The 64,374-nt window shown below is 42.0% G+C and overlaps 2 protein-coding genes across 4 annotated transcripts in view; one reads left to right on the plus strand and one right to left on the minus strand.

The window, feature by feature from the left end:
* CDADC1 (cytidine and dCMP deaminase domain containing 1) overlaps positions 1–2,313 on the plus strand; it is a 14,755-nt gene extending 12,442 nt beyond the window's left edge. Inside the window, exon 9 of the mRNA XM_021528413.2 lies at positions 1–2,313. This exon is cut by the window's left edge and continues 8 nt beyond it. Coding sequence (XP_021384088.1) covers positions 1–66 — 66 coding nt within the window. The 3' untranslated portion in view covers positions 67–2,313.
* An 8,124-nt stretch (positions 2,314–10,437) lies between these two features.
* CAB39L (calcium binding protein 39 like) lies at positions 10,438–54,131 on the minus strand. 3 transcript variants are annotated; one of them, XM_021528409.3, is made up of 10 exons: positions 53,963–54,131; positions 53,531–53,745; positions 44,551–44,699; positions 34,356–34,520; positions 29,989–30,107; positions 25,422–25,590; positions 21,865–21,924; positions 20,223–20,288; positions 19,423–19,566; positions 10,438–12,296 (listed from the first exon to the last, which is right to left on the minus strand). In XM_021528409.3, the coding sequence occupies exons 3-10, from the start codon at positions 44,650–44,652 to the stop codon at positions 12,117–12,119; spliced, it is 1,005 nt and encodes a 334-aa protein (XP_021384084.1). In that variant the 5' UTR covers positions 44,653–44,699; positions 53,531–53,745; positions 53,963–54,131; the 3' UTR covers positions 10,438–12,116. The 3 variants fall into 3 exon arrangements, with proteins under 3 accessions (XP_021384084.1, XP_021384087.1, XP_021384086.1); XM_021528412.3 differs by lacking the exons at positions 53,531–53,745; positions 53,963–54,131 and adding an exon at positions 52,966–53,455; XM_021528411.3 differs by lacking the exons at positions 53,531–53,745; positions 53,963–54,131 and adding an exon at positions 52,781–52,945.
* Positions 54,132–64,374: the final 10,243 nt, after the last annotated feature.

Here is a 64,374-nt window from a genome sequence, read left to right on the forward strand (position 1 = left end):
CAGAAAACAAAATCGCTGGATGACCAGCAGCACCAAAGCAAGAAACTGTGTCTTGGTCATTACTGAGCAATTAAGCACTTCCTGCAGTCTTGCTTCATACTTTTTATAATACAGCCTGTTTGCACTTTCAAATAAGGAAGAGTTTTATTTATTGTTTGGAAAGTGAACTTTAGAATAAGTTTATTTATTATGTCTTAAGTGTTTTACAGCGTTACCTGAAGGTCTTTTTAATTTAGAAGCTCCTGGCGAAAAAATGCTGCTTGTATTTTCTGTGAAAGTAACTGGGTGGCTGATCATTTTTAACACATTAAAAAAATTATACTGAAAGTTCACTGGTGGTAGATCAGAGTAATAATAAAATGGTGTCTTATTTACTTGGGGTATGGATTGAAGGAATGGATTTATAAGTTCTGGGCTAGAAAATGGCAGAAATAAGCCGTACTTCTTAAAATAAAATCTTCAAGGGAATCTTCTAGGAAATGGTAGGTAAATAATCACCAGCAATAGTGTCTGTTCTAGAAAGTGGCTTTTGCTTCTCAGTCTGCTTCTCAGTATAATAGACACAAAACCATTGGGATAGCAGTCATTGCTAGCTAAATGGATTGGAAACCAATCTTGTCTCTCAGAAACCCTACCATAGCAGCAGAGCTGTTTCGTTTTGTGGTACTTGCCCTGCTGCCCTGTGTGCTTCCTCACATGCAGTCCATCTGAATTAATGAAGACAGAGATTAATTTTGCTTTCTCTTAGCTTCTGGAGGCAGGCATAAAAGCATTTGGCTATATGCATCTCACTGGCACCTACATACCTGTGAAGATTGCTGGTGTTGAGGTTTTGCTAATCTTCACTGACAGGCTCCTAGGACTACGAAAACTAATAAATCACCAGTGTCCTGTTGTTTCTTAGATAGGATGATCTGTACCAGTAGCCCAAATTTTTTCAGGCGCCCATCTCTTGGATGACTACATACAAGGGTGACATTGAAACAGCCACTGAAACTGCAGTCTAGTATTGTTGCTAGTTTTGAGTAATTGAAGTAATGCATAACCAGAACAAAGAGTTGTACCCAGAATCTTTTTATTCCCATCTGTTTCCTGCTTTGAATCTGACCTCTAAGTGTTTGTTTTAGCAGATGTCCCAAGACTTCTGTTCACTCCTCTGCTGAGCTCTCCAGTGGAAATACCTTAAATCTTTTTCTGGTCTTGCTGGTAGGGTATATAAACAGCCCTTTCCCAATTCTTTCATGCATCTTGTCTTTGCTGCCCTTCTTAAAGTCTTGGAAGGGGAGTTATGTTTTAAGATATACCTGTAGGTTATTTTTGTTTCTTTTAGGTTTTGGGGAAACTTAGAACTGGATAGGAGAGCTGTGACTGGATAGTGTAGACCATCCAAATTAGGATAAAAAGTCTGTAGTCCAGCTACTGAAACCTTCTTGTTTCCATAATCCATTGGCAATGCTCATCTACATGAAGTAAAAGCAAGCAAAAAAACAGGGCCAGATTTAAGGCCCCTTCAAGTTTTATAGTGATCCGTTTGCTGGTATCAAACTTAGTAAAATCTGTTTCTTCATAGGAACAACTGAAATTGAAAAGTCCCATAAACATCATAGGTTGCCTGGGTACCCAGAGAAGTAAATTAAGTAAAATATCACACACATGAAATAACTACACTGCAGTGAATGCTGCTGGTAATCTCTACCTCAGGAGGAGTTAAGAGTCTACCTTTACTTTTAATAACTTTTTTAAAACGGAAGATTTTTTTACAAAACTTCCTGTGAAACTTGGAATCCCTTGTAAGGCTGAAGGCTTGGAAGCCTGGCTTTATTTCTGTCTTATTATATTCTACAGATTCTTCCAGAGGCTCAAACATTTCTGTAGGCTCTGATTGTCATTATAACCCTACCTTAATTTTTACTGGAAGACTTTATCTTGGCCAAGAGGTGCAATGCAAATGGGGTTCCTCTCTCAGCCTATGGACTGTGTAGGTGCTGCTCTGCTTGTCTGTTACCAGAGAGAGTTACAGAATACTGGACATCTCCTTCAGTGCTTATTTTGCAAATCAGCTCTAGGATGTGTATTTCTTACACAAAAACTGCAAAGTATTTACTCAAGAAATGTAGAAGTTATATATTTTATACATTGTATGAAATTTCCATATGCATTTTGAGACTCATTCATTTCAAAGCAATCATTTTAATTGCAGATATTAACTATCAGTAATAATTTGGCCTTCTGACTGAGAATTACAGAAATTCTCTTTTGTCTGCCTTACAGCAAAACATGCTTCCTACTAATAAATTATTCTGACAATAAGTACTGAAGTGTATTTTTAAATACTTTGGGTTATTAGGAGCATTAGAGAGTGCTTTGGAATGCTCACACTCCTTACAGGCCTCCCTCTGCTCTGCGTGAAGAATTTGTCTCAACATGAGACTATGCCTCCTGCCAAACCCAGGAAAAGGCTGGAATCCCCTTCCTTGGCCTGTGAGGATTAATTTCCTCTTCCTCAGGAGAATGGGAACTGCATCAGGGAGGACTGCAAGCTGCCACCTCCACGGCCTGTTCCTTGGTTGGAGAGGATCAGAGTGGATGAAGCTTTGACCATGCAGCAGTAGAATTGGTCCCTGCCTTGCCTCGTGCCTTGCTGCTCTGTGTATGGGCATAGCCAGGGGCCCCAGTTCCCAGTCACCAAAGAGCAGAGCATAGCGGGATCACTGCCATGATGGGGCCCAAGAATGGTGCCCATCCCCAGTGCAGCTGCAGGGCAGCGAGGCTGTAACATCAGGTGGGTGATGTGGGGCTCTGGCCCACTGCGGGTTTTACATCTACCTGGTTCCAGGCATTTGGACTGAGGGCCTGATAGCCAGTGGAGTGTGTTATGGCTATTCCTACAGTTAGTTTTCCTGTTAAGCTGAAAGGAATCCACTCAATGCCCTCCAAGAGTGGCTCATGTTGCAGAGCCACATACAGTATGTGGGAACAGATGGGAAATTACTTTCAGAAGTGCTCTTGAACTGAAACGTCATCATAGACCACAGTGAGTCCCACAGTGGGACACAGCGAGACTGGCAAAGGGACAGGCTTCCCAGAGCTATGTTTTATGTGGGGAGTACGCTGAAAAGCTTTGTAGTCTTCTAGATAGGTTTATTTGTTTCAGCCGTTGGGCCTGCAAGCCAGGCTCCAAATATCTGGCTTTAATTTGTTGGATCCAGTAAGTGACTTGGAGAATAGGAAAGCAAAGAAGGCTTATGGTATGTGCTGATTTCAAATAGATCTGGGTTACTGTTGCATTGGGTTTGTGTGGCAAGGTTTTGGTAGTGGGTGGCTTCTGGGGTTGCTTCTGTGAGATGCTTCCAGAAGTTTTGCCCATATCTGACAGATCCAATGCCAGCCAGCTCCAGGATGGATGAAGCTCTGGCCAAGGCCAAGCCCAGCAGCCACCATGATGGTGCCAGTGGAGTAATAGGTTAAAGAAGTGGGGAAAAGCTGCACCATTGCAGCCAGAGAGAAGAGTGAGAATATGTGAGAGGAGCAGCTCTGCAGTCACCAAGGTCAGTGGAAAAGGAGGGGCAGGAGGTGCTGTGGGTGCTGGAGCACAGATTCCCCTGCAGCCCCTGGTGCAGACCATGGGGAGGCAGCTGAGCCCCAGCAGTCCAGGGAGATCCCTAGGGGAGCCTGTATCCCCCTGCAGCCCAGGGAGGTCCCATGGGAAGCCTGTATCCCCCTGCAGCCCAGGGAGGTGCACAGGGGAGCCTGTATCCCCCTGCAGCCCAGGGAGGTCCCATGGGGAGCCTGTATCCCCCTGCAGCCCAGGGAGGTGCACAGGGGAGCCTGTATCCCCCTGCAGCCCAGGGAGGTCCCATGGGGAGCCTGTATCCCCCTGCAGCCCAGGGAGGTCCCATGGGGAGCCTGTATCCCCCTGCAGCCCAGGGAGGTCCGTAGGAGAGCCTGTATCCCCCTGCAGCCCAGGGAGGTGCACAGGGGAGCCTGTATCCCCCTGCAGCCCAGGGAGGTCCCTAGGGGAGCCTGTATCCCCCTGCAGCCCAGGGAGGTGCACAGGGGAGCCTGTATCCCCCTGCAGCCCAGGGAGGTGCACAGGGGAGCCTGTATCCCCCTGCAGCCCAGGGAGGTGCACAGGGGAGCCTGTATCCCCCTGCAGCCCAGGGGGGTCCCTAGGGGAGCCTGTATCCCCCTGCAGCCCAGGGAGGTCCGTAGGAGAGCCTGTATCCCCCTGCAGCCCAGGAAGATCTGTAGGGGAGCCTGTATCCCCCTGCAGCCCAGGGGGGTCCCTAGGGGAGCCTGTATCCCCCTGCAGCCCAGGGAGGTCCCATGGGGAGCCTGTATCCCCCTGCAGCCCAGGGAGGTGCACAGGGGAGCCTGTATCCCCCTGCAGCCCAGGGGGGTCCCATGGGGAGCCTGTATCCCCCTGCAGCCCAGGAAGGTCCCATGGGGAGCCTGTGTCCCCCTGCAGCCCAGGGGGGTCCCTAGGGGAGCCTGTATCCCCCTGCAGCCCAGGGAGGTCCATAGAGGAGCCTGTATCCCCCTGCAGCCCAGGGAGAGCTCCACGCTGGAGCAGGAGCCAAAGGAGGCTGTGACCCCGTGGGAAGCCCGTGCTGGAGCGGGCTCCTGGCAGCACCTGTGGGAAGTCAGTGGAGAGAGGAGCCCCTCCGGAGCAGGTTTGCTGGCAGGACTTGTGACCCACAATGGAGCAGTTCATGAAGAACTGCAGCCCGAGGGAAGGATGCATGTTGAAATTCCTGGAGGACTCTCGCCCGTGGGAGGGACCCACGGTGTAACAGGGAAGAGTGTGAGGAGACCTCCCCCCGAGACGAAGGAGTGGCAGAGACAAAAGTGTGACTGAGCGCAGTTGGCATTCCTCTTCCCCTGTGCTGCTGGAGGGGAGAAGTTAGACAATTCGGAGTGTCGTTGAGCCCGAGAAGAAGAGAGGAGTAAAGGGAAGTCGTTCTAAGATGTGTTTATTCCTCATTATCGTGCTCAGATTGGAATCGCATTAAATTAAATTAATTTGCCCGGCGGGGCCGCCCCCGCCAGACGGCAAAGGAAGGCCGGGAGAGGGCGCTGTTGGCAGGGAAATGCCCGGGGAGCGGGAGCCAGGGAGTGCCGGGCTCCGCAGGGATGCTCCCGCCCGGGAGCAACTCCAGCTCTCGTCTGCCACGACATTTATATTGTGTTGTTTACATGTATTATATTAGTGAAACAAATGTCTTAGGCTTGGAGCTGTAAAGATAGTGCGGCCACACTCCAGTGGATCCCAGTGAAAGGAGCATGGAGCAACGAGTATACATGAAGCACAGGGAGTTCCATCTGACTATGAGGGAAAAATTCTTATTGAATGGAACCGACTGGAACAGACTGTCCAGATAGGCTGTGGTGTTTGCTTCCCTGGAGACACTCAAAACCCACCTTGCTGCAATCCTTTGCAATCTGTTTCTGCTTTAGCAGAGGTGTTGGACAAGGTGGTGTCCAGAGGTCCCTTCCAACCCCAACCACTCTATGCTTCTGTAATTGTGACTGGTACCCAGAGAGTCCTGCTGCTGCGGTCAGAACAAGACAAAGGTGTGCTGGTGCTCATTATAAATGTCAGAACGCTCAAGGCAGCTCAAAACTCATAAATGCGAAGAGGAAGAATCATGGCTGGCATGTCTGCTGTGTAGATAAAGGGCCTTCTCACTTCGTGTACAGCAGTACAGGCTTCACCATGCTTGGGCTGGGAACAGACATGCAGAGGAAAATGCTGAGCATAGTTTTTTCCCTGGGGTATTTTGCAGTGTGACGTTTATCTTCTGCACCCCAAGTATCAGCTGTTTGTACAGGAAATTTTCCACTTTGATTTTCTGGGAAGCCAGGCTCTGCCTCAGGACTGGGTGGCTTCCCGTAGCTACAGGATCATTTTTCGAGGGATGGGGTCTGTTCCAGCTTCACCATGTTCATCAGTGGCACAAGACAGGTATACTAACAACTAAGCCTGAGTTTTTCCTCTTTCTTTGCCCTCGTTGCTCAACTATCTGTACTTTGGCTCCAGTGAGGTCACCTCACTGCTTTGCCAGTAAATTTTCCACCAGGGCAGCTAAATTTCTAACTTGGAGGAAAAACAAGGGGTTGAAGAAATGTGGGGAAACCATGAAGCACTTGAACAATAACGTCAACAAGAGCCAGGCCTTAGGGACATGTCACACAAATGCCAGCACAGACACATTTCCTCCTCCCCAGTGTTATTTCAGAGCTACCTGAAAGACATATGTAAGATAGTGTGAATGCCAGTGCATTCACCTTCACTTTGTCTTTCATTCCTATTTTGGGGAAAGACAGATTTAGCTAGAGAAAACAAAAGCCAGCAGGAAGCAGAGGAGCTTAACTGCATGGCTAGAAGTGGTATGTATTAGCAGGAGAGCTGGGTCTTTTGTTAGAAGGAACATACGTCTCTCCTCCCTCTGCATTGCCTGCTGTCCCCTGGGACGTCCTGCTTTCTTGCCTGCTAGTCCCCAACGTCACTTTCCTTTGAGCCTTTGACAGGAAGGCTGCCAGCCCACAGCAAGAGCCTGCTCTGTGCTATGAGCTAATTGTGGCTCTGCCCATGAGGTTCCTTGAGGCACAAGGTGAGTTCATCTGTGAGTATAAATTTTCCCCCACACCCACCCTTAAAACAGGGAGGAGATGCCTTTCTCCACTTCCCCCATGGGATTTCGAGAGACCTGCTCCTTGCAGGCTCCTGCTTGTCCCAAGCACACAGAGCCTGTTGGGCATCTGACCATCTGCCTGAGCAAAGGCCGGGTTTGTTTGCTCCCTGCTGGCTGCCGGGGCAGGGCTGTGCCGAAAAGCCAGCCCTGACTGCATGTTTGCACAAACAGATGCAGCGGGCTCTGCTTTGACAACGGTATTTTTAAATCCGCTCCAAACGCTTGTCAAGCCAGCTGTTCTACAAGGGAGTTGAAGGGCATTGCCAAAGCTGAGCGCCAGTAGAGACAACGTACCCAGCAATTTGGAAATAAAGGGCCTCTATTCATAAGAGTTGAGTAAGGCATTCATGGCCCCAAAGACAAGGTGCTGTCTTCTCCACGCACTCAGAAGAAATAACTATTCATTGGTATACTGATAGCTCTTCCCAGGAGAGCTGCTTTGGGGATTTGGGTGGGTTCTGTTTCTTTAACTGTGAGGAGCTGGGCTATGATGCCATGACTGGGATGGTGTCTGTTGTGCAACCAAAAAACTGTTCCTACCTGTCAGCTGGGTAGTCAGGTGCTGGTTGTGTCCAACTACTTGTCAAAGCTCAACATGCTGGAGGTGTCTGCTGGCACAGTGTGGCAGTTAAAATATACAGGTTACATTTTTGGCCATGGGACAATGGCATTTGGAAATTTCATTTCCAAATCTGTGCCTGGGGGAGAGAGAGGCCCTGAAGAAAGGCACACACTTGTCCCATGGCCCTGCGGGCATTACTACCAACATGCAAATTTGGTACACTGAGGGAGGGAGGAGGTTGAGATGGTGTGGGATACCTGGCCGTGCCGTGCCACAGCAGGGCTCTGCAGTATGACACAGCGAGGGCAATGCGGGGCTTTCCTGGGCCAGTGCTCAGCAGCAAAGGCCTCCCAGCAGCTGCCAGTGCCCGCAGGGCAATGGAGGCAGCCATGGGGCTCTTGTAGTAGTGGTGACAGTGCAAGGCTCGCTGCTGTCTCACAGGATGTGCTGGCACCCCACCTGTCCCTGTCCCCAGTGCGCCATCATTCCTGAGCCAGGTGGGGGGAGCTGCTGGCCATGGCTGGGTCGTAGCTGGCACTACACCCCGGCACAGGCTGTCCCCGTGCTGCCGCTCAATGTGACGCAGCCTGAGGTGGGAAAGGTAATTTTTACCGTGGCTTTGGAAAGCTCCTCTCAACCAATGTCATAGGAAGGGGGTGGGTTGTTTGATTGTTTTTCCTTCTCTCACGTTCCTGAAAAGAGAGGCCAGCTCAAGGCAGGCACTGTGGAGCAGGACCATGAGTCACGAGGGTTGGGCTCACCGCCTGCCTCTCCCTGGGGTTCTTAGGGGAGCTGGGCCAAGTCACAGCCCTGTGAGATGCTTGGCTTTGAGCTGAACCACATGGCCAAAACTGCTAACCTTTTTTGGGTTTCCCCTTAGCCTGATCCCATGTTGTCTGCCCAGCACCAACTGTGCTCAGAGCTGGCTTGGGCTGCTGGTACCTTGTGGCCTTACACATCAGACACTGAGGGATTGGAGCCTTTGCTGAAGGCAAGGCTTCCCTTCAGCATGGGCTGGCATGGTAGAGACTTCAGCTCCTTCTCTTCCCCAGGCCACAGCAGCTCTTGCTCGCAGGAGTGCCTCTCACCATGGGGCTGAACCTCCCACTGGAGGCACTGGGACATATTATACTCAGTCCATGGAAACCTGCATCTCTATGCAATAATAGGAATAGTCGAGGAATAGGAGAGTTACATACAATTTATGTCATAGGGACTTTTTATGTCATAAGGACCAAGACCTGTATGTTCTCTGCCTCAACTTTCACTACCAGGCATATGTTCTGCAGGAAGTTGCTTTATGCCAAAATATTGAAGTGCTTCTGCTTCAGAAAGAGAAATGAAGCAGTTGTTGGCCTAGAGATAAAGCTCTCTACTGACCAAATACCACTGCACCCCTTGGAAAGAGGCCTGGGTTCTCTTAGCCCTGCTCCAATTTCACAAGCAGGAGCAAAGCACATGCTAGAGAACAAATGGGATCTGGATCTCCTCTCCCTCTTGTGAGTGCTGTTATCATTAGATAACAGCAGAGGCCCAAGTCATTCTTTCCTTCTCATTTGATCTTGTCTCTGGAGAATGCAGATTAAGAGGCTCAAGCGGTCTTAACGCCCACATTTGTGGAAGTCCAGAGTCCTTGGCCTCTCCCGGGTTCACACCTGCTGCTGTACACAGCAGGACACTCTGCAGAGCCTGTGACTGCTTCTAATAAGATTTTCCTGATTTCAGCACAAGCTGCCCAAATCCCATGACAGAAGCTTATGGTTCAAAGATTTCTGTCATTCTGCTGTAACAAATAAGGTTTGACATTGCAGCATCCTACATCGTATGTTGGCAGAGATTTATTCATGTGATCAAACCCCCTGAATGCTGTGTGCAGAATGGAATGGAGAGGCTTCTTTCAGCTTCTTTATCTTTCCAGTTTACAATTTTCTTTCCTGCCTTCACTCTGATGAACCACATCCTGCAATCATAGAGCCCCCTCAGATAGTAATTTCAGATAAATTGTGAACTCCTGGTGGGAGTACTCCCTTAGGCAGAAGAACCATCTTGACTGAATTCACCAAAGGAAATTGGGAGTTCTGTCATTATTTCAAAGTCACATTAGGAAAGCCCTCATTTTCATTTACTTAGAGATGTGTCCCCACCTGCTGTGAAATATTATTATAGTGCTTAGTTTCATCTTCACCAATTTTTATGCTTTTTATTCTTTCAAAGACTTAAGCAAGTTGAGCTTGGGCAAGACTCTACTTTGAGATGTGTTGTATGATCTACTGTAGGACCAGCTTCTGGTAAGACAAGCTGCAAGGGCCCTGGCATGTGTAATTTTACCTGTAAGACCACTTCTTCCTCCCCCCTGTTGCAGACACACAAACAAATCCCCTTTTTCACAAGCCCTCCTTACCACTTACTTTCTCATTTGGTCCAAAGACTCCTTGCCCTGAAAAAGGCTTCCTTTGTGGGGCCAAGGCCCATCACTGTTCCCTGTTGGCCTGACACATCTTTGCCTACGCAGACAGCAGGGTGGAACCTTGCTCCTCGTGTTACCACCAGGTTTGGAGCTCTTCAAGTGCTCCTCTGTGTGCAGAGCATGCAGACAAAGTGCTCACAGTGTGACTCCTCACGGACCCTCTGGGCACCTCTGTGTGGGTCACACTCCCTTTGTCAAGGGCAGGCATTCCCCAGCAACACGCCAACACTTTTTCCTAGCATGGGCTGGAAGCCCAATATTCTCATGTGACTCCAAAGGCTGAGGCAATGGACACGTGTCTCTGTGTTAATCCAGCTCTGGAGACCAGCCCCACCCCAGGAGCTCAGAACACAGCCAAGCACCCTTCGGATTCAGGCTCCAAATCTCAGAGGATCAGACTTAAATTACTGTCTCTGAGGACTGCAATTCTGGAGACGCTCCCTTATCGACCTGCAAGTGACCACTGCCAGCAAACACCACCCATGGGGTGGGGGTGAGGCTCATGGCCAGGCTAAGCTGGGCTGGGGCTGGGGTTGCCAGACCCCTTCCAGCCAGGGCTGCAGAAGTGATGCTTCAGAGAGCATTGGCTTTGAAGGCAGTGCTCATCCCTCTCCATCTGCTGAAACAAGCTGGCAAAGGAGAGAAGGAAGTTAGCACTGTATGGAATCTGCCTATCCAGAAAGGCAAGAGGGAAAAAACCCCAGAGACAGAAATAAAGAGTGATCAGTAATCATGCCTTTAATAGCTGTAAATTTTTTTTTTAATTCCAGGCAACTAAGATGTACATTTGTTGTGTGTATCTCACATCTGAAAAAAAAAAACGAAACCACAATCGGTTCTGTTTCTTCCCTTTTCTAAAGCACATAAATTAAAATATCAGTCATCACCTCAATATACAACAGTTTAATGAAAGAAAAGGGCTTTTTCTGTTTTTACAATTCAGTGTCACCTGTTAACTGAAGCATTAGATACAGTTTTAGCTAGAGAACTTTCTTACAGCAAATAGGAAAACTCAGAACTTAGGCTGTCCAGAAAAATTCAAGAAATTTCTACTCCCTGCTCTCAAACTCCACTTCCTACTAAAGTATTAGAATAGCATTTTCCTGTTAGAAAAAGAAAGCTCTTCAAACACACCAGGGGACTGCTGTCTGTACCATACAGCTTATTAAACTCGAAACACTAAAAGTGCAACAACCTCCTCTTCCACAACTTTAACACAGAACCTGAATTCAGGTCAGGATGAACAAGGGCAGAAAATGCCAAACTACAGGTGGCCTTTGGTGCCTGCTGCTGCTCAGTGGCCTCGGGCTCAGTATCCAGGAAATGCTCTCAGCTGTGACAGCACCTGCAGGCTCAAGGACCTCAGCCCACGCAGCAGATCTGGCTGAGGCCTTTTCATGATTCCCTTGCTGAACTTAGCTCAACCACGCCTCGCACAGCCAGGACTGGAATTCACATAGAAAGATGTTAAGGACTCTCCTCTCACTCTGGTGCTGAGGCTCAGCCCTTGTCACAATTCAGCCAAGTAGCTCTGGCTACCACCAAATATTCCTGACTATGGATGGTTTCTGTAGGTGAGAGTTCACTTTATCAGTAAATCAGCATGGCCTTTGATGCAGGAGCGTTGCCCTTGCCTTTTCCCATTATGGGGCACGTGAGCACCATGTCCATGGGGCTGCTCCTCATGAGACTGCTGGGAGCTGGTAGGAAAAGCCTGTGCTCTAGCACAAGATAGATCACACACAGGGAAATGGGAGTTGGGCAAAAACAGCTCAGATGACTGATATATCCATCCGTTCCCTAGCACTGAATAGAAAATCTCTAGGGGGGCAAAAAGGATGAAAGAACACAAAAAGAAGCAAAAATGTGACCTTTACTGCTTTTTCATCTTGCATAGTTTTGACTAAAGAACCTGACCTATAAGCACAGCTAACTCCAGAGACCAATGTACTCTTTCACAGTCTTGTGTGTGTGCAATGCTAGAACCAAGCCACAACTACAGATGTGAAGGAACAATGTTACAGTTCTCAGAAGACCTGCTCTGTGCACTTGCCAGTGCTTGAGTTTGCTGATAAAGTTAAGCAAAGAGGTTCATTCTTCTTGAGCACAAAAAAAAAAAAAAAAAAATCTATCAAACCAGTTTCTATTACAGAGAGATTCTAAACTGACATAAATAGTTATAATCTTGATTAAAAATAATATATTAGTCTAGATTTTTGGTTTTTTAGTTCTCATGTAAAACCCCTATTCTCTTGACATCTAGGAACAAAGACAAAATAAAAACCAGGCACTTGCTGTGCCTTCTCAAGCAGTATTGTGGTGTTTAAGGGACACAGGAGGAGGAGCTTAACAACTGAGATTAATGCCTACAGTGGAAAACAAGAGGTGTTCTTCATGCCGTCGGCTTTTTCAAGTCTCGGATTTGCTTAATCAGGTAGTTCTTCTCATCAGTGAATTGTTCGTCGTCCGTCCTTTCTTTCTGGAAATTGCTCAGAAACTCAATTAGCTTGGGTTGGTTTTTCAACAGGATCTCCACAATAGGCTGTGTTTTGTTTGGACTGGCCACAAAAACCTAACATGCAAACAAAATCAGGCAGAGAGACAGCAAGGGGGTGGGGACAGAGAGAGAGAGAGATAGAGGAACATCAGTCAGACACCCCTGTAAGTTACGTTCTAACAAGTCAGCTGAAGGCTGGCAGGCAGACACTCTACTGCTACACACCTTGTCCCAAGGCAGTCAGACAGCATTGCAAACATGTTGGCTCGACAGCAAACTGAAGCAAAACTATGCCCACGTCTGGTATCACTTCCCTTTCATTTTGCTCTTTGGTGATAAAAACTTTTGACTGTAAACCCAGCTGTTGAGAGGGAGCTATCAGTTCTCAGCCCCTTCCCACCCACAAGACAAATACACAGAAATTAATTATCAGGAGAACGGAAAAGCTTTGTGTCAGTATTGATATCATTTCCGTATTAAACCAGGCCTAAAATTAGACTTGCCAGCTTTGTTTTGGTTTGGAAAAATATGTCAGAGGCCTCACTTCCCTCTGCCTAATCCATTCATGGGAGCATGGAAACTTACAGCAGCAGAAGCAGGAGGATAGTGGTGTGCCCAGCACCTTTGCAGCCCTTGCTGACCAGAGGAGGGTGGCAATGCAGGAAGGTGATGTGAGACACACATACTCACCTGGCACAGCCAGCCCAGCACTGTGGGCTTACTGGCTTTCTTCAATGCTGTGATTTTTCCTCCTGTAATTGCTAAAGCTGCAGTTTTCCAGCTCTGAGCATGACCCTTCATGCCACAATGCTGTTTCTTTAACATTTTCTCTGGGCTAAATGCAAACCTAAGGCTGGTTGCAAAGGCCAGTGGTGGAAGGCTCTTTCAGGGACCTCAGGATGCCACAGAGATGGGGCTCTCTTTTCTGGGATGTTGGTCAGGAGGGGCTGATGGGGTGCGGGGCTCATGGTGGGAACACACGTGCAGCGCACCCTGGCCACCCCGGGAGCAGCTCCCACATCTGGCTCGCACTGAGGTTACCATGGCTGGTCAACAAACACCACCCGAGTGCTTGTGCAACGACAGAAATAACTCCAGTTATTCTCTACTCGATGAGAAGAAATTAGGGATGGACAGAACTGGAGAGCATCCAGTTTCCCTCCAAGCCTGTCCAAACCAGAATGAAAACAAACATCTGCTGACAGTACAGAACGGCATGTTGTCCTGCCGAGCAGAGGCAGCACCACCGCTGGCTCCCAGTCTGGGGCTCTTCTGCAGGTCCTTTTGTCTCCCCTGAGGTTTTGCCCACAGGAAAACCTGGGCCACGTCCAGTTGCTCAGGGAGGAGCTGTGCTACCTGATGAGAATCACGCACACTCTGTCCTGCGGGCTGTGCTACAGCCTCTTGTCCCTAAGACAACCTGGTAAAGGCTGGGGCAGGGTTCAAACTGCACCCACCATTAGGCTTCATACTCAAAAATCAGAGAATGTTATACAAGTGGTGGGGAAAGTGCCACATCAGGGGAACATGTGGAAGGAGTGGGGCTCAACACATTTCAGCAGTACCCCACTGAGCACTTCTGCCCAAACAGGAAACTAGAAGTACTTTTTCATTTCACAAAGGCGAGGCAAAGCATCTGCTCTTAAACCCTGGCATCCTGATGCTAGAATAGTCTTAATCCCTGTCTATGCTTTTGTCTCCTCCTCTTCAAGCTTCTCCTAGAAGTCCCTGCTGCAAGGTACAGAACTGCTGTGCAGAAAGAGCTGCAACCTCTGCCATGCTGGATGAACACTCCCCAAGTGTATTACAAAGTTTTCCTTGATCTGGTGTCCAGGCCATGGTCCCAGTGGCAGTACACCATATACATTTATTCACAAAGCCTCCACCTTGCCCTTCTCTAATTACCCTGAGCTATCATCTTAAATTATTCCTTTTTATTCGCACTTGCCACCTAAAACTTCTCAAGTGCAGCACTGACAGCCTCCAAGCATCCCTTCTGAGCAGCCACTTTCCTGCATGATGCCCAAAGTCCTCACAGGGCACGCTTGTACCAGGGACACACCTGCCTGTGGGTGGGATGGCCAGTTCACAGTCTCTCTACACCTGAGGCACACCCAACAGCTGCAGCACCTGAAAGCAGCATCTCCTCCTTTGCAAATAACTTTGATACACTGCTATTGGTGCATTGGTTCCCCTTAGAATGGGAGAAAAGGGGTTTGGGGATGTAAATATGAATGTACTTTACAGCTTTCCAGCCTGTGCTTTATCTATCTTGAGATCTCCTGAGTAGGGACAATTGGTTCTGGATGAGGCTGCAGCACTTCATGCTCTCACCTGGAGTAGCCCCAAGATGCAGCTCCCTGTGTGCTGACCTACAGCATGTGATCATGCTGATGGAAACTGGATACTTCCAGGACTTGGACTATGATAAGCCTCCAGTGATCTGGATGAGCTGCCATGGGGAATAGCAGGATGTAAGCCTACAGGCAGGGATTTCACAAGAAATTTTTAATTTGGAGCTCAGTTCACCCTTGGTGATGAGGAGAAAAAAAACATCAAACACACTGGCAAGACCTACCTGTTCAGAAATCATCAGATGACAATGCAAATGGAAGCCATCAAAGAAGGCCTGACCTTGAAGTGCTGAACAACTTCCTTCAATGAATATTAGGCCTCCCTAATATTTATCTGAAGGGTGACTCTCAAAATTAAGAAATCTAAATTATTCTTGTACAAGCTCCCTGCTCTGCAAACAGAACTGGAAGGTTGGTGGTAAATCTAGTAAATATCATTTCATATTGGACCTACTGCTAGTATTACCATAGCAAATAATAAAGAACTTAGTTTCATAGAAGCCATAACATCCTGTTTATTTTCCTGCTCAATTATTTATAGATTACAATCTTCCCCATGCAAAACTGGTAAAGTGAACAACCAAACAAAGATCATCTCAACTGCCAGTCTTGCTCAGTGTCAACAGGGACTCATAAAGAGAGAATGTTCAAGGACCAGAAAATTCCTGAAATGTTATTCAATACTTTGGCTAAGCAAACAAAATCAATTCTGTCAGTATCAATTGACCAGTTTCACAGAGCCCAGGAGCAGGACCACCACAAGACTTTATGTTAGAAAGGGCCCCACTCATTGAGAATTCTGTTTTGGCTTAGATCAATCCCTAAAAACAGAAACATTATTAATGCTATCTGGAACATTTCAACAAAAATGAAGTTGGATCAAACCACAGAGAACTTGGTTTCACCTGTGGTCTTATTATGAAAGGATATATGTTCTAGAGCACTAAATTCACACAGATGAGAGAGACGGAGACCCAAAATAAAGACAGTACCCATATAAAAATTCCAACTCTAAAAATAGCTGTCTCAAAACAGAGAAAGCTCCATTGCATGAGTATTTTCAAAAGGCCTGGAATAAAAATCTACTCCGAAGCTTCAAAAGTTGTCCAAAGTGCAATAGTTCCTACCTTCTCTATTAAAAGTATTAATGTATTTCTTCAAACAAACATCAAAATTACTTGATTAGAGAATTTGACTTTATTTCCTCACAATTAATAACCAGGCATTGCTACCTTCTGGGGCAAGAGCAGAACAAGAGCAATTACAGGATGCCCTGGACTGAGTATTTTAGGACTTGCTCTGGGGTCATGCACAATGTCACTGCCAGGACACTGCACACACACAACACACAAGGTTCATGCTGCTTATAGCACAATGATTTGCATAATAATCCTTGTCCTTTAGATTATCCAGCTGAGAAACAGACAGGACACATCCCCACAAACACGGCCTCAGCTTTGTACCAAGAACTGTCAGTATGGTCAAATTATGTGAGGCCATTTGCAGAGCAAGCTGCAGGAGGTAGCTCATAATGTGCATGAAAGAGAATGGAAAAATTAAACTGAGGTCACAAAACACTGTGTACCCATTCTATTTTTAGATTTAAACAGTAAAATATACCTTGCTAAATGTCTCCTTAAGAGCAAGAAAGTCATATAATCCCAGTTCACTGCTACAGGGGGTTTTCCTCAAAATCAGCAAATTGTTTATGTGAAATCCAAGAGAGCTTTTCCTATCCTTTGTTTTTGAATATGTAAGGTCAGAGGAATCCCTGCACCATGTTCAAATAGGTCTGAAAGATACAGCCTCCCCTACAGACAGGCAAACTTGAAGTAGGCTCCACTAATGGAACACATCACAAACCCACAACAAGAGCTGGAGAGCCCTTCCCAGTATTTGATCCCCAAAGTGTGTGTGCTCGAGACCAATGTCTCTCCACTGAAATCACTGCAGAGAACCAGTGAATCTCAAAGCCCACAACTCTAAGTGATCCCCTTGCATTATTTATGAAGGAGGAGGAAAGGGGTGAGGTCTGTTATCTTTTCCTCATAATTAAATACTGGGTAATCCTTATGCATACATTGCCTGGAACATCCAGTTTTATAAAGCAGCTGCAGATCTTTAGGATGGTGCTGCAAGGCAGAAGGTCCATTTTTTTCAGGCAAAAGAAGAGAAGGAGCTGGATTTAGGAAGAAGAACAACCGTCTCCGAAATGGAGAATGGAAAGAGACATTGCAAGTGGGCATCCTGTCTTCGTTTTCCCACTCACAGTAAATATTCTCAGAGCTTGGGGGCATTGGCATTTTCAGCTAAAATATGTTCCTCCAAAATAAGTTTGCACTAGATGTGCTCATCACTTTCAACTCTATTTTACAGTTTCAAATCTCCAATAATTAGAAATTGCCTCAGGCAATAAGAGTCATAAGCCTTTTTGGGTCAGCTGGGGCACAGGAGTGTTGGAATCTGGATGCTTACAAAACAAACACTTTTTCATTTCATTTAATTTCAACTGTGTCTAACTGGTGAAACATCTAAATCAGGTAATTTAAACCCAAATCTTTTGGCAGCTCAAACAGAGGAGCAAGTATCCACTTCTCAGCAGACCTTTGATTCCAAATCACTGTGGTTAGTCTACTGTAATTTCAACCAGGACTGCATAGGTATTTTGCAAGCATAATTTAAAAATGCAGGCACAATTCAAAATGTATGAGATTAGAAGCTGAGGACAAGATTCCTCTCCCAGTTACAAGAACATGGAATATTACAGCTGACAAGAGAACTGGGCTGAGGGACACAAATCCAGAAACAGGAGGCAGGGACACTGCAGAACTGGGCACAAGCAGCCAGTCTCTTAAACATGTAAGGATTTCAGTAGCTCTCAAGAAGTTAGAACTCAATTTAAGACATTAAATCAGAGGTAAAAGAGCTTCTCTGACCCTCTCTACAAAGCTAATTCACAATGCAATTTCCTGCAATAAGCCCTGTAACGACCCTTCCCCCTGGAGAGGCCCTGGATGCTGCTACATCCAAACAACCCAGATCCTCGGTGAGGGGGATCCTAAAAGGGGAGCTGTTGCATCTCTGCAGTTACTCTATAGTGTGCTGCTGGTGGTTGTGAACGAGCAATTTCCAGCTGATCAGGTTCTGCTCTGAGTCTGCAGCTCCCACCCCACGAGCACTGTGCATGTGAGGCAGTGTGAGGAATGCCATGGGAATGCCTTGGCCCTGCTGAAATGCTGCTGACTGGCACCACTGGAAAAGACCAAAAACATGGCATGGAGGTGTCTGAGGACAGAGTGGGGCCCTTTGAACTGAAGGGACACAACACCACTGTTGCTTGTGGTTTGTTTTGCTGGCACTCCAAGGTCCAAACATTATGTCCACATGGCAACAATTGAGAGTGATCAAGCAAGGATGAGCCTGCAATATTCCCACTCTAACTGGAAATGGGGTGTAACATACTGGAAGAGAGGAATGGGAAGGCAGAATGGAAGGAACAGCAATGTATGACATTGTTGCACACTGAAATCCTTTTACATTATTCCAAGTCCTTTTAAAAGTCTCCTAAAATAAGTGAAATCAGCCATTCTCAAGGCCTGGTCCATGCTTATCATTAATTCAGGAACAGCAACTCATGTCTTTCATAAATAAAAATCTCGCATTTATTCACGGAGTGGCCAAGAAACGCAAATCCTCTGATACCTTCTTCCCACTGGCATCTCAAAAGCTGCAAGTGTCTGGAGCCAGACTGCTTGCTTATCTTGGAGCCACACACCTCCTGATAAGGAGGAGGAGGAGTACAAGTTACTCATAGTAGTTCAGTTGACTGGAGGAAGTCAGCAAGGGAACAGCTTACCCAGCTGCTTATTCCACAAAAAGAATTTTATTTTAATCCTCCTTGAAGATTTTTTTTTTTTTACAAAACTGAAAACTTTTTGGAGGAGCTGCACATTCTCTAAGTCTCCACACTGAAGATCTGAAAGTTTTTTTTTTTCCAAATCAGAAATGGCATAAGTACTAAACTTAAATCACCCTGAATTTGTGAAGGGTGTTGTAATGTCTTTCCACAGTCATTTGGTGTTATCTGGTATCTTTCTTAGCCAGCTCAGGCAAGGGATATCCTTAGAGGCCCAAAATTCCTCCTCTGAACATCATTAACAACTCTATTTATAGTTTGAAATTAACATGTTCATTCCAAATTAGAGTTAGTTTTGCCTAACAATCTGAGTTGCCCTCTGTTCCAGAGCAGAGAACTATTTTGATAGGAAAATGGTAAATTTCTAACTTATTAACATTGCCCATCATGAAAAAAGGGACACTGGTTGGGTCTGGTAGTTGTTCAACGCTGCATTAATGTCACTGCAAAATGATGGAAGGATAAAACTCTTTTCAAGCTCAGATTTACCAAACTTTTTAATACCTTTAAAAGTATATTACCTTTGCACTGATGCCCAGCACCAGCACCACCTACTTTTAATCTAAGGTAGAGTTTTAAGACCTTTTTTTATCTTTATCCAGAATCACATGGTAAAATGATCCAGGAGCAGGGAGAAGGTCCCCTGGATGCTACCTAGAAGTTGTGTATTTTGTTACCTGTAGCTCATGTATACTTGACTGACTACTCCCCAGCTCAAACCAAAATGCTGCTGCTTTAGGTCTCATCTGAAGGCAGGCAAACAGAAAGCAGAGCCTGAGTGATAGAAACTTCAATTATGACACTCTCAAGTACTGCAAGTGACTGCAAACCCCAATTTTTGCCTTAATTTTCTGGACTTCTGCTCCAGCTTGAAAGACACTTTTATGAGGAGAAGAGAAAGTCTGCCACATTACAACTCATACTGGCTCACCTTGAACACATGGAATGCTTCAAACTGAATGTTGGGGCTTTTATCTCGCAGCAAGTTCATCATGAGCTTCAAGTTTTCTGGTTTGCTGATGTATTTAGTCATGATGGCAAAGTTGTGTCGGTCCAGAATCAGTTCACCCAGAAGCTGTAAGCAAAATTAGAAAAAAAACACTTTTTTTTTTCTAGTTTACTACATTATTTTTAATTCAATGAAAGCACCAGCCTATTTCAATATTTGCTTAAGAGGTTTCAATGTCACTACCTTAAAAAAAAAAGGAACTATACTTTTTATCACACAGTGGGTTACTTAATGCCCAATAATGCTCATTTTCTAAATACTACAGAGAGGGATCCTGCATATGGGCTGGGTGTGACTGGGGCTGGTGTTGAGTAGCTGGGACAAAAGCAAGTGTAGTGCAGCTGTCCCACAAAGACATCCTTGTTCCATTCCCATGTTACATCCACAGCCCCTCTGCTTCCATGGGCAGGCCATGTCACACTTGGTGCCCCAGACAAAGACTGCCACGTTCCGCCAAGCTCACTGTAACCGCGTCTGAGCCAAAGCACAGATCTCAGCTCACAGGGAAGTGACAGCACTCGTTCCATGGAAATGGCCCAGTGCTTCCCCAGAGGTCCAGGAAAGAAAAGACACAGTGAGCCCCTGTGGTTTTCAGGAAGAGCATCACAAGCCCTTAGTTCTTTTGTTGATAGAAAAATGGCTGCTCCATTGCCATACATGCACCTCGATATTCTACGTAACACAGAGTACAAATTTAGGAGGAAAGTGTTGAGAGACTTTACCTTCAAAGATTGTCTCTTTGTTACATAATTCTCAGAATGAAGGAGTTTTTCATAGTCCTCAAAGATCTAGAGTAAGAAGAAAACACAAATGTATCAGATTCATGTCCTTCTTTCTCTTGGTCCCCCTCAGCCCAGAGGAGCAGCAGAGGCTGCAGCAGTGCCACCCTCTAACACTTCACTGCGATGCCAGGCCCAGCTCTTGTGGCCTTTTCTCTTGGCTGGTTATCACACAGTGAATTAACTGATGCCCAGGAACACTCCTCATCCAAGTGCTGCAGAGGGGGAATACCACATATGGACTAGATGGAACAGGGGCTGATGTGAGCCAACTGGGACAGAAGTAAGCCAGTGCTTGGGCAGCCTTCTCTTACAGAAGGGTGACTCTCCTGCAGGACATGTGGGTCCAACACATAATGTCCACTCACTCATATCGTGGTCATGCCTGGCTGTGTGACTCAATGCAACACCCCAAAAGGGTGATGGGGTATCCCAAATGCTCCTTTTGTGAGGTGCCACCTCGCCTGCCTTCAGTGCCCTCACTCGTTAAAGCTCTTTGCCCAGCAAGGGTCACTTAGGAGCAAAGCATGTCCTGGGTTTTGCAGGGATGGATCAAGGGGATCTTGTGGTCAGGAAGACTGGGAGACAAGGCTGCAATATGTTCAAACTATCTACCAAACAAGCAGGAAAAATCAACACTGCTGTCCAATAGTCACCCCAAAAAAAACCCAACCAAACCAAAAAACAACTCACTTAGGCAATTCATACTTAAAAATTCAAAACATCATATAAATGTAGAATGGGGACTGTTCCAGTGCAGTGCTCTAGTATTAAGAGAAAAGATTAGCAGAGACACTTATTTTGCTCCAGCTAAGCTGCATTAGTGACTCAGCAATAACAAGCCTGCTCTTCATTTAACCTTCATGGTAACCAGAATGAAAGAAATTTGTCTTTTCATTTTGGCAGTCAAATAAAGAATACCTCAGGTAACACAAAAACATGACCCACAGTCTAATTCTGTGATCTGTATCAATCCAATTTTAGTTGAATCTAATGGAATTTTTCTAACCCACATTTAGTACAAAAAAGAGCCAAAAAAATCAAAGTGAAAAATAGCAGCTAACCAAGGAACTAATTGCCTTAGGAAGAAAATAGGAATATTCAGACCTCAGTCTCTCCTTCAGGTACATGTAATTTCCAGTAATGCTAAAACTTGTTTCAGTAACTCTTCTCTTCTGCCCCAAAGTATAGTAAATAACACCAACATGGCCCTGTCAGTGCTGGGGTATCACAAAACTGTTTAAAACCATACCCAACTTTTCTCCCATGACCTGTTTGCATATGAAGTTTCAGTTCCAGTTACACTTGAGGAGATCCAATGCACATGGCGAGGAATAAAAGTTGCTCTTAACCTCTGGGTTCTCCTGAGACCTTGGTGTGTGTGCCTGGTGTGTGCAGAGGGGGTATCTGCATTCCACACGCCAGGCGTGGATTCTGCTCCAGTACAAAGCAGTGCTTGGTTTTGCAGTTCTACGTGAGGAGTTTATGCAGAGCACAAAACCCCCTGTGCATGTTTGTTTTTGTTTTTTTTTTTGCAGCCAAGCATAAACAGATTTTTTTTAAGTCTTTCAGCATTGATACTTACTACATCATAATTTTGTTCCAGAAATTCTGCCACCAACAATTTGTGCCGCGTTAACAGGTCCTGGGGAAGAACAGAGAAAGGTTACCTGAGAGAGTGATTGCTGTGATTGTCCCTTGATTCTCAAATTTATTTCAGCATTTCTGACCAGAAAGCATTTACAAGATGATTTCTACAAATAACATTGCATTCATTAAGTGATTAGTAGGACTTTAGGGAGAACTCAGTTAATATAATGCTAACAGAATCAAGACAGAACTAGTCTAATACTCTTTCTTTTTATTGCTGTTTCTCTCCCACCTTTTCTTGTTGTTGATATGTCATAGTGCACAGTATTCACATTAAACAGGGATGGGAAAAAGGAAGAAAGAAAATTAACCCTTTATGGAGGACAAGCTATAGTCTCTAAGCCAAAAGTGACCTACATGCTACCCCAGAGCTGGGAATGATGCTAAGCCTGAATTGCTATTGCCCATCTCCAAGAATACAAGGAAAATTGGAATTCAACCACTGTATATACACATAGCTGTTTCATAATGAAAGCTAGGCACCAACTTAAGCTAAGTAATCCAGGCTCCCTCCACCTCCACTCCCTTCCCTGGAAGGAGTCTGAGGTAAGTGGGATGAGTCTCCTCTGTAGAACTTTTTCTACCCAGGGTTGACTTTTTGACACAAAGCAATAGCACAACTTCCATACAGCTGGACAGATTGTCTCCCATTCCAGAAGGCTAACTAATTCAAATTTAAATTGAAAGAACCTCTCCTACAGAATGGTGATGCTGGTGCCCAGTGACAGAGATGTAAATGTTCAGCTCTAGAAGAAACTGTGTCTTTTTACTGGATGAATAGCTATGAAATGAGTGACCAGTGTGAGGCATGTAAGTATGATTTTTATCTTACTGCTTCTTTTAAAATACAACATTGATCACAATAATTGCCTGATGAAGTCCACTCAACTTGGTATTTTTCAGTGAACCAAGCTGGCTTTTTTCTGCTCTTTTTTATAATGTTTTTCTTGGTTTCCCCACCCAGGCAGAGGCAGAAGCTGATGAGGAGCTCAAGCAGATGAACAGACACATCCTCACAAATAAAAGAAATCCCTTACATACTAATCCTTTAATTTATTTTTGCCATCAATTACAAGAGGAAAGTGGAGCACTACAGAACCCAGTGCCTGTTTTAAATACATCCCTTCATTCAGCAGGACTGCAGTGACAGCAATTTTAAAGGCTGAGTGAAACACATGATTCAGGAGCTTTTATGTGGGGCACTCAGAGGCAAGTACCAGTCCTTCAATAGGGGGCACAAATCAAATATAATCCAAAATTAGTTTTTCATAGGAAATGACAAGGATGCGTGGAGCAGCAGCATTCAGCCAGCACATTCCAACTGCTGCTTGCACCCTCCACAGACAGCTTATGCCTTGAAATACAAGCCCTTTTCCTCTGCATTTTTAACAGCTCTGTTTCCTCTCTGCAGTGCACCTGGATAACTTTAATTAAGAAGTACATCTCCACATCATAATTCCAGTGTTTCTCTACTATAAATATCCTCAGACTTTCATGCACGTTTAATTAAGCTCTCCTTTGGTGAATAGACTATCCAAGGCTTTCAGCTCTGACCAGACATCCTGGTGGCAACCACAAACCCAACACAAGGACACCAGAAATGAAAACGTGAGTTCAGTAATCCAGCCAGCAAACGATCACAGCACTTATTTTTCCAGCATTAGAAATGAGGTAGCTCCATGTTTCAATTGCTTCCACATCACTTCTTGCTGTTCCAGCCATTCAGAGTAACAGACAAACAGGAGACAAAACGAGCAGCTGTTTTCTTTTCAGAACCGACCATGTATCAGGTGATAAGAGGCAATTTCAAAAAAAACCTTAGAATGCTGTTATACATTTCCCCCAAGCATTTTAAACAGTGAATCCTGTCCTTTGTTTGAGCATGAACTGCCCTCATACTCCTCTCTTTCCAGTGCATGTGAGGATGTAGAATCCTATTTTTAAATCCAGCTAAAAATACACTCAGTTCACAGGGGACAGAAGTACATTCTACAGCTGTAGATCTATGAACGACATCAATCTCTCTTCTTTTTGGGAAGGTTGTAGCAGTCAACAGTCCCTGCCACTGCTTAATTGACCCTTATCCCCTTCCTGCCTCCTGGCTGGGGTGAAGACTGTCCATCACCACCAACAAGCTCTGCTGTCCTGCTCAAAGCAGGACCTGGGGAGATGATAAAAATCTCCTCTGTCAAGCTGGGAACTGAGTCCAGGAGCATTTTTTCTGATCAGAGACAAATATTCTTCTGAGCATAGGGTAAAATACCAGAAACAGAAAAGATGCAACAGTTATGTTGCATTTTTATACCTTGTCTGTGTTTCTGTGCTGCTTTGAATTTCATAACCATTACCTAATGGACACCACAACAGTGAAACTTAAGGGAAAGATGCTGTAATTGATTAAGGGGTGATTTGAATTGCTAATCCTGCTCAAGTCATTACTGAAGAATGCAACGTTATCTCCATTATGCAAATCTTTATCCCATTCAGTAGGTTACTAAATACCAGTAAAAAGCCAGGTTTCAGCATATGTAGAATCACTGAGCTGAGCTCTAACATTCCTTACAATTACTCCTGAGGTCTATCTAATCATGTTTCTAATTAGCTTTGAAAGGAAAGAATAAACAATGTGTTTCTATGACAGCAGGGAGCTCAGTGATAGAAGAAAAAAAAAGGAGTTAGATCTATATTTAGAAGAGTCTTTAACTAAAAAGATTTTCCCTCAGCTTTCTTAAAGTGTTTTTCAGAAATAAATTAATGTTCCCTGCATGTGAAGTTCACAGGCATCGAATTTATTTTGGTTTTTTTGCTCAAAGACTGTACTAGCACCTGGTGGGAAGGATGATAGTCACATACAACCTCCAAAAAATTTGGCATCTTCACCCAACCTCATTTTTAATACAACATAAACTCTACATGGTACACTCTACAGACTTTATCCAGTGCTTCCAGCTACTTAGCATTTAGGACTGCAGTCCTTACACTGAACCATGGGTCACAAAAATAAGACTATGAATATACTGTCAAATAATCAGCAGGTCTGGCATTGATCTATACTTGACTGCTGAACTCAGAAGGGACAGCAAAAATTACAATTATTTCAAATATTAGTTTTAAATTATGCCTTCTATTCACTCGTGTGGTCACAATGGGCAGTGGGTTTGTTGTGGGGGAAGGTAGGCAGAGAAAAAGGTTATGCATTTTACAAGAACTCTAGGTAATACATGATTAATTTGAGTTTTAAATGGTAGCATAAAAGACTGAGTTATCAAGGTGAAGAGTGTTAATTAAATACAGATTTACATTTCTCTAAAGATTTTTTGCAGATGTGATTGCTGCTGTGAATCCTGCTACAATAAGACCATGGGTTAATTAATTATATCCTTTATTGAACAACAAAAAAGACACCCAGTTCAAAGCAACAATGCTCAGTGATGACTTCTGATGGAGGGCTGCTTTTGACACAAACTGTGATGCATATACTGAATTATTTACCTTGAATGTAGCAAAGGCATCAGAAGCAATATCAAATGTTGACATTTCCACATATTTAAAAAAGTCTCTGAACTGCTCTGAAAATAGTATGATTTTGGCCAAGGGTTCATGGCGGATACACTCTCTCAGCATAATTCCACAACGTAAGGCAATATTTGGGGATTCATATCTGGAGAATGAAGAGAAACAGAAAGCATCAAAACATAGGAGAACAAAGATAAACAGGCACCTTTCTAGCAAAAGGGGACTTTGTAGCACAGGGAACATGTGCCAGAAGGGACACCACACATGGAGGGCAGCTCCCAGCCACAGAGCTGTACCCAGCTGCAGGACCTTACCCCGGACAAGGCTGCCAGAAATTTTCACTGCAAACCTCTCTCTTCCCAAGCCAAAACACATTTCAGTGTAAATTTGCACTACACCCCCTCTCTGTGGAAAGACTGTGGAGACTGTGCAACATTTTAACAGAGCTTCTTCACCCTTTTGGATTTGTGAGAAAGCACACCCTGTACAATATAATCTCCCTCATCAGATTTAAGTCTGAGCTCCTCAGTTTATCCAAGAAAACTGCAACACCTCATGACCATCCATCACCTCCCACTCCTCTTCTAGAGGACATCACTCTGCAGTATTAACGAGGAAGGTAGGAAGTCTCTCCAGGCAGTCTACACAGGATTAAGCTTTCTGTAGCTCAGAATTTTTTCCTTCAGTTTCAGAGAGGTTCTGCTCAATGCCTCTTCTGCAGAGGCTCTGGCTGTGTTCAGGACACAAGCACTCATTCCTCAAGTTACAATCCTGTTATGGCACATGAGGCACTGCAATAGCCAGGAGCCAGCACACATCTCGCCCTTGGAGAGGAAGGATGGGAGGGAGGGGGAGGAAATTCAGATCATCTTCAATTTCTTTAAAGTCTTGATTTCTTTAAAACTGAATTTAATATGAAACAAAACTGTTAGAAACACATTAAAAAAAAAAAAAAGGATGAAATCCAACAGTCAAAAAGGATTTAAAATGGATTTTTTTCCAGTAGTCTGCCAGAAATCATGTGAAAGTGGTGAAGTCCAAGGGGACAGAAAGCACTGTTTCAATAAACTGATTATACTTTATCAGAACTATTATCACCCAGAATTTATCAGCATCATTTTTCCTTTGCACAATTAATTCCTATCACTAGGCCAAAAGAAATACAACTTAAAAAAAAAAAGGAAGAAAAACACAAAATGCCATCTGTGCTGTAAGTGAGTGGGCCCTCAAATTTACCCCTAGCATGCAATTAAAAGAACAGTTGTGTTCTGCAAGCATACCAGAGCTGCATACTTCAACCTGCTGTCAACAATAGTTGGCTTAATGAAAATGGATTGCTGTTCCAAACAGGCAAATGAAGCTTCCCACCCTCAAGGAAATGCAGACACTCAAGCCCCTATTTGTTTTAGTTTGTGGAAACATTTGCAAACTTGAATTTCTAACTCTTCAGATAGCAGAAATTCACTGATGTTTCTCATTGAGGCATCAAGTCCATTAACAGGAATACTAATTTTTAAGGAAAATGAGGCAAAGCTGCTCCAAGGAGTGCAGCCAGGAAAATATTTAATAGTTGGCTAACGAGTATTTTGGTTGGAATAAAAGCAAATTACATTGTTTCCAGCACAATAACTTTTAAAAACATTAAGTATCAACAGAATCATTCTCAGTCAAATGCTCCATTATCTGGAAGTGGGTTATGGGCCTTTGGCTGTTCACACAAGTGAGGGAAGTTGGGTTTGGTGCCTGGAATAAGCCTGGAAGAAGTTTATAGGCTGCCCAGTCATAGCTAGCATGTCCTTTGCACCCACATTTACATGCAAAGCCACCAGGCAGGAATGATAGAAATGTGATTCAAAATCACTTCTAATGAGCATTTAGTGCTCTATGCTGATGTATTTCCACAGCAGAAAAAAATACTGAGTTCTTCTCTGTTTGGATGGACTTACAACCTAAAGAAACCCCCACACAGTGAATACTGGAGAGAACTAGAAAATGAAACAATGGACTTGAAGTATTTCAAAACACTTATTGTGGAGTTTGAAAGAGGCCAGACTGAGAGCAGAAATGCATTTCTGTGTAAAGCGAATAATTCTTCCATGGTTAGTGCAGAAGATGGTAGAAGGTGAGAAGAACAGGCAGGAGATTTGGGAGGCATCAAGCCTGGAAGACACAAGGTCTCAAACAGATGTATTCTGATCTGACTTTACATTACTTGTATAGCCTGAGTTTATCCTTGGATAAACTCAAGGGGAATTCTACAACCTCAGCCAATATACCATTAAAGCCTTAACTGAGCTGTGATATAAAGAGATCATCACAACACAGGCTGGGGCAGTGATCAGGGTACAGATAGCATGTGGCATGAGGCACAGATATCTAGATATATATTCATAAAGAAGCTTCTAAATTTGTCACTTGAGAGAAACAATGCAAGTGCCATTAACTAAGTCCTCAACAGTCACTGTCCTAGAGGGAAAATATTTTAAATTATAAGGGACCAAAGTTATATCTGGGCTAATGTAATCGGCTGACATCAGAGCAAAAAATTGGCCCAAATACAACTGTTTCTCTCTGTATACCAAATACTGTACTCATCTGAAATTCTATACACAAAGGTTGCACACAGAAAGTAAGATGCTCTCAAAGGAAGTCCTTGTGCAGCAGCAAAGTCAACCTACACAAATGAAAGAAAGGAAAAAAAAAAGTGAACTATGTGCTGTGTGTTTTCTGAAGCTGAGAAGATGGAAGGAAGCAGGCAACAAGTAAAATGAAACCTAAAAGGTAGGAACTGTTATCTCAAGTTGGCAGTTCCACTGGAGTTTCCACTGGAAACACTGGGTGAGAGCTCTGATTGAAGATCCTTCCCACCCAACAGAGCTCACATTAAGCCACAAAAAAGCAACCTTTTGCTTTTGGGGATTGACAGGGGGCAGAGGAAATTTTACATCCAATGGAAGTACAGCAGTCACAACAGGCTTGGGCCATTTCTTTTATAGTCATGGTAGAGGTGATTTTTTTTCTCTCCAGGTAATGTGATGTCATATAACAAACACAGAATGGCACAAGTCAGCCAAATCCACTTTCCTTTAGCAGTGTTTGATTTCCTATATTTCCTATAGCATTATATAAATATATATCTATATAGTATAAATAATATAATTCATTCAGCATTGAATAAATAAGAAAACATGTCCTCAAGTCACATTTTCATGTGGTGTTGTCTTACGTGAGATGCTTGTTTCCCAATCCTGCATCTGACTGCACACGCACACCCCATACCATGGGCACACAGCAGTCTGTGTGTTCAGGGCCCTGCCCTGACTGCAGGCACAGATTTTAGGGCTCATTTTTAGATAGTCCCAGCAGCAGGACACAGGCAGGAAAAGCATCATCATGTCTGATGGCATTACACTGTTCTGCAGCAGCTGCTCAGGCTGGGCATGACTGACTCTGGACTTCTACTGATGGATCCAACTGCACTATTTAACAAGACATTCCAGAAATGGCAATGCTGAGCCAGTGCAGTGCTGCAGAGGGCTGCAAGAGCCACAATGATGGCTCCTTGTTGCTATCATGAACAAGGAGCCCGAGGACCACAGGCACGCTGCTGCATGCAGCAAGATTCTCAAAATAAAAAAAAGCATCTAAGTGATGCTATTTAAATTCATCCACCAGCTCAGGTCACTTACTGTAAAATGTCTGTCAGAAGCACATATGCATAAAGACTTTACTATCATCTTAATATTCTTGGTTGCTACAGATGCCAAAGAAAATCTGGGACATAATCCAAAAATATTTTTTATCTTTAAATAAAGGCCAGACATATGGTAGTGATACATGCTTAATGTGCAAGATCAAAATGAGTGAAAAACTGAAAAAGTAAAGACAGAGAAAAGGAAATAAAATTATTATATATACATATGAAATTAAAAACAGTTTGTAATAATGATGGAGAGAATTGTCATCACTGTCCTGAGGTTTATAAGACCAAAGAAACCATTAAATGCTGAAAGTTGTGGAGTTAATTACAGAAAGAATTTAAAGTTGAAGTTCCCTTGTGGCCACAAGTGTTGGAGAAGTCTGTCCCACAGGCACAACTACTCTTTTAATGCATTTTGGTTCTCTCTGTTCTACCACTCAGTGCTTCAGTTTGACTCCAGTTATTTACAGGCACCACTGTTGGTCACTCCTGCAATGCAAAAAGGTCTAAATGAACCTGAGCAGTCACCAACAATACTACACAAGAGTTCATGGTGACAAATGGAGCACACATCACATGGGGTGCAATCAAAAACAACCAGCACATAATTATTTCAAAATCAAGTTTGGTGAAGAAATAACAACAAAATTAAATAATCTAATCATTAAAAAGTATAGAGTTCCATAGAATGAAAGTCAATATGAAAAAAGAAAGTAAGAAACCTGACACAAAATCTGAAAATCATTTAATTTTTTTTAAACTAAAAGTGTGAAAGTAGATCAACTGCAATGCTAGCATGTTCCAGGAAATGCTCTTTAATGAAACTCAAATTAAAGCACCTACCCTTTTAGAAGCATGAATAGGATATGTGGATGGGCACTAATGTATTCCACAGTAGGGCTGCGTGTGCCAATCTGTCTTCTCAAAATGTTGTTGAATATCTGGGAAACATCCTTTTTGCCCTGTTAAAGAAGCAAAATATATCTTTGCTTAGAAAAACATGAGCAAACAACCACTTACTATAACATCAATTTAAAGTACAAATGAAAATGAAATTAGAACAGGTCAGCCTTTTTTTTCTTCTCCAGTCTCTGCCTCATATTTGCTGTTTCTCTAATGCCCCAAGAAGGCTTCCTCCTTCGGGTGGCTCTGAAGGCTCCTGACTTCCCCACTCCCATTTGCATGTTTTTTTCCTAAATGAAGATGTGCATTCCTCTTACACTGCCACCCAAGTCCCTGGCTATTTCAAATAGCAACACGAAAGCACCATAAAAGCAAGCCACTACCCTGAGCCAAGCATGCTGTTGCTGTGTGTCTTGTTACTCCTGTAGCCTCCAAATGTGAGTAATTGAGCTGGTACCAAACCACTGCCACACTGCCTATACTTCAAAAGCTAAAGGTTTTTATCAGTCCAGTGCAAACAACTCCAAGTGTGATTACATTTCTGAAAATCAGTGTTGAATTTTAACTGTGCCCATTATTTACCATGAAAAATGAAAGAAATACTACCAATAGAACAGCTGCACCATGTACATGTCTCTGCTTTAATCAAAATTAAAGTTCTTCTCTTTGCCCTGATGCTGTGCTATATGCACCTATCTATACAATCACAGTTTGTCTGCAAATGTTTCCCTGTGCAAACAGCTTTCCAAAGGTCTTTCCAAATGATGCTCTATTTATTCAGGAGGTTCACCAATACATTTTGCATTAGAAATCCTCTTCCTCCCCTGCCAGTTTCTCTCCTGGCACAGCAGACAAATTGATGTGGAGTTAAGGGAGGTGAGAGATGGCCGCACTAAGGACCTGTAACCAAGGCACTGAGTCAACAGCAGGTCACTGTGCACAGGGCAAACTAAAGCAAAAGGTCACTTATAATCTGTACATGCTGATTGATCTGTCTTGGGAGGACAAACATTCATTGGCAGAGAAATTATTGAATGTTTGAAGCCAAGGAGCAGATAGTTTCACACGGAGGAAAATTCCCTGGTTTCACCTCTACAAATAAATCAGTGCTGAGGAACACAAAATATTCTGCTTTCCTACTTGTTCCAGCCCAGCTGGACTGGAGACTTGGAGGCTCAGGGAATTAAACAGGAGAATCAAATCAGTACAGGCCAGTACATCTGCCTTTGTCTGCAACACTATTTTGACCCTTGGACATAATTTCAAATAGGCTAATTCTGTATAAAGTCATCCCATTCTCCCCTATCTTTACAACACCCATATCATATGCCTGGAATCCTGTGATCCCCACGGGCTTCAGCAGTTACTGATGAAAGATGAAAACAATTCAGACAGAGAAGAGCTGTTGAAAGGGTGAGGCAAAGATGGCCAGAAATTAAGTGATCCTCTCTGCTATGCTAAATTTTTTATTAGTTACTTAATACTGTGTGCATTGCAACAAAATATCCATGAGCACAGAGGAGACAGATATTGATATAGATATATAGATAGATGTATTCAATTATAGCTAATTTTCTAGAGATCAGTGACAGCGAGAGCCAGAGTTGATCTCCGTGGGTTCTTCAGGAGGGAAAGGAGGCAAATAGGAGGGAACCATGACAGATTTTCCCTCACCACCTGACATACATTAAAATTGCAGGAGTGCTTTTGAAACACTCCTTACTTGGATCTGCAATTGAATTTTGCCTTATAATGAAATGCACAAGGCCACTGAAGCACTAGATAAGGCAGCATGAAGAGAAAGTGGCTAGACAAGAACAAAATAAACTTGCTAGGGATGCATTATATAAATAAAAAATTGTATAATACTTATACCATAATTTAACCCCTGTTTCAAGGCAAAGTAGGGGAAAGATTATAAAATCACCAGTCCTGGGCTTGTAGTTATTTACTACCTCTTTTAGGGGCTTTACAATTTGTGAACCTTTAGGCTTACACACAATAACATCTCCATTTTTAGTGGACTTCTGCTCTTTGGATATTTGCCTCAGTTCTTTAAAGTTCAAAAATAAATTTCATATTTTAAATTTTAAAACCCAGTCTGATCTTGATTCTGGGCTCCTGCCTAAACCTGACTTTAATGCTTCATAACAATATCATTACTGAAATTGTATCTTGTTTGTTGAGTGGCAGAAGCAATAAACCTGTTTCTTCTATGGATGTGTGATGGAAGTCTTCCCTGCACCGTCTTTGAAAACACATCTTCAAAGGGAAGTTTACGTGTGAAAAACTGGGATCAAAGTGGGCAGCAGGGTTGGTGAGGAGGACACAGGGAGTCAGGACAAAGCAAAGTAACATCATTGCTTTCAGAAATCAGATTTTCAGTAGTTTATGATTTGCTTTTTACCATTACACGCAGATCAAAAAATTAACTCGCATGTTACAGTGCGATGAAATTGCTTGTTCAATGAAGCAACTTAAATACCAGCTGTGCCCACCAATACAACAAAATAGAAACAGAAAAATTGACAAACTGGAAAAGTCAGTGGGAAGACATGAAGACAAAGCAGCATATGCTCTTACTGTCCTCTTGTTTAGTGACATTTGGTTTCTAGTGTTTTGTCCAAAGAACATGTAAAACAGCTTGGCTACATGATTGGAAAGCTTTTGCAATTAATAAAAAATATATTTTGCAATAAGAATTATGAGAATTGTTTCTAATAACAGCAATCCAACAACAGATTGGATATTTCATCCAGTGCTTGCTTTTAAAGACTGTATTTTGAATATGTTGATACAGAATTTTTTCTGGCAGAAGCAATACAGACTGTCGTGTAACTAAAATAATTCAGAAGTGTCCCTTCTGTGCTTAGAATATCTTCTCCTTTCCTCTTCTCCATTTTTCTTACAGGGTTTTTTAAGAGATTGGGCTGTTGGGCTTTGAGTATTTTTGTAATTAGACGTTTAACAGTAACCAGATGAAAGAGAAGACAAATCATGAAAAAAAACTTCCTGAACTTAAGCCTTGAGCCAAAAATGAGAGAATTCCACTAAAAAATTTCAATAATTGAAAAATTCCATTCAAAAATTAATACAAAGTAAATAAATCAGTCCTCGATCCTGGATTTACTGCTGGTATGGGGTGAAATCACCTATTTTCCTCCCTTTCATTAATTTATAAAATGGAAAGATGATAACTTCTACATATGACTCCTACAAAAGGTGTCTCTGAGAGAATCAGATTTCTTTGAGAAACAGATTTTTCTCTCCAGCAGCTGCCTGTACCTTGGGTACTGCTCCTGTTCCAGATCTCAGTGGAGGTTTGGCTCCTGGTGGCTGGGGATTTCCCACTGCTGGTCGGACACTTGTGAGGAATCACCAGTGCCCAGGAGCCACAGAAATCATGGAACTCGCAACAGCAGTTATGCCCTGGGGGCCACTGTCACAGCTGACTGCAAACCACAAGAATGACAATGACCTGACAGTGACAGAGTTCATTCCCATCCCTCCAGTCAACAGTTAATCAACAGGGTTGATATTTATCCTGAATTACTGCAATTTTTTCTAGTATAACTCTTCTCCTAACTTACAAGCAAGTTTAGTTGTCAGAACAGTTGTTTACTAGGTTTTTTGCTTTAACAACAAAGCTGACAAGAAGTTCCACAGAATATAAAATATATTTTCAATTTAAATATATCAAATTAAATAATATATATGCATATACATTCATATTAATCTTTCTACCATGAAAAAAATGTTATATTCCTTTATTCTTTTAATCCAAACAATTAAGTGGGAGACACCAAATTACCTTGCAACCTGCTGTCTGTTTTTAACGTGTTTTTCAATTCCTTTTCTCTCAACTAAACTATTTTAATTCTTTCAGTCTTTGTCACATGAAATTCGCCATGCTTCCAATTATTTTTATTCCATGTCCCTGAACCCTTTCTAAATTGGACACTCTTCAGAGACAGCAGGTAGCTCTAGTTGCACTATCCCAAAGATCATCCCTGCAGTTTACAAGGTTAGTCCTAGACAGTATTCCCAGCACCATGTCCTATCTTGTTTGGATACACATGGAAATATTTCTTTATTGTTTTTGTTTTAATTTTTTAAAAATCAGATTTGTTGCTAGTGTACGAGCATGTCTTTCAGGACACCAACCAATCTAGAGCAGCAGCTTTCTTCAGCCTGTGGAATACAGTTTTGAATGCAATGAAATTATTCAGACTTCAGAAAAATATGGCTCTAGTCACTGACAACACCAAGACCAAGGAGATGAATAAAGTTTATGGATGCTGACCTACCTCAAAATCTATCAGCTGCAGGTTGGCAATAAGTGTCACTAGAAGGCCACTGTTGTAGAGCTCTTGTGCCAGCTGAGCCACGATTTCTGTGGGTGGCTCTTTGTCTGTGGTCCCACACAGAATTTCTTTCATTGCTTGCAGAGATTTTGATACTTCCTCTGATGCCTTTTCACCAGCAGATAATGGGGTTTGTTTAAAAAAATGAAACAGAAAAAAAAAAAAAAAAAAAAGTATGTTCTTTTAAAAGACATGCATTTCAAAACAAATATTTCTAAATGTACTTACAATTATCATTATCTATTGCAAAATTATATCATTTTAGGTAATCATGGAGGCTGGAGCATCCATACTGCACCCTGCAGACCATACACAAGATAAATTCAATTTATACATGACATACCATCATTTTCAGACCATGGGCATAAAATAGGACCAAGAGAGCAATTACCAATCAGTGCCAGCATGACCCATTAAGAGATGTGGAGGCAGGCATGGCCCTGCAGAGGCAGCAGCAATTTCACTGTTGCTCCTCCTGTCCTCCCCAGTGGGCTCCATGGCACACGTGGGCAAGAGGTGCCAAATGAAGGTACCAAAGGCTGCCTCCCCACCCACTGCTTCCTGATGGGCTGTCCCAGCTCCTCTGCTGGGAAACCAAATAAATCCTCACAGCCCTGTGGCACTGCTTAACCCAGCAGGCAGCTGAACACCACACAGCTGCTTGCTCACTATCCCTCAGTAACATGGGGAAAGGAACTGGGGGGAGGAAATAAATTTTTAGCTTGAGATAAAGATAGCTTAATAGGATAGAAAAGGAAGGAAGAAATAGTAGCAATAACAACAACAATAATAATAAACACCAAGTGATGCACAATGCAATTGTTCAGCACCCAGTGTCCAGCCAGTTCCTGAGCAGCAGCCCTGGGCCAGCTTTCCCCCCAGCATTATGGACTGAGCATAATGCCCTGTGATATGGAATATCCCTTTGGCCCACTGGGGTCAGCTGTCCCAGCTCTGTCTCCTCCCAGCTTCCTGTGCCCCCAGCCCACTCGCTGGTGGGGTGGGCTGAAGAGCAGAAAAGGCCTTGACTTAGTGTAAGCCCTGCTCAGCAACAACTAAAACATCAGAGTATTATCAACTTCATTCTTATCCTAAATTCCAAACACAGCACTTTACCAGCTACTAGGGAAAAAATTCACTTTATCCCAGCCAAAGCTTCACAGCTTTGCACTGCCACCCCTATTTCTCCTCATCAGGTATGGTTTGAGCCAGCATCTTCTACAAGGGATTTGCTCACTGAGCACACAGGCACTTCAGCCTCAGATTGAGAAATTTAAATGAAACAATTTGCTTTAGTAAAGCTCCACAGGCTGAAGTAAAATAGATCTTTCACATCTTTTGCTCCCACCTAGAGTATAGTAATCCTATGCAATGTTTCAGGTACCTAATGTAGAGCATGAATCAGAATTACCTTACAAAGTATCTTGACCAGAAGCATTACAACAGGGAAAGGAAAGACACACACCTGTAAACAGGTAACAGCTGTTTCATGCAGTCAGCAGGTCAAAATCAGATGTGAGTGATAATACCCATTCCCAAGGAAAAGGACCACTGGCTGCAGCATGGCACCTCTGGCTCATGCTCTCCTCACACCTTTGCTCCACTTTGAACAAATAAAGACTCTGTGGAGGATAGGAGTAATTTTTTTCGTGTGGATGTGTGTGCTGTAAATCCTGCCTGCTCCAGCCATGGGGCTACAGAGGGAGCGGCTCCTTCTGGGTTGGGTTATATTTAATACACACATGACCTGCAGCAAGGCCAACTGGATTGTTTGGCAGGGAGTGGGAAGGAAGTAAGGAACAGGTTTGAAAGCAAAGCTGAGAATGACAGCAAACTGACAGGCAGGATGCTGAAGACAGGACAGCATTTCACAACTTTGAAAAACCTTAACTTGAAGTTAGCCTTTTGTTAGCAGAGCAGGTGAAAAAAAAAATTCAAGACAAACACAGAAAATGCAATAGTGATTTGTAAAAGCTAACTGGAAATTAATGAATGTTCAAAGACACATCAATAATTTCTGTATATTGCTCACATACATTGAAAAGAAAATCATAATGCTTTCAAATACCACCCCATCAATTTGCATAACATAACTCCACAGTGCTCTGAAGAGGCATCTCTCACCTGCTGCTGAGCTCCCAACATTTTCAGTCACAGATTTTATTCACATTAGTGAATAAAAATGATACAAAAAATTTAGAAGTCCTAAGAAAAACCAAAACCAACCACAGTAAAAAGCTACTTTTACATTGCAACTAGGTGGAAGATTTAAGCATTGATTTTGCACAGCACAAAGAACTGCTCTCCTCCAATCTCTTTGTACCTACTTGCAGTTTTCTGCTGGTTGAGATATGTCAGCATGAGCAGGGTGTAAATGAGCATGACTGTGTGATAGCTTCTAACAGCAGAAGTCTTGATGTTCCTCACCATCACTCAGCAAAAGAGCCTATTTTTACCTCAAATGTTAGTCATGTGTCACTTGAGATATCCCACAGAGTACAGATGGGATTAACAACAGGGGCTCTATCTTAGAAACTAAAGCTCTAAATCTTTATAAGAGCTAGAGAAATATTTTCATTTTAAAGGCAAAGCCCGTACATTTTTGGCTTTCCACCCTTTCTGTTGGGCTGGGTGTGAATATCTCTGGCATTCTGTAGTTAAAAAAAATGTTAATAACTTTGCTTTCAAGTATAAGTAGTCCTTTCTGATATGTAGAAAAAAGGCCTGCAGGACTCAGCTTCGTGTTTAATTCTCAAAAAGGAGGCCAGTGTTTAATTCTCAAAAAGGAGGCCAAAAAGTGCTGTGTGAGAAAATTAAACATAGAATACTGGTGCTGGTAGACAGAAGTGGCCACCAGAGCTGCATTTCTCTAATCACCTGCCATCCCATCCACTTGGTTCTTCAGCTTTTCCACATGCAATTTAGATTTCATGTGTCATTTCCTCCCCCTTCATAGCCTCTCTATGGTCTGTGTTTTGCTCTGCAACTCTCCACCAAAAGTTATTCACAGTCAAATCTAAGGATCGCTCCTCAGTGGATATCCCTCACAACATATCTGGAGGAAAACCATAATCCCAAACACAGATTCTTAAATTAACAGCCTCTGTTTTGACATTTCCACTTAAAGTCACAGCAATTTTAGAATAATACTTTAAGTACATAAGCACTGTTTCTGGGATGGAAACTTTCTTAATACTCAGAGAAAAAAGACATTCCAAGATCCAAAGACAAAACATCTGTCCAAAACAAACAACAAAGTACATTTATTCACTCAAATACATGGAAAATACATGAAAACATATCTGCATAAGAAGTCAGACCAGTCCTGAGCCTCTTTAGGAAAAAATTGCAAAAACCAACAAAAAGCCTCAGTGAAACATCCTCCCCCCAGCAGTGCCACAAACAGAATTTCAGTGACAAAAAAATAAAAAGGATTCACTAGAAACCCCTAAGTCTATTATGACTTCCATGCTACTTTTTATTTTCCATCAGTGGCAAGAGCAACAATAGCAAAGTGCTGCAACCATCACTCCAGCAGAAATTACAATGTAAACAAAATAATTTCATGAAATATCAAAGCACTTCAGCCATTTGCCTCACTCTTGAAATTAGGAACAATCTTATTTGCAGCAGATTTTCCTTTTGTCCTCTAGGTACAAGTCCTTTCCATCATGACTGATTTTATGCCATTATATTTAGAGAGGCTCTTGTGAATAGAGAGAAAAAAGGAAGAAAGGAGAAAACTACACACACAATCCTAAACAGAACAGCTTATACATAGACATACTAATGTCAAAAGTGAGACTTTGGACAGTCAAAAGTTGCAGGTAGGGACAAAAAAGTGAGAATGACACACAAGCTGATTCCCAGCAAACACACGAGTTTAGCGTTTGCACTGCTGTCCCAGCACAAATGACAGGATCTCAACCTCCTAAGACAAGTTTCTGGTCTTTCCAACAAGTCTCCTTTCAATAAGAACTGACTCTGCATCCACAGAGTATAGTTTGTAATGCACCTCAACCCAGAAGAGGTTTTTGGGTCCATTTTGAAAGACAAGGTTTTGTGTAAATGTTGAACTCTAACAATCCTTGGGTTAATCTGCCAACCCTACTGGACTAGATAATCTACAGCAGCCTTGGAGATGCAAAATAGACAGTATAGATAAGCCTGCATAATTCTCTATGTTAAATTATAAACATGTTCAACATCCCCTCCTCATAAAGCTGATTTTTGGTCAGTATTTATTTTTCTAAACCTACCAACAGCTTCAACCAGAGCTGGAAATTTTCAAGCTGAAAATTGTTGTATCAGTTTATTTTCCTCACAGATCAAAATTTTGTCACTGTTGCCTTAACAGAAACATAACACAAAGAAAGGAGCTTATGGAAAAATGATTCCCTGAAATGTTTTATGAAAAAAAATCTTCCCTGAAAGACTGATTGATCTTCAAGTGTGGGGTAGGCTGTGGAGAGGAGAGCCATAAGAATATGGCAGATAGGCACATACTGGTTGTGTTTGTGTACCTAGCACATTTCCAGGTCCAAAATCTCTCTATAAACTGTTTCACTCTTGCACAGCAGCAGGCAGTAACACATAGAGATGTCTGCCAGTGTGATGTTAAATACTCCAGTGTGTGATTCAGTGATCTGCCAGTACTCCATGCTATATATTGCAACTAAAAGCATAAAGCTTCTTGATTCAGTCTTATCTGGTTTAAAAATATTCTCACTGTGTGATTCAAACCAATTTTTCTCCTAAAAAGCAGTGCCAATGCAGCTCTCTCTACATGCAACTGTAAGAATTCCCAAGAAAAGCCATTAGCAGAATCTGAATCAAACAATCACATAACTTCAGGGTCACCCCAGATGACTTATTCTTGATGCAATTTCAAGCTGAATGGACCTACAGGGCCAAATTGTGGACATTTTGGATCAGGAGGCCTGACGTCTGTTATTTAGCAAAACATTACAGACTAGTACTCAAGGAAGCTGGCAAAGACAATTTGGGCAACCAAGCACAGCAGGGAAACGCCTTTTAGAAGGATGTATGATAAAATGTAGAAGACAGGTTTGCCCCACCTGGGCATAAATTCCTTTCCCACTGTTAAGCCTGCACTTAAGACAGAACTAAAGGTTCTGAAAGTCCTTAAAAAATAAAAGCAACCAGAATAGACAGATTTAAACTCTTGGCACCAGAACCTGATAATATCTGGAGTTTCTCCCATCTCTAGAGCAATAACAGGCCTTAGCAGAACAGGGAAGCTGAAACATGAAACGCTCCACAAAACCCCAGGACATGCAGAGCTAGGGGGAAGGGGTGCCAAACCCTTCTTATCTCATTCCCTTGGTTTCAGTGTGCAGCAATGAAATGGAAAGCAATTTTGTAACTAGCTCTGGCAGCTGCGGAATTGCATCCATGGGTATTCACGTTCCCTGTAGTCACGCAACTGTTCTTCCACACAAATGCACACAGAGCCCTCCGCATGCACCTTGCACCTCATCTCACACACCAGTCCCCAGAGCTTTACCAACCAGCAGCCAGCCAGGTGAACAGCAGCCAGGAATGGTTTCCTTGTTGCTATGTAAAAAAGCAGGATTTATTGATAGAAGTATTTGTTCCAGATATCTTGAAGTCATTTACTTGTAACCTTAATAACATGCTGCTCTCCTGACCCTTCTGAACAGCACCAAATTTGTTACAGCATGTGGAGATGAAAGAGAGGACAGACTGCAGTGACCTACCTGAACGAGCAGTCTTGTTAGAGAGATTTAAGTGAAAGGGGCAGAAGCGCGACACTTCAGGTTATTTTTACATCTTGCTTCACTATCCTTCTGAACACTGACTAAAGGCACTGCAGCCTGCAGTTCTGCCTGACAGGAAAGCACTCAGCACAGTGCTCTGAACCTGCTCTAATGCATTTTGGTTCATTTTCCACAATAAACTCTTGTCTTGGATCAGCTATACCAGAAACTGCAAATCTTTCAGCCCATCTAGACCACATGCAAAGATTAGACCAAGTTTCAACCAACCTCAGATCCATTTGCTGCACTAAATTAAAAGCCTGTGTCACTTGGAAGGCTTTTGCTGCAGGGCAGGTTCAGAAAATGTTACCAAACCTGTAGGCACCACAGATGGCACTGAGTCAGGCTGCCTCACCCGAAGGTGTTTGATTAACAGCAGGAGGGTGATGTGTTCAAGGACGTCCTTCAGTGACAAACTGGATGCCACCCACACTGCTTTGTGCTGACTGGGCTCAGCAGCTGAACACACGGCTTTGAGAAGTCAGGGGGTTTGTTTGTGAGGTTGGTCAGGCATCCTTTCTATCAATGTTCCTTTACAACAGCCATTAACAATGACACAGCGACACACCAGCAATAAATGAAGCAGTGTGACCAGAGTGTCATACGCTGTCCATTCTTCCTCAGGTTCAATAGATATGACCTCTTGCTATCATGGCTCCTCTTCTCTTCATTCCTATTTACATGCATCCCCCAAATACTATAGGAGTTTGTGCCAGAAAGAAGGAAGCGAGCCTAAGCTCTGAAGGCTTTCTTTCCTATGTATTTAAATACTTTCCTGCTTTTCTAGGTAGTTCCAGATTAAGCATTTCTCATTAAATTCAAGGACTGATTGGTTCTACATGACTGAGATTAAATTGTAATGACATTTATAAAATACTGCAATAAAATTTAATTAATTGTTCTTCACCACATCAAAGCCCAAACAGGATGTCAGCAATTGTATATGCTCCAAGAACACCTTATTTTATTTCACATGTTGGAAGAGAGGAGGATTGTTGATAAAGAACGTTTTAGTCTACTTTTTCAGCTCTGTCAGAAAAGGAGCCAGATGTGCTGGTACTTCTCAACCTGTGGTCTTTCAAGCATCAAAATGTAGCTGAAAAAATAGCAAACCTTTAAACACACATATATCCATGCAAGCAAACAAACAAGAAAGCCCATACATAAAAGTAAGAACCAAACATCAAAACTTTGCCTGTTTTTCATTTAGGAGTGTTTAAAAGCATCAGAAAGCACTATGGCAACACAAAACACGCATTAATAGTTTAAAAAAAATTAGACATGTGGAGAAAGTGGGTCAAACTCAATCCTTATCTAAGGAGACAGATGCTAGTGTAGTCAATAGAGTTTACTTAAAGCTTGAATGGGTACTACTCTGTGAATAACAAAAAGCATCATGAAGAAAGAGTGTAAACCTCTGTATATCATGTGTGCATGTGTAAATGCCTCAGAAAATATGTATCATTTCCTTTACACTTACAACTGGCTTCTCTGCATCTTGTCTATCAAGTTATATCCTTCATCCTCTTCCCATTACCTGAGGAGTTTTAACTGCTCTGCTGCTAATGGCTCCTGCTGAAAGTTGCACAAAGTTGAATTAGAAGCATCAAGACCCTCTCTGCCTGACCTTGTGCCCTCCTGGCTGCTCACGGCATCTTCACCTCATACTCATGATTTCTCAGCTAGAAAAGGAAAGAGGAAAGGAGGTTCTCTGCCAGCCCTGCAGTTAATTCAGGCTTTGCCCCATTTCTCTGCCAATTCTGCCTGTATTAGCAGCTTTTAGCTGCCTCAACCCACATACCACATTTGCTGCACTACAATAACAGCTTAATTGTCACAGGATAAATCTTGTTTAAGCATCTGAAACAAGTCCTAGTTGGAAACTAATTTGCACACAAAATCAGGGATGCTCTGGAGTTGTACCCTGGAAGTGCTGGGAACCTTGGCTTTATGGTGAGGCATAACAGTACCTTTTTAGCTCTTACAGTAGACTAAGAGCTAGAAATCTGAAAATGGGACAGCCTTGATCTGCAAACTTCTCAGGTCACAGGGCTACAGGGTCCAAACCCATCTCTGAGACATCCAGGGTCTCTGGCTCCTGCAGTAGCTAAACCTCTAGGCCTTTTCGTGAAAGTTTGACAAATTTCTTCTCCCTCCAGAAATCAAATTGGAGGTGAAGTTAAAAACCTTGCTAGGCTTTCAAGAGCACAGAGTACAGCACTGTGCTTTGTTTATCTTTGCTTTTGTTTTCAGTTGCATTTCTCCAGTCATTCTCATGAAAGGACATTACTCATTGGCACTACTGAGTATATTTTGAAAATCTGTGGGCCACTGAAAGTCTTCCTATTGTCTTTTCTTCTCCAACTCAAACTGCAAACAACACTTAGAAATAGCATTACTAAATTCACAAACCTGAATGGATAGCAGCAGGTGTGACTGGGGCTGGGTGCTTTTGCAAGAGCTATTTTTCCTGCCAGTTTTAAAAGTTTATCATCATCTCAGTAGTAAAGATAGTCTTAATGATTTCCTTCCATTAACTCAGGAGAATAAATTTAGCTATTTTCTTTAGCAGGTATTTATTTCAGGACAGCTCAGTGGAACACTTTAGATGAAAGGCAGAACTGCCAAGGAGTCTCTAACCTTTCCTTCTGCAAGGAAAAGGACACTATGTGCTTCCTTGACATTACAGTACAAAGCCCTGAGTCAACAGGCTACATAAGCTTAAACCAATGCAAAAAAAGGCTTTCCTCACCTTCTGCCTTGCTGTGGAAGGGACTGCCTTGTCCCCCTCTCTCCTCTCCCCTGATAACCCACATTCACCCCAGGAACAGCCTCTACCCCACAGCAATGAAGTACACAAAATTTAAGTGAAAATCAGCCTCTTCCTGTAAAACAGGCACCATTAAGTTCACAAGCTATTTCCATTCTAATACGCCAGGGAAACATTCTGTATCTTTTGATCTGTGAGCAAAACACACAGCAGCTGTTTTGACTTTTATGAAAAATTTACATTGAGCACTCAGTTTTCTAAGAAATCTGAATTTCTCATTGTCACTGACACCCAAATATACAAACCAGATCAAGCCAAAAATTCTCAAAACCACAACCCTGAGGAGTCACTCTGCAAGCAGATCTAAAAGAAACCCAAGTATGGAGCTTCTGCTTTGAAAGTCTTCTTTAATCAGGCTCCAAAGGATGAATTCAGCAGGGCAGAACAGATTCTGATGATTTATTTAGTTACTTATTTAATGTTTTTTAGTTCAGAGTCAAATTATCTCTGTTCTGAGGTTACTGAAGGTATTTCAGAATGAAACATCAAATACTAGAGACCTCCCAGAAATCCATGCAACTTACCTTACGTAATTAACACACTGGGCTACTTGCTTTGAACCAAAAGTTTCAAGAGGATTTCACTACGGGTGCAAAGGGCTCCATGCCTACTTTTTGGGTTGGGATTGTCTTCATACAACTTCCTGCACAAGGTGGGGGAAGCACAACATGCATGCATACAAACATCGGCTCCACAGAAAATGTATTAGTATACCTTATCAGCTATTTCTGCTTCCACTGACAATCACTTTTAACTTAAAGTTAGTCTGCTGTTAACCAAAACCTTATACTTCTACTACAGCAAGAGTGTAGAGAGCCAGAGTCTCAGATGAAAAAAAAAAAAATTATGCAAGCTCAAGTTCCTAACTGAGGGCATTTTGTGTGTTGGGAAGTACCTATCAAGAGGTGACTGGAAAAGCAGCAAAAGTAACTCGAGTCTGTGTCATGGAATTAGAAGAGAGCCGTAATATTAGCAAAAGCCTAGCACTATAAATAGAAAATGAGTAGCACAGCTTTTTTAGGAAGTACTGGCACACAGAACATTAGAAAGGATGAACAGAGATCTCTTTTATACACATCTAGACACATATAGCTTTCCTGGTTTCTGGAAACAGTGTGCATCAGAAGTGGAGTTTTTCTCTGTGGGTACCTACACATTAATTGGCAACCCCATTTGTTATCCTGCAAACACCATTAACAGTACAATAGTTTTCACACAGCCTTCCAAGCTGCTTTGCTAGATTCATTACTGTTTGAAGTAGTGGGAGATCACCCTTTGTTTTGTCTGAGGCTCCTGGATGTTAGCATTTTCTGTCTGATCCCCAGATTTTATGTATTTTATTTATGCAAAAGTCCCCTGATTTCAGTAAAATCATTCAAACACACAGCTACATCCACAGGCAAGCATTCGCAGAATCAGGGCAGTGACCAAACACAATGTTATTCCCTTTATTCTGCTGTTCTCCCAGCATAAAAACCTTATGGTCTTCTACAACGTTACCTCATACCTTGTCTGTCTTTTTTTCTTGTTTTTCCAATATGGCCATGTTTTCTTTCAGAACTTTCACAATCTCAGCAGGATTTTTGTGCGATTTGCTAAACAAAGGCATGGTCTTCCTTCAACTGGATTTCTTCCTTCAGGATAGAAGAGGACTGCCTAAAATCAAACAACAAATAAAAACAGCTTTTAAGGTTTATACAAAAATGCAATAAAACACACAAAGACACTATGAATAAGAAAAGATTGCACCTCAGGCACTACACTTTGCTTCAGCCACCCAGTGAAGCAGTGAAAGTTCTCATGTGTAGGTCTTGCAAGTTCACTGAGGATTCTCAAGGCACCATTAGAACACGAAAAGCAACTACTCAGCACCTGAGCTGGATGCTCCCTACAGGTCAGCACTCCAGCAAGTCCATGCCTATGTCCAGTGTATTTTAGACAATGCACATCTGGCAAGCTCCACTAGATTTCACATATGGGTTTCTGTCAGACTTCACCAGCTCCATCACAGTGCAGAAAACCAACTGTATGTGCCAGAACACCAAAAGCACCCTTTGTTTAAAGAAAGCATTGCAAATTGGAGTCCCAGCTTCTCTGCCATCACTCCTTCAGTTGCTTTTTTTTGTCAGCCTGGGGTACCTTGAGAGGAAACAGTTGAAATTATGCCCTAAGTCTGACAGACTTCAGGAATTTGTGGATCAGATCTCACTTGTGTAGAACATTGCCCGAGTTAAATAAAGATCAGGTCCAAATATAAACACAAACTTTTTCATGACATTTAAATGAGAATTTTAATGAAAATTCTCAGTTTGTTTAATTTAAAACATTCTTCTTCTGTATGGTTAGAAAGGCAAATACTACATCACTGTATTTATATATGAAAGAAACCAAGCCACTCAGTTTCTGCTTAGGCTGTGAATTCTTATGGGTTTTGCTGAGGGTCCAATACAAAGATCTATTGAAGTCAATGACTGATTACAGATGGGAATATGTTCTGGTTGGAAGCTCAGCACTGTTCTGGACTGCATTCCCATGTGTACAATAAAAAAGGGAAAAAAAACAAACCAAAAAGCAAAAAATAATATCAAACTTTCATTTCCTTCCACAGCAAAAGAAAAACATCACAATTCCTCCACACACACATTTGTGCAATTAGTTGTGAAAACATAAATACACATACATACCACTTCACTCCCATTATTCTCCAACATTTGCAATTAAAAAAGCTTTATACCAGAGGTTTCAAAGGAGAGAACTAAAGAAGCACATAAACAGAGCATAAAGAAAACCCAGTGGTACCAAAGAACCAACTCCTCTCATGCTTCATTGTTACTATGGGCACACTACAGAATTCATAAGGAAATATGATCCCATTAGAGCCATACATCCATGTGTTACTAATCCCCAAATAACCTATGGAATTAATACCCAGATTAGGCATACATTCTGTCGCAACTATAAATAGTAACCATATAAAACAGCCAAGTACAAAATTAAAAATTTAAAAGCAAAATCTATACAGACTTTATCCTAGTATCTTATTTAAAAAATACTTCAAAATATTTTTGCAGAGTATCTTTACAGGAAGAGTTTCTATGACACACAGGAAATATTTTTGAATGTGTTATTTAAACTAAAAGTTCTTTTACAGTGCCCAAAATAGGTGAATTTGTATATAGCTTCTCATTTTTTGCTAGGTCAGTTTTACAGGGATATTTTCACATCCAGTGTCTGAAACCTCACCACTTTTGCATTCCCATTTTCAAGCTCCTCACAGTCCTGTTCAAACTCATTTTTATTTCTCCAGTTTTGGCTACATGACCTTCACTCCTCAGCTGAGCTCCCAGCTGCAGAGTTCTGCTCCCATGCAGCTCAGAGGTGCAAGTTTTGGCAGTGCCAGTCACCAGAGCAGAGTCCCACCTCAGGCTGACAAGGTGCATGGTTGAAGCCTGGGTGCCCTTTGGGGCACACTCAGCTACACACAAGCCCTGGAAAACACTGTGAAGCCAGTATTACACAATAAAGCTGTTTGGATGCTGCTAGAAGCACCCAGCACTCTGTAATCCCAAATGTGGTGCAAATAGAAGATTAATAATTCACAACACACTTTGAGAAGGACCTGATTCTGCATGTTTTTGTTATCCTGAAGGCATGGCATGAGGATGTGATGATGCAAGAGAGAGAGAGTCTGAAATCAGGAGCTTAACAGGCAAGTTGCATTTCAGAAAATAATTACTTTCTTTCAGGGTGGGGTAGGTATATTCAGATTGCTAAAGTGATCCCTTCATTTTTTCTTCTCAAAAGTTTTCACACAAAGAAAAGTAGAGTGGGAGATAAATTGATTTTTTTAAATTAAGTACTTATGAGCTGAAGGTTCTGAGATTTTTAAAAAATGAAGTTCACATTTCTAACTAAAATGCTGACAATAAACTATTATTTCCTATCAAAAATTAACTTACATGGCTGTCTAGAGTAATGTGTCTGTATTTAAAATAATCACTAATTTTACCATAGGACCAGCACTTTTCAGCTGCATAGGTTCAGTATCACCAGCAAGTCACCAGAGCATTGCTCAATGATAAAATACCATTTTTCCTCCACTACATACCCTAACAGTATCTTAATCACAACAGCAAAACCACCAATAATAGGGCAGGAAGGGACTCAAGAAACAGTTTAATTCATTGCTCTGTTGAACAGAGCCAAGTCTCTGCATCATTTCATTAGATATAAAGTCTTAGATAACAAAGCAAAGCCTCTGCTATATGCAAGTGGAGGGGGCAGAAAAAAAAGGGGGAAGAGCCACAAATATGCATGAAATAACATTTTTAGATTTATTCCTTCTCAGGACACGGTTCTTAACCTGCCAAAAGATGATCCATCACCTCAGAAAATACATACTGGCAGCTGCAGAACCTTTTGGTTCCCCATGCAGGAATATTCTAGGGGGACACGTGCTGTTCACAACTACGGGCAGAAGCACATGGGGGTAAAGTCACTCTACTGAGATTTGGGAGTTGTGTTCCTTAGTCTTATGGCTGGCTATCCAATAAAACAAGTGACAAAACAAGGACTCCTCCAGCTTTGCTCCCCATAACTGTAGTTTCCAGAATCAAAGAAAACACAAGCTCTTATTAAAGAAGCTTTTATCACAGCTGGGCATTTCTGTCCTGGCCTCCTCTTTCTATCAGCTCTCTGCTCTCTAGGCTTTTTCTTGAAAAGTTTTCTGTTCAGTATAGGCACTAATTTGGTTTAGAGGCCCTATTATTAATATAACTTATTTTCAGTATTTGGAAATATATTTCAGTTTTTGGAACTTGTTTTTTTCCACACATCTAGTCCTCCGTCAAGGTTGTTTGAAATTTCACAAAAAGTTCAAAAGTTACCATGAGAAGAGAATTAGGATGAGAAATAGACAGTGTGACCACATAAACTTCATTCTCTCAAGAAGCCAGTCTAAAAATAACTGAAAAACTAAGATGAATGACAATTGAAAAATAAATGAAACACAGGCTCACCAAAGGTAGCTCATACTACAATCCCTTATAAATATATTTTAAACATAGAAAACAGAGTAAAATCCATGTATCTAACATGGAAATGCACTGATTTGAATATAGTACCAAAAAACTAGCTGAAAAATTATCATATCATCTGACTGGGAAGGCAAGAGCAATCTGTGGATGGGATATTTAGAGAGGTATAGGAATTAAGAGCCTATCCAATAATTGTGGTGACTGAAATCAGAAAGATATTATCAACACATAACAAGACTGGAATATCATTACCTGGGAAACTGGATGGAGTCAAGAACAAAGGTAATAAAAAAAAAGGGATTAAAAAAGGGATAAAAGTTAAGAGTAGAAAATATCAGATAATACTGAACAGTAGACGAGACACAGCTTGTAGGTGTTCCAGATCCCCAGAAACATTCAATATCAGATTGGACAAGACTCTGAGCAACCTGATCTAGTTGAAGACATCCATGATAGAGGGAATTGGACTAGATGACCTTTTAAGGTTCCTTCCAACCCAAACCATTCTATGGATATCTGCTTCAAGCTGAGGACTTACCATGAGAAATTATGAAAGCAAGCAGCTGGTGACATATACAAACACACAAGTATTTTACAGATGTGAGAAAGACAGATGCAAATCTGTGATAAATCACAAAAATAATGGTCAGTAGAAATCCAAAGGTATTTATGCCTTTGTACTCAGTGTTGATAGACCTTCATACAGAACACTGTACACAACCCTGAACACACAGAGTCAACTAGAATCAAGAGGTTAGAGTGGGTGGAGAGAAGCACACTGGATGGCCAGAAAAATGAGAAGACCAGCATATCTTGGAGGCTAAAAGTGCCCACCTTCATAAGTTAAAATAAAAATACAGGAAAGCTGAAATAACAGCTATTTTAGCTTAAATAACAATAACACTTTATTTATGCAGAATCAAGTGGCTAAAAACTGCTGATGTATAAACTTCAGCTGGAAATGTAAAGGTTTCCACCCATTGGAGCTTTGAGGTTTTGAAATGACCTAATCTACCAGGCACACTACAGAGCATCTGTTCATAAATTTTTGACACTGCTGTCTGGCAGCAAGGGACAGGACTGAATGAGCCCCTTTCTTTCCCACTTTCTAGGAAATTTTTTTCCATCTAATGGTTATTCAACATATGTTTTCATAACATCAAAAATGGATTGTGGACACTCCTGAATTCATAACGGAGAACCAGCCAACTTGTAAAACATTTTGTTTTGATGATATTATTTCACTGGTGCTCTTGAGAGGAGCTTATGAGACCAAGGAAAGAAACAGCTGTATCTTACCAGACTAACTCTCCCAATCTCAGTGATTGTCTCGCCCAATCATAAGGAAAATACCTCACCAGTGCTGTGGGAGGAAACAAAGTTTCCTAAGCCTGCTGTTTCCATCAGCATGAACATGACATTTCAGACACCAGAGCTGGAGTGTACAGCACACTTTAGAAACTTTAATTTTACAAAAATACTTTCATGGACTATCATTCCATCTTTGTTTGGAAGGAAAAAATGGTACTGATTTTGTATTAGATAAGCCATAGAAACACCAAAAGAAAACAATAATGAACCACTTTCTAAATGTCAGCCTGTTTCTCTTCAAGTCAGGAAAAAACCCACACGGACTAAAGCAGTGAATTGAATCTAGAGCTGGATGTGGTTTACATGACTTTTAGGTTATTCAGTAGCCTGTCAAAGTTAACATCCCCTCATATTCAAGGCATAGAGTCTCTCACTCTGTCTCCAACTCTACCCACATTTAACCAAGATGGAAAACACAATTGCATAAAACCTATCTACCTACTTTTATTCTGTCTCCTCTGCAAAGGGAGAAGCTGAAACACAGAGATGACAAGACTTACCCAAGGCCACATCAAAAATAACAGTGGCTGTGTCAGGAATGCAACCTAGATCATGTGACAACAGAGCCGACACTTTATCAGGCTTCAAAATATCTCTTCTGCCAGTTTATCTGCTCATAAAGAGAATGTACTTTAAAAATTTAGCACAGCTATAAAGTACAGAAAGAGATCTAGTTCTGATTGTAGGCACTCTCCACAATTTCTCTGCTTTTAAGTCATACTTCCTCAAAATATTATAGTGCAACTGAACTTGTAAGCACAATGAAAGAAAAATGCACACAGCAACACCACTCCGCTCAGCAGCCCATCCCACTGTGAAGTGACTCAGTGAAGCAGCTCAATAACAAAGGCTTCTTCCTGCCCACAAAAGCAAGAATGGAAGAGAGCACATGAGCCCATCCATGCACTCTTTGCAGATGGTCCTCTGGACAAAAAATTTGGTCTTCAAAAATAAATGAGAAAAAAAAAATTTCCTTCCCAAGGAGTATCAGACATTTCTCTTGCCTTAGCCCCCAACCTTCATCAAGTTATTAAACAGAATCTAAACACTTCAATAACTCATATTGTGTGAGAGTTTCTGGAATAGAAAAAAGACCTTCATTTCCCATTCACTGCAGTGTGCCTATGACCCACACAGGTCCTGGTCCCAAGTTAGCACACTTTCCTCATCATTTTGTCTAATTCAGTCTCTACATAATGGAAGAGGTCCTCAATTTTCCCTCCTGCCATATTTGGGAAAGCTGTTGCAATGACAGAGCAATGTACCAGGAGATGGAAGCCCCCATGTGTGGTGAGCACCCCGAGAAGCCCAGTTTGTCCTTTCGCCCTCCCCAGTGCAGTCCCTTCACACATCCCATGTTTTACTTGATACACACAGGAATTAAGGCTATGGAACAAGCAACTACTCTGCAAATTCTCAATGAGTTGAAGATTTTGGAAGGTGCAGTGCAAATGAAACAAAAGATTAACAGAAGATGGGACAGATTTATGGTTAGGGTGAATGAATGCCATCTCTGCTTGGCAACTTGATTTTTTCCAAAAACTCAAGAATTTACTCGTCACAAGCTTTGATGTTGCCTACCTGTTGCATTACCTGAAATGAAGATGGATATTAGCTGAAACTTGACCAGAAAACATAAAACATCACAGTAATGCCTACCATCACCACAAATGTAATTTTTCTAGCAGATGGCAAGCATCCTGAAGATCAGACATGGAAAAGAAGTAGGCAGCTCTGCCCTTAATCTGATCACCTCTACAGAATGAGAATAATAATATCACACAGTTGTTCAATAATGTTATGAAACTGAAGCCATTCAAGTGCTGTGGTGTAGCTCTATGGAAGCACCTAAACAATTAACTCTTTTTAACTGAGTGCTTGAATGCCACTTCAGTAAAAAAAACAAGGAAAAAACCCTACACGTATAGTCTTTCAGCAAACAGAGGGGATAAAATGAAACACCAAAAATCAATCTGGTCACTGAGGCAATCTATTTTGATAGATGCTTTGTTCTATGATGGTGACACCCTGCTCCACATGTATTCACATCCCTACACCCTCTGTGGGAGCCATTCAGCTGTTGAGGGGCCACATGGAGAGCCAGGTCAGGGAAATGACCCAGGTTAACAAGAAATAGCCTGCTGTGGAAAAAAGGTCGCAGAGGTTTCCAGTCCACTTCTGCCCAGATACAGTCTAGGACTGTACCAGCACAAGAAGAAAAGAAGGGGATGGGAAGAGGGTAGAGACAGGGCTGCTGGAGCAGATGCTACAACTCAGATATTCACAAACCATACCAAGAATGAGGCAGTGATGATCATAAAGGAGGTATAAATGTGTGACAATACAAACAAAATACTAATCATAGAAGAGTTTGGGTTGGAAGGAACCATAAAGATCATCAGGGCTCCAAGCCCCCTGCCATGGGCAAAGACACCTTCCACTAGACCAGGTTGCACAGAGCCCATCCAACCTGGCCTTGAGCATTTCCAGGGATGGGGCATTCACAAATTCTCTGGGCATTCTATGCCAGTCTCACCACCTTCACCATAAAATTCCTTTATAATACCTAATCTTAACCCATCATGAGTGGGGTACAGAGAACAGAATTGAAGATAAGGACATTTTGCTATCTTCTATCCTTCTATTGGAAGTCCTGTGTTTTCACATCCACTATTATTATTATTATTAGTAGTAGTAGTAGAAAACAGCTTTTGCACATTGCAATGCCAGGTAACATTCAGATTCTCACCCATGCAGAAGTGGTATCCTGTGGCACCACACTCACACCAGCATCATTTATCTGTATCACAGGATCACATAGGCTGTCCCAGTCATACTAATGAACTAGCTAAAAGTGGTAGATTATTACTTTGTGTTCAAATAAACTAGAAATATATGAATCAGAGGTTTTACAGTCACCAAATTTGCAGAATTGAGAATTCAAGAATATTTGGAATATCAATTTGCATTTACTACCACAGAGATCTTTAAAACCTAAAAGATTAAGAATTCAATTCCATGCCTAACTGTAGTCCATAGCAAAACTCCCACAAACTCAGTCATGCAGAAAGAGCTCTCTTAACGAATGTCTCTGAAGTACACACAATTCTAACAGAAGAGTCCTTAACAGCTTTTCATTTACTTAAGTAAAAGGAAAACCAAGTTAAAAATCCATTTCTAGTAGAAATAGTAACTGTAGAAATAATGGGAACTGGTAACATAATTTGAATAACACAGGCAGCAGCCAAGAGGGAATAGGACTTCCTCTAAATTAATTAGTGAGGAACATGGATACTATTTTTGTATTTGGTCCAATATTACTAAACTTACCTCTCTGAACAGCATTCACTTGATCAAGCTCGTGGCAAGTCCACTGTGTTATTTCAATAGCTTCGCACTGGATTAAAATAATTTTCTATAGAAGTAATTTCACTTTACTCATAATATTAGCCTAAGAAAGATCCTTTGCTTTTAAGAAAGACCCCAACTTCCCTTAAGCTCCATTAAAGTTCTACCTGATGAAGACTTCATGAATTGCCCATGGCACAGAATCAGCATTTCAAGCGGACGAGACCTATCGTCTGCGAAGGAGGAGCTGGGTCATTTACATACGCTGTTCCTTGTGGCAGTTCACACGCACGCTCATCTTCCCTTCATCTCCTTCCCCCTGGCTTATGCAAGTGGCCACGCTCTCATTCCTCTGCATCTCAAGAGCCAGTCCGCAGCTGCAGGCAGCCCGCGGAGAGGAGCAGGAGAAATGATATATTGCAGATATTTTATTTTTGGAAACCACACTGTAAATAAAGCCATTTCCAGAGATATTCCATGGACACGGAGTGCTTGGTCGCAGAGCCAGCGCCTTATGTAACAGGAGGAGCATTGTTTAGGGTTGCCTGCATTAAAGAGCCACTCCTGGTAACACAGTTTACAAAGCTATAAAAAGCTACCAGCCTAACTGTCGAGAACGAGCAGGCAAGCGGTTTATTACCGAAAGGCCGGTGCTAACTGGAAAAAAAGAAAGTTTCATTAAACCACTCAACTTCCCGTCACTCGGAGAACATCACCCCGGCTGACACTTACCGTGGGGGGGAAGCTGGGGGCTCCTAGGCGGCCCAGCGCAGCCCCATGGCCAGGTGCTGAAGACAGCTCTGCCGCCTGCCTCCCTGCAGCCCGCGCCGCCGGCAGCCGCCCTCAGTGATCTTCCATCTAATCCCGCTTCATTCCCCCAAGTGGCAGAGCCCAGGGATCCCGCGGTTCGGCCTCCCGCTCTTCTCCTGCCGGGCGGCCGTCAGCCTCTGGAAAAGCGTGAGCAGAAAGGATCACTTGGACATGCACAGGCGCTCACAAGCAGCTGTAAATTTCCACTCCCCGCTGCCTGCGGCTGCACTCCCGGCTCCTCGCCGCTCCTGCTCCGGCGAGCTCTGTGCCTGGCTGCGCGTTCTTCGCCCACTGCCCTCCCCGCTTCCCACTCCCTCACTCGTCTTGCTCACAGGCACACACACACACACACACCCCAAACGTCAGAGGAACGCGTGGAAAAGCAAAAGATGAAGTGATCGCTCCGCCGAGAGATTTCCCCAGGGTTAAGGGAGGACATGCGACAATTTCGCATCACTTCTGTAAGTTTCCATTCCTCTCCAAAGTCTGCCGGTGCAGGGGGAGGCATCGCTGACGGGTCCTCGCACCATCACGTGGCGTAGGCTGCTGGAATTAAATTATTCACCTTGCCGTTCTGATAGGAATGCAAATAAGGGAGCCCAACAGCGGGTTGTTGTTACAAGATAATTAAAAAAAAAAAAAAAATCAACATGCTCACACACCACATCTTTCAGCAAAGTCCTGTCCAGAAAAGTTGCAGTTAAGTTACTTCCTGCCTGGCTATATATTATTACATAAAGATCCAAATACTTTTCCACAATAATACTTGAGGGGATTAAAAAAAACACCCACCTGCAGTATATTCTCAGCAAAATTTAAACCCTTACGAAGAAAAACATTAGCCAAAGTATTTTTTCAAAGGCTAATGTGATGGGGAAAAATCATAAAGTATTCTGAAACAAGTATTACCAGCTATTATCAAGCATACAAATAAAACAAAATGTAATTAAAGGAATTTTTAGTGCTTCATTTTTCTCTCTTGGCAACTATTGTTTGGCAAGTGCCAGAATTCCCAAAGGGAATGGCGAGCGCTGTCCCCTCTGCCCTCAGCTGTTGAGAGCAAGGGAAGAAGGATGCCTTACTATAGGCACTGCAAGGTGGGATTTAAAATGTATCTTCATCTGGATCTTGGCTGAGTCCCAGCTCGGATGTGTGCCCAGCATGTCCTACTGCCAAGCTGTCCAGCTTGGGAGGAAAACTTTACCTCCCATCACTTCTTCCTCAGGGTATAGCCTAGCCAAAGTCCTACATTATTAAAAATAATTTGGTATGCTACATTTGCTTGGGGAGTTGATCTCAGAGTTAGCAGCGCTACAGTTGCATCAGATCTTGATTTAAGGCTCACCTGCAGTAGCTATTCACAGCTCTACATTACAGGCAGCCAAAAGTGCATGAGAAACCTAATTTCTGAGGAATACAGATGAAATAGACACCTTTTAAAGGGCTATGAGCCTTTGCTTGCAGTGCCAGCTCTGAACTGAAGCACACAGGAGTATCCCAGATCCTCACTTTGAAGAGCCACTCGCCTGTCCCTCCTGGGCTCAACGAGGCAGATGCCACCCCTGCCCCCTTAACCTCCCTGCCTTTGCACAGGAGGCACCAAGCCAACCTTAGATCAGCAGATTTGTACTCCCAACTTATCAGTAAAACACGTCATCATTTCTGCTCACACTTTACATTACAGATCATCAAGATACTGCAGCCCTGTGTTTTTGAACCGCCCTGAACAGCACTGGGAACAGACATTAATTAGTGCTGCTCTCGCTGCACCAGAAAGCACTGCAACAAGTGACACCAAGTGGCAATTTCTGCTACAAACCCCTTGTGAAATATTCTTCCAGCACTGAATTAAAGGCTTCACACTAGCCACCATTGACCAGGTTTCCTCTCCAGGCTGTCTCCACAGAGAGCTCAGCAAGGGACACTGTGGACACCAAGCTCTGAGCAGGGTGAGCCACCCACGAATTTAGGAGGCACACGAACAACCTGCACAGATGTGTCGTGGTATGAAGGACGTGGAGAGGGGAACTGGCACTGGGCACCTTTTTGTATGTGCCCTGCTGTGTCCCAGCTGGGTGGGGAGAGGGAAGGGGTGCTGGGCCTTGTGGTAACTTACACCCACACTGGCATTGGCCTTTTCTTTTTTATCGGATACCTCGGCCTTTGGGTAAACAGTGAAAGTCAAATGATAAACATTCTGCCCTTGGGCTACTTCTGATAGTCCTGGCTTTTCCTAAAGCAACACAACAATCCAAGTGCATCAGTGCTTCCACTGTGTGTTTTTAAGAAAAAAACTTTTTCCTTTGTCCAAGAAAAAATTTATCTTTTCTATTGCAAATCCACCATCCCTTCAACAGGTAAAACCTCAACTTTTTGTTGTACCGTGGAGTCTAACAGTAGTAGGTGTTACCCTGAAATCAAACTATAACAAAAAAAATATTGAAATATCACAACAAATGTGTTTTAGTTGCACATAAGAAGCCCCAGTGGGGATAACCTGTGTATCACTTTGCTCCATAAAATATTCACAGACAATTTTGAGTATCCTGACTCTTTGGAAGTATATAAAATTTATCTACAAAGTAACTATCCTTTGTTTTGGACTAAATATGCCTGTTTTCCTGATTCAGAGCAATAAATTGAATTTGCACTCAATTACAGTTCAACTTTTACCATCTTCTACCTGAGAAAATATTTTAGGGCTTTAATAGGAGCCTTCTACACAGCTGGAGAGCAAGAAACCCACCTGCCTCCATCCCTGCATTGCAGCAGAAGAAAATGTGCAGAACAAGGTAGCTAAAGGGGCAGGGGAAAAAAGATTCTCTGCTATTCCAATAATCTGTTTCATCTTAAGTAGAGTTAATTATCAGATGATAGGAAAAGGCCCTGAACCATTCAAAAGGAATTAAGCCATAATTATTTGGTGCTCTTATCTGTTTGTTGGGGATTTTTGTTGCCAAGAGGTCATTAAATATTTCCAAAATGTGTTTTCTTCAATTCTTAATTTGTAGCCATCTAAAATCTAGAAAGATGTAATTATAAATAGACAAAAAATCTCTACAGTCTTAAAGTACAAGGAAAAAAACCTCTCTGCACTGCTAAAGTACTTCAGCTTCCACATATTTAAATTTCATTATATTTGTTTCCTTTAAAGAGAGCAGAGTCTTCAGGCTAAGGCATGGTTAAAGTACTATTGAGAAATGTTTGTCCTTGCTTTCATAACTTAAAATCATCCCATCTAATAAAGACCAAAGGAAGAAAACCCCTGTAGGTTTTTCCTGCCCTTACCATTTAGTTTCTAATTTGGAAAAGAGAAATTAGGGAACTTCAACAGGGAGTGAAATTGCAATAGTGCAGATGATAAACACATGGCGTATATATATTAATTCTGCTTATTTAATCATCCATTTCCAGTCTGTCTACCTCCTCTGAGATTACTTCCAGCATTCCAAACCCCTAAGCAGCCTCTAATAATAATAACAACAACATCCTTCCTTGCCCCCAAATTGCTCAATGCCCCAGGCCATCAAAATTCAGTCCTCCACAGCAACAGGTTTAGTTGTGTAATGCTGACTATCAAGAGGAGAAGCTTTAGCATACTAAAAATATTCCCCCACCCTCCAAAACCTGAAAATGAAGTAACATCCCCCACAGGATTTCATGCTACTCTTACAAATTCCAAGATATCAACATTTTGGCAGCTTATTGGGGTGGAGAGGAACTAAAAACAAGTAATTTATATAATCTACATCATAAAGCTGTTACACTTTAACTCAAAGCATTTAGCTTTATGGCAGAACAATATAAAGCGTGCCAAAAACACTTCTAAAACCTCATGAAATAAGATGTTTTACAGTAACTTCATATTTTTGTGTTATTCTGCAAGTTCACAGAGCTCAATTTCTTCAAATCTCTTCAAGAGCAATGTGGCCACTTCAGATTAATGTAAATAAATTCTTCTTTATGGAGCAGATCCCAAATACAGACATACAACACACACACTTTCTCACCATGTAATCTCCATGAGGGAGACAAGCTTGGAACAGAGCCCGTATACCAGTCCCCCAAAACAGCTACCAGCACCTAAAGGCAAATTAACATTTGGCTGCTCATCCAAATACAAAATAAGGCAAAAAAAGGGGGATATAGTCTACAGAAGGGTAGGTGGTTTTCCCTACAGCCATTAAAAAGCAGCAAAGCTTCTGTCCTCTCTTGAGACCAGAAAATTGATATTTCTTCAGTGAGCTGAGGAAAACAGAGAGCAGCAAGATGCAGTGGGTGACCTATAGTTGCATTTTAGCTGAAGTGAGTGGAAGGATTTAAATGGATGCTTTATATAAGCTACTCCTAAAAATGCAGACACGTCTTCAACGATTATGTTCCCTTCTTCCTCCTAGCTCCCTCTAGTGCTTTTAAGGACATACAGCCTTTTCCCTCCTGATTTATTTAATGCAAATACAGTTGCTAAGATGATGTTTGGTTTAGTTGGGGGTTTGGGGTTTTTAAGATCTGCAATAGCTCTTATAAACTTCTCATGAAATTTTATTGGATGTGTTATTCATACGTACAATCACTCCAGAAACTAAGCACTGACACTGTCCTTTCTACCAGAAACTTTTGTATATTAATACTTTATGTACAGGCCAGTATATTTAAAAGTTTACTCATTTAAAGGCATCCAGCTTCATCACTAGAGAAAGTCAACTAAAATTAATCCCTTTCCTTGAGCATTCCCACTCCCAAGTGAATTGTGTCTTAACAGAAGGTTACTACAGCCCAACAGCTGAAAAATATAACATATTAAAAATTTATGTCTGCCTTAAAGTCACTTATAAAATGTTAATTGTGCACCTTATCTATCGTGTCCCAACATAAAACACAAATAAGAACCATACCTGCACTCCCACCTTTATGAGTGGAAGAATAGTGAACTGATTGCAGTATCAGGCTTTTTACCTGCAGACTCATGCAAACAGAATCTAGCCCCCCAAAATCAGTGATTTCCTGAAGACCCAAAACTGCTCATCACATGTGTGCCAATCTTCAGTTTCTACAGCAGCACACCAAAAACCACTTTTCTTCATGGAATTGAAAAATCCTTTAAAGTGTATAAAAGCATTTCTCTGTGATCTTCCATTTTTGAAACAGTCAAACAATATTAATAGTGTTTATTCTTCTTGAAAATACTGAATTTAGTTACTGGTCTCCATGCAACTTCACCAATAAGTTTCCTTTATATTAGGCAGCACAGAGTACTGCAGGTTAAGACATCCCCACCCACCCAGCTGACTAATGCAAAAACCCCTATAGATGTTCCCTACTGGTCCTTGCTGGTCAAAGACAACAGAGCACCCCTAATCAGAACTTACAACTTCCTAAACTTTCAACTTGAAGCTGAAAGTTGAAAGTTAGTGCATATTCACCTCAGCAATGGTGATTTGTTGTGAAAATGTCAGACAGATCAACTGTCCTTTGATGCCTATAATTTCTTGAAACACAATGTGTGACTGTTTCTGACAAGCTGGAAGGCAGTTTGGGATTTAAGACTTTTCCTCAACTGACCACTATTACAGAAGGCTAAAGCATTTTTTATCAGATGCTTTCCAGATGACTTGCAGACAAACAAAATTAAGTTAAATTTAAAACACAAGTTAAATGCCCCTCTGAGGTATTCAGTGTAACACCCAGTTTAATATGAGGAAACTGACGTGGCACCAAGCAAACACCCAAAGGAGTGCACTCCAAAATGTACTGTTAAAGGATATCAGGAGATAGGAATCATCATTCTGGATCAGAAAAATCTCCATTAAATCCCATCTCTAAGAGGGGCTGACACCAAGAACAAAGTAAAAAAAGAAACATACACCATAGGAACTATTCTTTTTCTGCTTCTGGCAATCAGCACCTTTGAGGTTTCCTGAAGTATCATCCAAAATCACCATGATGAGTAGTTACACACCTTTCACTTTAAAGATCCCAAAGAAGCACTATTTCCCATCTAGGAGGACTCTTAAATCACTTCTGCAATACTCAGATACAACAGATTGCTCAAGATTGCTTTTGACTGTCAAGACTGAGCAGCCAAGACAGCTCAGAGACTGCTATTTCTTGTAGATGAGGGACCAAACAAGACAAGCTCCAGCACTGATTTATTGCATTCCAGTTAGTTCCTTCTTCAAGGCAGCAAAGCCAGGATTTACCTGCAGAACCATTGTATTTTTCAAGTGGTCATCCCCAGACAAGGGAACAAGTTCTCCCAGAAAGTCCCATATAGAGGCATGTTGTTATACCCATGGAGAAGATGAGTTCAGACCTAAGAAGAGTCAGTTCCTATTTATGTCACACTATGTGATCTTGGAAAAGCCACTTAGTCTCCCCACTGGAAAATTTATGCATTCAAAACTATCAGGTGCTTTAACACTACAGTGATGGAACCCAAACGAACACAGCAGGCAGTACCCAGCTTACTTGTGTCCTTTTCCTGCAGACTGGGATAACAGTCCTGCAGTTTGTGTGATGCAGGTCTCCAGAACCCATGCCCACAGACACAACAAACTTATGAGTCTCTTCTCATACAGGTTAAAAATCCTACTAAAGCAGAACAGTTGAAATAAAATCAGAATAATATTAGGCTAAAAGTCTGAACTGTTACTTTTAGATGAAGAATTACAGTTTTTTCCTAGTGCCAAATAACAAAACCCAAGCATTACTATAACTCTTGAAAAGCAGCTGTTATACTTAAGCAAGTGTTGCCCTAAATTGACTTGCCTAAAGTCACACAAAAATGTCTTCTCACACCCACATCTTCTCACATTTTGCTTTTTGCAAGTTTTGCCCAGCAATGACATTAGTTTACATATTGGAAAAGGATAGGGAACCTTGAGTACTCATCAAGCTCAAGTTGCACAAGGAGAGATTGTCTTCACAAGTACCCCAAAGTCATTCCTCCTGACAAACAATTATGTATATTCATCACTTTTCAGACTGCTAACATATTTGCCCTCATGTAACAGATTGAATTTGATGAAACACAGGGTGCTTGCACTTCTCTGTCTCTCAGTAAGTATTTTACCATCACTTGAATGTTATTTTTCTGTTAGATGGTGAACAGTCCCTGTTGTCACAAAGCCCCTATCTCAGATTTTAGTAACATTTTTCTGGCTCCAGGAAGGAGCCTCTAGTGCCTTCCTAAAGACTCCTGTAGTCCATTCTGGCCAAAAATTGACATATTGAGCAAATTAAGCCATAGGGTATTCTTTGAAGTCCAATATTATTATTCCCCAGTGGGGAAAACCTGTCCATCCATATTCCCACACTACTAAAAAGCCATCTGCTGTTCCCCCCATCTGTGTTGCCCAATAACTGACATTACAAATTAATTACTATGTCAGACATGTACAACTATAAAGAGTCCAATTAAGGACTGAGTTCCTTTTGTTTTAATCAATAAACCAGGGGCATTACTTGAAGTCCTTAAATGGCAGCAGGCATGCTGCAGACTGGTATTTTTTAGCCAAGTCTGTCCTGAACAAAGACCAACATTAGCAGTGTGTTCATCTTCTGTACAATTTCTGTTTTGGAGGGAGAGCTGCTCTGGCACCTGTGTGTGCTTTGATTCAACTCCATTTCTGTGTAGTCTAAACAGTGGAGACCCTTGACAGGCTCTGGATACCTGGAAGAAAACCACTCACCACATGACATAAATGGCAAGCTCTAGATGTATAGATTGTAACAGGTCAAAGATACTCACAGAAATCCTCTTGGCAAACATCATTCCTTGAGACATCTCCTAATGAAATCTGACAGTTTGACCATCACACAGCACACAGATCTATACTCACAAACTTTGCCACACCCTCTGAAAATAGTTTGAGGAATTAGTTTTCTCATGCTAATGGTCGCTCACATACCTGTTACCTTCCCACAGAAGCAATTGATAATTTTCTTCTCTGTGTCTGTTTTGGCAGTGTGCATTCACAAAATAACTTTATCTGCCATCAAAATCTACCTCTGAAGGGTAAAAGACTGCTACTGTCCACTTACAAAAGTCATGTTTAGCATTGAAAATAAGGTGTATACCTCTCAGATGAAAAAAGAGTCTCAAGCTCTATCAGCCCAGACATGAGAAGTAATCTACTATCTTTGCAAAAAAAAAAAAAAATATTTTTAGCTAGATGCTATCTGAGCCTGATCACCGGCAAAACATGTTGTCTAATATACTTGCATGCAGCACCTTGATTTTATGAGAGCTGTAGGCCCAAGAGCAGAATTCAGACAAAAATGTCTCAAAACTGCTTCTTTCAGAACTGCAGTGCTCATAAGGACACAAAATTATGTCTGGTATTGTTGCAAATTTTGGAGTTTCCACCCAAATACCACTGAAAAGAAATAGCTTGTTTTCTGAGAGCAGGCAGAACCCTGTGAGAAGGTCACACAGCAAGAGTCATATCAGTTAAACTTTCCATGACCACAGCAAGACAGTCTCTCCTAGCTGTCATCATGGGATGAAATTACTTTCACAAGCATAAGAACTTCATTGAAATATTTCAGCACACAAAGGCCTGTACCCAGAGAGCTGCATGGCAGCCAGGCAACCGAAGATGTGAACATAAGCTATTTAATACCTTGTCATTTAACCCAACAACAACATTGTCTATTTCTATGTTTTTCAATTTAAAAACCCCCTAAAAACAGATGACACAGAAGTTCAAAAGTAACAAGTAGTATGACTCTGTGACAGTTTACACAGACCGGCTTTTCTTTCAAAACTAAAGACAGGTTTTATATGATTCCTACACTTATGAAATATTTGGATTTAAAATATCTTTAAAATAGATTTTTCTGTTCTTCTCAAGACAATAAATGAATGCTTTTACTACCAGCAAAGGAGTTTTAAATATTCAAGTATTTACTCTGGTTCCCCAAAGCTTAACAGCTTCTTGAACAAGGCAGCTTTTAAAAAGATTTTGTATCTTGACACTAATTTCAAGTGCTGGAGAATCTGTGAAGTCCATTAATAACATAGTGCTACAGTTAATTGGCTACCACTTTCAATGTTTTGGTTTTTTTCCTTTTTTGAAAATTCATATTCTGTATTACTTTCTGCTCCCTGAAGTCGTGCTTCCTTGTGTTAACAAACGTGCTTTTTGAAGGCTCTCCTCTTTCATTTTATTCACACATAGGTATGTAATCAAATCACTTCAACAAATTCAGGATTTTCTTCTTCATCACCACCTACATGAAGTGTACATATAGAGTTTTCTGACACCTACAAACAGGACTGACTTCAACTTAAAAATGTCTTGAAATCAAACCTGATTGTATTACGGAAGTGAGATCATTAATACAGCAAAAGAAATCTCCCACTCTGCATTCAGTGTATTCAACTCCTGTCAGCTCTTGGCTATCACTACAAGGAATGTCTTGTCCACTGCCTGTTGCACGAGTCTTGACACCTTGAAGGATTTTCAGATACTGTTCCTCATCTTTTAAGGAATGCATATCCATCTCTTCCCATGGTTATTAACTTCACAAAGCTTTGAGTCCATCTTTTGAAAGAGCCAACATGCTCTTTGATTCAATCAAATACACGAGGCTATGCCATTATTTGTCATCTTTCTACTCTGTGTGGCCTAGATAAAACTGTCAGAAAGTTTTGTGCATTTTCTTTCAATGGTGTGTTCATTTGGGGATTTTATTTTTGTGCAAACAAACATCCAATTACTAAAAAAAATTATATCTCAATAAAATATTCTTATTGACAGTAATATTTTCAAGATTGAGTTTCTTAGCTAGAATACATCAAACCCATAATCTAACTGAAATACTAAACATTTTATGTTTCCTATTAATAATGTTGAATATTTTGCTTCATTACAATCCTTAAATTTTTAGAGTATTACATTAGACATTAAAAAAAATTCTCAGCCTCCATAGATTTTCAAAAGTGTTCTTTCAGTCTTTAATTACTGCTAGAATATGATTGATTTGTTCACAGTTACGTTATTATTTGTAATATTAATCTTCATTCTCACTACAGAAATATAGAACAGCTCTGTATTTTCAACATCATTGTTGACAACTTTAGCACAGCCATCAGACAAATGTTACTGTTCTTTTTGCTCCTGGTATTTTTAAACTTCTTATTAGCCTTAAATCCTAAAGAAAATCCAGTGAGTTTTCTGTAATCATCTTTATAAAACTTAATTGTACTTATTCCTATATATTGGCTGCTGCCTTGGAACCATTTCTAAATCAAGACATTATTCTCCCTTTGTTGAAACCCTCTTTTTGTATTTGTATCCATCCCAGACAGCGACGTGTTCCCACATCCTCAGCCACTCCCCAGCTTTGGGAGACACTCTTGTAGGCAGCTAGAAGTGTGTCACTGATGTAGCAGCACATCACATTGCACAGTAGAGATTTGCTGAGTCCCTCAAGTTTTTGCAGCAGTCTTCTCCCATGGCCTGATAACCTGTGCTGAGACCTTAGGAACCCTGGTGAGGAGACCGTTTACAGCATGGAGGGAGTTCAGTCAGGGAGGAAAAACAATGGATAACATCTCTGTGCATTTTTAACTAGCACTTAACTGCTGCCCAAGCAACCAGAATAGCATAAGAATATTTCAGCAAATTCTCTGCTAGCATCTTCCTTTCCCTGACAAAAGGGTGGAACACTGAAGAATTGGAGGGGAGTGTAACTCCTTACATTAATGCTGCTTTCTTGAAGGGAAAAGCTTTTCCAAACAACACACAACCTGAAGACCA

The sequence above is a fragment of the Lonchura striata genome, chromosome 2 (genome assembly GCF_046129695.1).
Source record: "Lonchura striata isolate bLonStr1 chromosome 2, bLonStr1.mat, whole genome shotgun sequence".
Taxonomy (NCBI): Eukaryota; Metazoa; Chordata; class Aves; order Passeriformes; family Estrildidae; genus Lonchura; species Lonchura striata.

Coding starts and splice junctions, on each gene's coding strand:
- CAB39L (XM_021528409.3), bottom strand. CDS start 44,652: ATGCCTTTGTTTAGCAAATCGCACAAAAATCCTGCTGAGATTGTGAAA. Junction 20,289..21,864: donor TGGAACAAAATTATGATGTA/GTAAGTATCAAT, acceptor TTCTTACTCTAG/ATCTTTGAGGACTATGAAAA. Junction 12,297..19,422: donor AAGCATTCCATGTGTTCAAG/GTGAGCCAGTAT, acceptor TTTGCATGTTAG/GTTTTTGTGGCCAGTCCAAA.